This window comes from Rutidosis leptorrhynchoides, chromosome 6, assembly GCF_046630445.1.
Source record: "Rutidosis leptorrhynchoides isolate AG116_Rl617_1_P2 chromosome 6, CSIRO_AGI_Rlap_v1, whole genome shotgun sequence".
In the NCBI taxonomy this organism is placed as follows: domain Eukaryota; kingdom Viridiplantae; phylum Streptophyta; class Magnoliopsida; order Asterales; family Asteraceae; genus Rutidosis; species Rutidosis leptorrhynchoides.
In genome coordinates, this window is record NC_092338.1 from 400274856 (window position 1) to 400346944 (window position 72089).

At 33.9% G+C, this 72089-nt stretch overlaps 3 protein-coding genes across 3 annotated transcripts; 1 reads left to right on the forward strand and 2 right to left on the reverse strand.

Moving 5' to 3' along the window:
* Positions 1-15589: 15589 nt before the first annotated feature.
* On the forward strand, positions 15590-16519 carry LOC139855046 (ethylene-responsive transcription factor FZP-like). The gene has a single exon (XM_071844306.1). It carries the CDS (start codon positions 15590-15592, stop codon positions 16517-16519), a length of 930 nt encoding a protein of 309 aa, XP_071700407.1.
* A 1423-nt stretch (positions 16520-17942) lies between these two features.
* Positions 17943-42047, reverse strand: LOC139855047 (uncharacterized). Its single transcript, XM_071844307.1, has 2 exons — positions 41627-42047; positions 17943-18040 (listed from the first exon to the last, which is right to left on the reverse strand). The coding sequence occupies exons 1-2, from the start codon at positions 42045-42047 to the stop codon at positions 17943-17945; spliced, it is 519 nt and encodes a 172-aa protein (XP_071700408.1).
* Positions 42048-54320: 12273 nt separating this feature from the next.
* On the reverse strand, positions 54321-56528 carry LOC139855048 (uncharacterized). Its single transcript, XM_071844308.1, has 9 exons — positions 56433-56528; positions 56046-56315; positions 55814-55921; positions 55435-55724; positions 55105-55272; positions 54891-55010; positions 54748-54781; positions 54538-54639; positions 54321-54401 (listed from the first exon to the last, which is right to left on the reverse strand). The coding sequence occupies exons 1-9, from the start codon at positions 56526-56528 to the stop codon at positions 54321-54323; spliced, it is 1269 nt and encodes a 422-aa protein (XP_071700409.1).
* Positions 56529-72089: the final 15561 nt, after the last annotated feature.

A 72089-nucleotide genomic window follows, 5' to 3' on the forward strand; every position in this document is an offset into this window, starting at 1 on the left:
AACCTTGGTGCAACCAAGCATTCCTTAGTGGTGGGAAATATTTCTACCAAGCCATGGGAGTAGGCTTTGGTGTTCGGTTATTAAGAGCGTTTTCGCTTTTGCGTTGAGGATGGCAAACCATGAGGTTCGACGGGTGGATAGAACTCTAAGGATCGAGTGTTTGATCTTGATGTGTGTTGGTAACGGAGTCCACATGACGCCATGTTAGGTGCCTCTTTCATACCTACTAGCGTGGTGTTCGACTCCGATGGTGTTGCGGTTACATTGTACTTAGGGTACCCTATAGAAACCCTTAGGTACATGAGTGACTAGGTGGAAATGTTACAAGCTATGGCAATAGGAGGATTGCAAGAATAAAGTTTGTGAAATTTGTGGTAAACGTTTCGTTCGAAGTAATGAAGGATAGGTTAAAAATCCTTCGTATGCTCAAGGTTGGAGTAAGATGTGGTGATGGGTCGTGTGAACCCAATTGTTAGAAAATTCTACCTTTCGGTAGCATTGTACGGTTGTACAAGGTGTGTGTTGTGTTGGTTTTGTGTCGTTGTTTAAATAAAGCCAACGGGTGACGGTGTGCGTCAATCTCTAACTTACGAAATGAATTCGTGAGGATTTGAGTATTACGACCGATGGAGAAATTGGTCACGTATGTCGGAGAGTGGTAATTATCGCGGATGATGTTACCACGGCGATGCGGTTATGGAACGTAGTTCCAAGTGGGGGAGTTACACTCCCGCACGAGGAGGTTTTAGCGTGAGATTTGGATAATGCTCATAGTAGATCCGAAATTTATGTCGAGACCTAGATTTGGTCGATTTGTGGTAGAGTACAATTTCGGTTAAATTGTACTTAAGGTTTCGGATTTGAAATATCACCGAGGTAGTAATACGGTGAATCTCGTTGGGAGATAAATGGATGTGTTTGACGAGCAACGTGAGATCCCTCAGTTAAGGGATGTGCGTGTCGGAATCTCTTCTAGAGAATTATTGTTTTGTGCCTATGTGCGATATAGGTGTTTCTTGCCCGATTGTGGTGGCGTTGTGTACACGTACGTGTGATGCGTGTGCAAAGATTTTCGATGTGAGTGGAATAATTATATGTATGTGTATATAATTTATTTGCTTGTGTATGGGTTGTGGTTAGTGTATCGTGCGTGAGGTTGCACTATAGTGTTATCCGTGCATGAGGATTTCACTACCCTTTGTACGATGGGGGCCACATGTGTGTCTTGGTGTTGGTAGTTTTACTACTTCGCCATGACATGTGCGATGGGTGGGTTGTGGCCGTTGACTCGGTCCACTAACTTCACCTTGGGAGTAACGTTGTGTTTGCGCGGTATAACGTTATCGAAATGGGAGTACCATTCATGTGGTTGTGTTGTGAACTATTGGTTGTTTTATACACCAATGGTGGGGTCGTGAGGACCATGTTGTGTGATTAGTGATGCGATAGCCGTGTTTCGCTCACATGTTGTTACGGGTGTGATAATAGTCGATTTTGTACACCTTGGGTTTAGCGTTGCCATAGTCGTTTTGGGCGCTATCGGTTTTAGCCATTTGCTTTTGATGTTACGATAGCTGCGTATTGGTCGTATTGTGCACTGCAAGGGATGTTTAGTGATAAGTGTTATCCGTAAGGATTCGTTTTTATTCGGTCTTCATCGTTCGGGTTGTTGACCTTAGGTGGAGACATGGTTGCTATTAGCAATATACTTGGTAAGGGTACGCTAAGGGATTGATATCTCCGTAAGAGATTGGTTGAGTTTTTACCGATGGGAGAAGTTGAGCATGTTTTAGTGCTCGGATTTGTGAATTTGACCAATCGCGGGTGACGATTTAGTGTCAAGGACGATTCATTGAGAAGAATTGCCTAGAGAAGTGTGATGGAAACATGATGATTCCGCGTGTGCTAAGCGATTGTTGTAATTTTTGAATGTTGTGTGCATTGCATGTCTCGAAATGCGTGCGCGTGTGAACTTGGTAAGTGGAATAATCTCCGAGATTGACGATAAACGTGGCAGAAGTCGGATTGGAACGCATGGTTAAGGACCATAGAGTGTGGTTCCGGTTGGTTAAGTGATGGAGATCACGGAGGCGTGATCCAATTTAAGTGGGGGAGAGTTGTAAGACCCTGTTTCAGTTCATCCTTGATCAGTTAAGTGGGACGCCGTCCAAGAAGTGAGACGCCGTCCAGTAAAGAAGGAATGGACGCTGTCCAGATTGTTTGGACGCTGTCCAAGTGGTCTGGCGGGCCAGCCGTATAATTTTTAGATTTTAAAAGGGGCATGTTGGTCTTTTCACTTGGTAGCCGGTTTTAAGTCACAAATGGGCAAGGTTGAGCTCATTCAACCTTATCCTTACCCAACTTATCCTCTCATCTTCAACCTCAAGTTTTAGAGAGAGAGAAGAGTGAGAAAGCTTGAGAAAAGGAAGAAGAAGCTTGAATCGATCAAAAGCTCGAGTATTAAAGTTGTTCATCTCGTTCTTGGCTACGTTGTGGTTGTTGTGATAAGTTCTAACTCCGAATTTCATTGTTTGATTTGATATTCAAGTTAGGGTTTGAACTTAAAATGTTGAGAAACCCATTTAAACTCTTGAAGTGAGTTCATTGATGCTAGTAATCGGGTTTATTGTTGTTGTTGGTGGATTTTGGGTTGGAAACCGACTTGGCCATGGTTAGGGTTTGTAAATTGGGTATAATCACTAGTGTTAGTGATTATGGAAGTGTTGGAACCCATTTGGGCGCATTTGGTTGACTAATTTTGAAATGGGTCAAAATTAGGGTTTTGGTGTCAATTTGGGGAAGATAAGTGTTTGACACTTATGGTTGGGTTTGATTGGTGTTTTAGGACCATTTTCACTTGTGTAGGTGATTATTGGTTAGTTTGGGCGCGGTTTGTGCTTGAAAGTGCATTTGGATCGAAATTGCACTAAGTGTTAATTGGGTTGGTTTGTAAATCCACCCTAATTGTGTTGGTTGTTATGTGTTAAATGGAATAGGTACGTTCCATTGGCGAATTGCGGGATTGGATTTGCACTTCATCGAGGCGTTTAAGGTGAGTGTAAATTTACTATACGTGTATGTATGCATATGATAGGTGCGTGTGTGTGTGTGAAGTGACCCTTGCTCGGGTTTGCTCTAGGTATGTGTGGGCGAATAGACTCCTCTTGTGCTTCGAGTCTATGTGATACGCTTATGCGTTTTGGGTTACCACCCTTGATGTTGTGATTGGCTAGTGTATTGGAGAAACCCTTTGGCGATGTGTTTGCTAGATTTTGTCGTGGTGATGATTCGGGTAGTGAATCGCGTGATCTTCGGATTCACTAAGGCGCGTGAAGTTCGGCCAACCCTATTGTGATGTATGACTAAGGTATGAATCGCGTGAAGTTCGGATTCATAAAGGCGCGTGAAGTTCGGTCATCCTTAATAGTCAAGCTGTTTGGAGGTAGTGAGTCGCGTGAAGTCCGGATTCACCATGGCGCGTGATGTTCGGCCAACCTTCATGTGGTTTAGGTTAAGGGGTTAACCTTGTCAACGTTGCTGAGTATATTATTTGTGTATGCACGTATATACTTATTGTTGTATTGTAGCTAATCTTGTGGCGTTAACTTGGAGTTTTCGTAGCGTGTAGCTACTTTGTGTATGTGCCTATTTATAGCTTGCTTACTATGCTGTGGTGGTATGTGTTTACTCTTTTGTGCTTGGTGATGCGTAGTCATTTTATGCATATGTATGTGTATAGTATCTTTACATTCACTAAGCATTAGCTTACCCTCTCGTTGTTGATATTTTTATAGGTTCGCGTGTTGGCGGCTCGGGTAAGCGTGGGGATTAGAAGATCTTACTTTTGGATTTGATTAGGATGGTGTAGCGTATCCCCAATCACCATGCTCGGTCTTTAGTTTATGTTAAAACTCACGTGGTCGAAAACTCGTAATTTTGTACGAAAGTCGTAAAACGGCCGATGTGGGCCCGGTGTCGTAAAACTCGGTTTTATCGTGGAAAACTCTTAGTTTTAATTATTATAACATATTGTGAAAGTGTTTTCGTGTGAAAGTGTCGGGAAGCGGATTTTCCGCTCGCGTGTAAATGTAAAACTGATCAGAATATTTCAGTTCATTTGGACGCCGTCCAAAAGGCTTGGACGCCGTCCAGATGTACTGTCCCACAAAATTTTTTTTAGGCGTGTTTTTGGTAGGATAACGGGTTGGGTCGTTACACAAAGATTGAATATTTATGTTAAACCCCTTTTGATTTGGTGAAGATAGGTCTTTGAGGCTCCAAAATCGCCCTAAAAACGATCCCAGACGGCCAAAATTCGTAATCCCCTAAAACTGAATCGTAAGCTGAAATTTATAGATGTGGTCTGGCCGACGTAGGATCGCGAGCCTACGTCGGCCAATTTGTGCTATCCTCCTCGCGATCGCGAGGCACCCAGTTTGGGTGCTTTCACGATCGTTTTTCTCTTTTTCGGTTCGCGAACAACTTCGACCTTGCTCTCGCGATCGGGGGTCAAAAACTCGCGATAGCAAGACCTGAAATCACATTTTCAACTCAAAAACTCACTTTATCTTTTGGCGTTAACCTCGGTTCGAACCTGGAACTTGATACTCGAATAACTCGATATTTTGGTTATGAAACACTTGAAAAACACCAAAAATCAACAACTAACAACTAAAACACCAACTTGACATGAAAGGCGTAATCTTCAACCATAATCATCATAAAATCCTCGATCCTTAATATAAAACCAACAAAACGGAACCTGATATTGCGAGATAATATAGTGTAAACCGACCGATATCAATATGTTTGATAATATTAAGATATTTTTTCTACTTTTGGTTAAAGTCTAGAGGTGTTTCTTTTTGTTTATTTTCTTGACGTTGTAATCCATTTTAAGTCCTCTGAAGTTATAGCTACTTGTCATCCATAGCCATATTTTTAATAAAATTAGTTACTAAAAAAGTGATACTTATATAAGATCACTTCCTACAAGTTAATTTTTGGTTATGGCACATCATGGCAGAGGAAAACTCTCATAACGCTCATTATAAGGCGTTGTTGGTGGAACTTTCTTGGGATACGGGCATCTCACAATATTTTTCACAGGAGTTTTCGTGGTTTGTGATTCGTTGCTGACTATTTGATTATTTATTTTACTCACTATTTTCTCTCAATTATCAATTAAATTTATCAAATCACTCATAACTTTCGATAACACTTCCCCAATCTATCTATATATCTATAAGAATTAAGTTCCAGAAAATTAAATATGGTCTATTAAATGCATTTTCACCTCTCTTTGAATTTATTATTAGTAAAAAAATAAAAAAAGTTACTACAAGTTATTATTATTATTATTATTATTATTATTATTATTATTATTATTATTATTATTATTATTATTATTATTATTATTATTATTATTATTATTATTATTATTATTATTATTATTATTATTATTATTATTATTATCTTCTATATAAATATTGACTCCTATAATATGGTAAACTATAAGTCACCAAAACTTTGAATATACCAACGGTTTCAAATTATAACTCCAATACCATATACCATATTGAATTAGAATATAATGCACCAAACGTTTGGTATTCCATAACTCGTTATTAAATTCGGCATTTATATATAACATATTTCATGAGTTCATCCTCAATTCATTGTATTGTATAAAAAGCACACTTAAAGTCAAAATTTATTCAAGACAAGATAATTGGTGTATCTAGGTTCTACATGCAGGTTTCTTAATCTTGGGATTCTAAAAAAATGTAAGTAGAACTTACGCATAATCATATTGTTTGATCCACATTTTATTAATTTATTTGATTCATATTTTATAACTTGATGAACTGTGCTTTTATTCCCTCTAATAGCTAAAGCATGCGATGAAATTCACTTACCCATTAAGGTTTGCAAGTTTGTTATCATGTAAGGGATAAAGCAGGTAAACAATTATTCTGATCAATTTTATTGAAAACTTGATATATGCACACTAATTATTTAATGGATTGTGAGATAGAAATTATCAATTTTTATTTCTTCCCTTATCGTATAGTATTAGTTCGGGCCAGATAATCAAAATCACATAATTTGATGAAGTAGAATACTGAATATTACAGTCAACAAATCTATCCGGTATGAGAAATGTACCTTTTTATGCCATTTTCTTGAAGTATACGATGTTATGTTTCTAGAAATACATAATAATCTTCTATCGTGTTATAGGATTAAGTATTGGGTATGGCTATAGAGGAGGTGAGTAAGCTAAAGCACACGAACGAGGGCTTTTACAGCAAGTGGAGGACCTATTCATAAACTCATTAGTGAAGTCGAGAACATGGATGACATGAATTAATGTACAAAGATTTATAAATATATGAATAGACTTCAAGGTAAATGTTCATATATTAATTTTTGTAGAGCACCTACATCGTCACATATTTTTCCCGTTATTTGTAAGAAGGCAATGACGTACTCCGTATGAATTTGTTGAAATGAGAAAGTTCATTATTCATTTTCGAGTACTAATTTATTTCTCCTAATGTCTCTTACAACACCAAATTAAAATGAACGGACAAACTATGGGTTTTTATAGATATGATAGTATATGATAGAAATTTGTTTGGTATGACCATACTTTCTGTTGATTAGTTTATATATTTCTCAATCGTCATGAATTTGAGTACAAGTGTTTATTTGGGCCCTATACAAAAAAATTATATTATTTTAAAACTTTCAATTCTAGATGGATATATGCTTGGTCATACTTTTTAACATGATTTGCTTATATAATTACCTTTGTTACTTATACTGCATACATTTTTTCTCTTTCTAAATATTGAAAATCTTCTTTTACTAATTATGTGACCCTTGAATTATTTTTAATATTTAATTAATTCACTTCCTATTGTATAGACCCTTGGATTACTTTCACTATTTATTCACTTATTAAAAATTATATTTAGTTAATATGATAACAAAAAAAAATCCTTTAAGTCATCATATATAAATAACTCATTTTTATGACGAACGTTAAAAACTTTGTAAATTTCATTTTTATTATATTAACAATTTAATAGTAATGTATTATAATCTAAAATTTTCTGTTTGTACCGTTTTAAGATTAGATTTTATATTTTATGTACTTTTTTATTGGTAAAGTGACTGAAAGGGAAATATGTGACAAGATATGATTGTGATTTCAAGTGCTAATAGTTCTGTAATTTGAAAGAGCTATACAAATGTTATGCATGTTTTAAAAAGTTCCATTTTTGTATTTACTTAATTACTATATGTTATTTGAAGCAATAGATTGATGTGTATCTATGGTTGTACGATGAAATTTAATTAATTTGGTGTTTATATAAGCATAGTTTGGAGAGGATTGGGTTGGATAGGCTTATAAGGTGATGATAATATCAAAAGTCAATGTATGAATTTTAGTTGATACTTTTGTTGCTAAATTGATATCGTATAGATAGCGGACAACAATGTGGATAATTACATATGGAAAAAGCATATGATCACATGTATTTAATTACATCATACGCTATAACACGAGACTCAAATGTACAATTTTATGCAAACATGTATGCATAAAATCCTACTTCGACACATGCAGAATGAATACAGAATGAGACTAACAGCAAGTTAAATATGAATTTTAAAATATTAAAATTTGGAACAAGCCGTGCAACGCACGGGCTTTGCCCACTAATATATTACAATAACAAGCCTCTTTCTCACAATATTGTCGCATCATTACAATTTTCCCTTACAATTACACATCATCACAACAGTCGCCCAACTATAAGGAAATGGTTTTATAAGTGTCTCATTTTAACTTATAAAAGTTCCTTTTTAACTAAGGGTGCGTTTGTTCACCTCCTAATTGAATGGTTTAAAACTTCAAATGTTGAATCATTAAGCATTCAACGCGCTTGCTTCTAATATAGGAATAACTTATGGTGTTGAATGATTCAACATTCAGTGCTTAACCATTCAGAGTTAGATTATTTCTTAACCAACTAACATCCTAAATTTTATGTAATATATTTAAAAAAAATTATATTAACATTACTTTTAAAAATCATATTGTAATTTTACTCATATCAAGGTTTAATAAGATAATATTACATAATTCATATTATTCGTTTAAAATGATTGTCAAACATTATTGTCATTCAGAAACAATTTCATTCAGAACATTTGAATCACTATGATTATGAATCATTCAACGTTTAATTATTCAGTTTTATCAAACGCATTTTAAGACATTATATTTTTTTATTTGTGTTATATGATATTTGATATAGATTATATGAGTGAATTGAGTTTAAGATTTATTTTCATTGATATAACTTCATTAATTATTATATATACACCACAATTTTTTAATTATACATTACTAAATATCCTTTAAAATGTTACATGATACAATATTATAATTTATATTTAGTGGTGTATGACTAAAAAATAGTAATGTAAGTATCACCTACCTTTTATTCAAATGATGATGAATCAATTAGTTATATTACTTTATATGTATTTCTAATCAAGTACCAATATGGAATTCCATTGATGAAATCTGGAATTGGATCGACTCTATGGATTCGCAAAGGAACAGAAGGCTCGTGATTATGATTGTGGTTTACGCTACTTTATGGAACATTTGGCGTCTTCGGAATTGCACTACCTTCAAAGACCATAACTTTAGAAAATCTCATGTATTTGATAACATTGTTCTTTCGAGTTTTAATTGGTTGTATTCGAGATACCACAAGTTCAAATTAAAATGGACCGAGTGGTTAAAAACTCCTATGTATTCTCTGTAATATGTTTTTTCTAGCTTCTCGCTAGTTTTTTATAATAATTTCTGCCGTTCGAAAAAAAAAAAAAAAAGTTATTGGATTGCGTATAACTAACCATATTGCATATGAATTAAATACGATAACAATTTTTAAGATTGCAGTTGCTTTTAAATTATATTTTTCCTTAATCAAAATCCCAGGATCAATCATACAGTTCATTAATTCCAATCATGAAATCATAGGCTCTTTCTAAATCCAACAATACTTCATCATTACTACCTCTTGTAACATTATTTGCTCCACTCATTTCTTTTATATCGCTCTTTCATTCGGAACATTAAATTACTCGTTCTTTCTCAATTACTACCTCTTGTGACATTATTTGCGCCACTCATTTCTTTTATATCATTCTTTCATTTGAAACAATAAACTAGTTGGAATTTTTCATAGATGATTCTTAAAAGAAAAATCTTATTAATTCATTTATGTTAATGATCCAACAAACATTAGAGCAAATATGTACAGAGCAAGATAAAAGCGAGGTATTTAAGTACTTGTAAGCTGATTTTAATAATCAGATATATACAAAGCCTAACTTGCATCGCGAAACTTAAATACAAAGTGATAATAAATCGACAAATATCAAAAAGATCAAAATTAAACACACAAATGAAATGAGTATCAATTTTGGAAAGTTATAAACGAAAGAGATACACCCCATTTGCAAGTAAGTAAAGTTATTATTTAAAAATAATAAATTAGAATAATAATTATGGCATTATATCTATATCTCTTAACTCTTTAACTTTCTGTTATCCACACATTTGTAAACCAAGACAGTAAGTTGATTTTTAAGAACAAAATCACAACATTATCTTTGTCAAAATACTTTATGCTCTTCCACATTTTATTTCAAAACCCAAATTATATATAGATGGGCATACCTTTTTTTAATGACAATATAACTCCTCAAATCATCAATAATTTGACTTTTTAGAGTCAAACTTTTAGCTATTACGTAGTATGAACTTTTCTGTTTCCAGCACCATACTCTTTGATATCTTGTCCAATTTGCCCATTTAGTTTCAATCAATTCACTTGTGTTATCACTTAAGAGCTTCAAACTTCTTAGCTTCCTGTACTTTAATTCCACCGCTTCCACGGTTATTGACTAAAATAATCATAAATTTATTTTCTGTTTAAATATATCTTTCTTCAATGCCTTTAGGTTGGAACATGTCAATATTACCTGCAGTGCGAAACATGTGTAGCACATTTGCTTCACAAGGTATGCACATACCACTGCATATTGAAACTACATAGAATAAGACAAGAAAAACACATGTTTTTAGAAAAACCACAATGTTATCAATATATCATTCCTATTAGACTTAAATAGCACATGTTAGACCCTTGCACATATATAAAACCTTAGAGCAGTGAACATGTCAAAAACATATTTAGTATAGAGCAGGTTAGAGTGTATTTATATCATAGCTTCCATTAGTAACATAACTAACATGTGAAAACTAACCAAAAAAAAAAACATTGCACATAACACTAACCTGGTCAACACTTGCAGCATAAACGATAACACTCCTTGTTGTAGTTCTAACTTAACTGCAGTAGTTCAAAATAAAACAGGAGTATTTGGGTTTACAGTAATAGCATTCATATTAGAAAAACTTGAAGAAGACAACCAACACTTTAGAACCCAAAAATTTACTTATCGTATTTATTCGATCGACAATAATGATAGTATATAGTTTATGATCCTAAGTCCATGTACATTCATCTGATTTCTAAGTAATGATAATATTAGAGATACTACGTTCCTGGAAAAGAAATACATCAAGAAAACCTCGAGTCGATATGAGCCAATATTAGAGTTTATGTGCAAAACACATATACTAACCTTTGTATTGGAAGCCCTTTAATAAGGTCGTTGAGCAGGGGGTCATATTATCAAGAGAAACTTGGTATATTTAATAATATGAGACATAAACACAAGATAACTTAGTAAACATGAAAACTGAAAATAAACAAATAATACTTGGTGCATTAAAAGACCAAGTAAAAATATCATTACAATTATAGTCATACTCTTAAATAAAGTGCCGAAGAAGTTTTGTGATGTAACGTACACCATAGTACATATATGACTTCAAACCCAAATTACCCGTTCCATATTTAGCTATATATTTAAATGTGACCCATATGACATGTTGTAGGCAAAGAGAAGGCCACATGGAACCATTCCTTACTGAATGGATGCAATTACCATGTCCCATCAGTAAAGATAATCAGAAATCAAGATAATGTAATTGCTAAAAGAAACATGTCCAAGACCTATAGGTTATTAGTATCATGAAATCCAACTTATGAGAGATACCTTGTAATAACCTCTCACACCATAATTGTGCAGGCTTTAACAGTTCCCCCTGAACCAGGAGGAAGGTCTTCACAAATTTCATCAGATACAACTTTTATTTTTGTCTCACAAATCGGATGCCAACGGAGCTAAGAACCTGAAAATTTCAATACTCGAATGTTATCATGTAATCACATCCTAAATTTATATTTTGAGAACGTTCGTATCTAGATTGGTAGTATTCGTTAGTGTCTAAGATAATTAGTTAGTTGGTTAACACATGTTCATTATATCCAAAAAATGTTCTAAATCAACACACATGATGATAAATTTTTGTAAGTGAAGAAAGTTATAAACTTTAAACAACCTCAATCCTGAAATTAAAGATCCCAATGCTTCTCAGGTCCCTGGTCAACATCCGGAAAGAGGTCAAAACCCATCATTGCTGATCCAAATTTTAAGAAGACATGATGATAAATCAGTAAACCAAAGCGGCTATTTCAATTATTACAGTATTCAGATACACGTAACAGGATGTATTGAATGCCAAAATGAAAAAAATACCAGATTATAATTTCGAATTCAAAGATACGAATCAAAACCCTAATTCGAATAAATACTTACGTCGTTGTCCTGAATTCAAGATTATGAAAACATCGTAATACATCATGAAATCATGTAGTGATCAATAAAACTTCATACACATCGAAATAATGATAGTCGGGTTAAGGGCAAGAGATCGATTTAGGGTATTTGATATTTCCATGGATGAAAATAGGTTGGATGATTATTAATCTTTTCGATTTGATAATGGATTTGAAAGGAGTAGTAATGAGTTTTGTAGTTCCGGTGATTTCATAGCCGACATCGATTTGATAATGGTTTCATCGCCTAGGTTTCAGGGTGTTGAATCGTGGCAGTTTGAATGAAGAGTAGTATGAGAGAAAATGAAACGGTTTTCCCACATCTTTTCCCTAACATTAGCGTGCTGATTCTTTGGGTTTTTTTTTTTCTTCCTATCAAGGGTAAGTGGGTAATTAGGACATGTAACTGCTCCATAATTTCCTAAATGATGTCATAGTTAATTTCAAGGGTTGAGATTAAATTATGGAAAAGTCATCTAAAGGTTGGAGTTAGGCCACGTAGGTTTTTTTGAAAAAAGATGACACCATAATTTTTTTTCTAATTATAGATTAGAGAGATTACTCGTTCTTTCTTAATTGGGACCTAAATGTTGTAATGAAGATGTTTTTGGAAACATAATTGGGACCTAAATTTTGTAAATATTATTACGTTAAAAAAATATGGGTCGGAATACGACGGGTTGGGTCGTTTCATGTACCTAATAGCCTGCGCGTTTTTAACGCCATGAAGATTGCGTAAAAAAAGGGAAAAGGAATCATCCATATGATGTAGTTAGTTTGAGTTGTTTATTATACGTGTATGTATATGCAGTGTTGCAAAAAACCCGATTACTCGCCGATTAATCCCCGATTAATCATTTTTAAGAACAATCCGTTCTGATTTCCAAAAATCCGTTTAATTAAGCGGTCAATGTCAATTGATGGTTCAAAATCGAATTTGGTAATCAAAGTTTGTCAAAGTTAAAAATGGTTAACATTTTAACATGAATTTATACTAGAACATTATAGTTTTATGGTTTTTTCTATATTTACGCATATAATTTTTAAAATTTAGTATTTTAATGTATACAGTACTATCCGATTAATCCCCGAATTACCGATTAATCCTTTTAAAGTCCCGACCGATTAATCCCCGAATAACGAATTTTGCAACCTTGTGTATATGTATGTAAGGTTACCCGAAATTTTTAGCGATTTTTTGAAAAACGTCCGTTTCTCGTGTAGTTAGTTTTGTTGTGTTTGTAAAATTAATTCGAGTTGAATGGTGATATCGTAAAAATTTAACGCGCGGCGAGCAGGAAGATATGACCCGTTGAAAATTTGGGTGAAGTTTGTGAAAGGTTTTTTATTAAATTAATGAATTTACAATTTTTACTCCTGAAAAATTGTCACATGAGGCATTGTCTGAGGGGGTGTTTTGTAATTTTTGTTGTTGATGTGGTATGGTAAGTGTTTGGAGTGAAACGACCAAGAATATGGTGCTCTTTAATATGTTAAGTGTGGCGATATGACCCGTTGAAAATTTGAGTAGAGTTTGTGAAAGTTTTTTTTATTAAATTAATGAATTTAGAATTTTTACCTCTAAAACATTGTCACATGAGGGATTGTATGAGGGGGTGTTTTGTAATTTTTGTTGTTGATGTGGTTTGGTAAACGTGTTTGAAGTGAAACGACCAAAAATTCTAGTGCTCTTTAATATAGTATGGGTGTGTGAAAGCTTTTTTATTAAATTAATGAATTTACAATTTTTACCTCTAAAACATTGTCACATGAGGGATTGTCTGAGGGGGTGTTTTGTAATTTTTGTTGTTGATGTGGTTTGGTAAACGTGTTTGAAGTGAAACGACCAAAAATCTAGTGACCTTTAATTTAATATAGTATGGGTGATGGGTGATAAGGGTAATTAAGGGTAATAAGACTACTTCTATTTAATACTCTATGCAAATAAAAAATAACTGAAAGCTAGTTGGAGCACCTGTTCACTTGATCCACGTTTCTCTGATCATGTGTATTCCGATATCAAATCTCTGCATACTCGGTCCAAACTTGACCAAGTCTAAAATTGCTTCAACAGCTATAAATAGAATATAAAATAAGGATTTGTGTAATTTGTTGCTCTAAGAGCATTGGTAAACATTATCACATCTAATATTCTAATTGTAACAGTTACTATCACATAAAATTCTTCTAAATATCCATTTATTTAATCACTTTAAAAAATTTAAAATATTGTAATAGTTAATGGTTGTCTATGTATACATAATGGGAGATTATACTCATACACCTGTTTTTGATCCATACACATTTTTTTTCCACAAAACTTACAATTATGTCCTTAAGTCTATCTAGGAAATTGAATCTCTATTATTGTAAATAAGGACATAATAGCAAATTAGGTGTGTGTGTGAATCAAAGACTAGTGTGTGAGTATCACCTCTCATACTCTAAGGGCATCTGATAAGAATATTATTATATCAGTTGACGATTTTTTAGTGACGAGTTATTATTTGATGACTAACAATGTTATTTAGTTACTATTAAAAATATTGTCACCAAATTTTGATCACTATACAATATTAGACCATTCGTTACGCAAATGAAAATTGTGGTGGTGTTGTGGGGAGGATTTTTACTGACGTAACATAGTTGTGGAATGAAGTGGGCGTTATGGTAAATGTTGTGTTGTGATGAATGAAGTGGTAAAAATATACTTGTTGAGTAAAATAATATTGTATATATCAAAAACCTAAGTGGCTGCATAAATGTTGTGGGTATCGTGGAGTGCCCCTACAACGGCACAACATTTTTGACCACAACAACCCCCATACAGTCCTTTGTGGTCCGTTGTGGGACAACAATGAGAAATGTTGTGCCCCGTAAATGGTCTTAGTGATCAAATAAATTGTCACTATAATGACTAATTTTTATATCTTGGTTTCTAATACTTCCTCCGTCTCAAATCTATTGTCCAGTATTCTATTTTCAGATATCTCAAAGTAATTGTTCAATTTCCTAAATTTATAAGAATAATGTGATAATAATCATTTGTGCCCCTCTTTATTCATGTAGGATAAAATGATAGGTAAAAAGTAAGAGGAAAACTGTACAAAAAGATGCATATGACATGTACTTTTTCTTAAACTGTGTGTTTTTTGTCTGGGACACTAAATATGAGACGGATGGAGTAATATTTTGTGACAGTTCTTTATAACGAGAAGTAACCAACCTATTTTAGTCAGTAACTCGATTTAGTGACCAATTAAGTGATATTACTAACTAACCGTTCTCATCACCAAAACTCATTTTTCTTAAAGTGTTCCTAATATTCTAAATGTGCTAATATTTTTTTTTTAAATTTTTTTTTAAACGGCAAGCTAAAGTTCACATTAGATAATTCCATGACATCATTCCAATTAATAGCAAGGAAGTTTATAATTGTAATCGTGAATGATTTTCATATTAATATTTTGATCTAGTTTGTAATTATTAAGTTAGATTAGAGACGTGAGGAGTAATAATTAGTGGATCATGCACAATGATCTTTACTTTTCTTATCATATTTTGTTAATTAAGAATACTTTTTTGTATATATAATGCAAAATCTCTCTCTATCTCCGGCCTCTATAAGAACTCTGTCCTTTGAAGCAAATGTCGTATACACCTAATTCTTGTACTCCCTATTTCTCACAAAGATAGCATATATATATTTCTCTATATATATATATATATATTACTCTAGTACAAAAATGTCTACATCCAAATCTTCAAATAAGCTAAAATCCCTTGAAACCAACAACTCTCATATTGACATGGGGTTTACTATACCAAGGAACACATCCATTTCTCAACCAACAGAAAGAAGAGGCCGGAAAAAGGACGCTGAGCCCGGGCGGTTCCTTGGCGTCAGACGGAGGCCGTGGGGTCGATATGCTGCCGAGATACGAGACCCCACAACCAAAGAAAGACATTGGCTTGGAACATTTGATACTGCTCAAGAAGCTGCCCTTGCATATGATAGAGCTGCCCTTTCAATGAAAGGCAATCAAGCAAAAACTAATTTCATTTATGCTAATGATCATGATAATAACAATAACCATTTTCATTCTTTAGTATCTCCTATTGATGTACAAACCCTATTTCAGCCTACACAATTCTTCAACTCACCACCTGCCCCCCAACCTATCCCTAAACAACCAATTAACCCTACTATACTCCCTCAAAACCCTAACCAATTAGGTACTGACACGTGGCACCAGTCAACAATTGATGACAATCATAACTTCTTGATTAGTGAAGGTGATAACTCTGGTTATCTTGGCAGTATTGTACCTGATGATTATTTAAACCCTAGAGATAACAACAATGGGAGTAATTTGAATACAAGCCATCATGGTGATTACTCAAATCCTAATAATAGTCATGTTTTTGGTTCAAATGATGACATGTGGGGTGGTAGTGAGTCTTCATGGGAGACTATGAACGGATACGATTTGTCAGCAATTGTGAATTATCAGACACCAACATCAATGGCTGATGAAGAAGGTGGGATGGTTGGTTTATTTGATCCGGATTTGAGCTATGATTTTATGATTGGTGCAAGTAGTAATGTGAACAATAGGTCAACTAGTACTAGTTGCTCATACAATGACATATTTGGTATTGGGTACTCTCTCTAATTTATGCATGTCTTGAGTTTTTGTGTGTTGAGTTTTGTTAATTTGTTTTCCCTAGTTACATGCTCCTTTCTACCTTCACTTAATGAAATATATATATACATGTTTGTGTTAATCACATTAACATGTTTCGGTCAAGTGATCCATGATCAATCCACAAAATTTTGTAAAATGATATATTTTGTATATTAAAGATGTATATATAATTATCAAGATTTTTATAAAACCCTTAACACAAGGCAACAACAACACTAGCTCTGTTGTACATCCCGATCATACGGGTCGATCTTAAATTTACGAGTACCCTAATGATCGATACTTGACTAATATTCGAAGTAGAATAACACAAAACTAAGTTGCTTATAATATACTTGTACAATTGTTAGCTGAAACCTTCGCTAATCATCTAGTTTTGGTATGTTTTATCATCTTATTTCTGTTTTAGATTACAAAAAAAAAAAAAAAAAATTAAAAAAAAATATTAAAAAAAAATAAATAAATAAATAAAAAATAAAAATAAAAAAGTGCAGAAATATTATGGTGCTTTAAGCAAATGCGGTATATATTACGTGTAATTTTGCCTGTTTTATGTTTTTGTCGATACAATATATCGGTTTTGGTTCATCGGGCTCGAATTGAGTTAACATTTTCGTAGGTTGGTTTAGATCGTTTGCTCTTTTTGAGCCACTCGACTTGTTTTCTCGTTTGTATTGGTTTTGGTCCTTCATTTATTGACGAAACTAGCTACCTATCATTTTAAAAGTATTTGTTCCTTTAGAAAAGAAATTTATATATAACATATATATAATTTGCAATATGTTTCTTTATGAATTGATCAAGAGCTTTGCCAATATCCTCCTCAACTACATCTTGAAATTCCTTTCAAATACTTTTTTGCTATGTCAATTAAATTAGTTAACTTCAATAAAAGCATTAGAGCTTTATCTATAGATTCGAAAATTTTATTAACCAATAGAGCTTAGAAAATTTGATTTCTTTAGTGTTTTTCTCTGTTAATGCTACTTGTAGAGTTTGAATATATTTACTCAAACTTACACGATAACAAAGTTATCCCATAACCCTTTTGACTCTTTTTCACTTCACCCAAATATGTTCGCTTGTATGGTTTGAACCTAAATCCTCTAGTAAGTAAGGATATTATGACCTCAATTAAAAAATAGCGCTTAGCGTATCACTATTTAGGACTTCGAATATGATCAATAATTTGTACACAATCAAAATGAAAACCATCAATCATAACATTAGTGGTTGGTGTACGACTAGTTTTACAAACTCGTTGGTGGCCCGGTGGCCCACTTCATTGAGCCGGTTTTGTTGGGCCCAAAAAATGAATTACAAAGAAACAGAAAAAAGACGAAGAAAAAAAAGCTGACGTCACGCTGACGTCAGCATCACCGCCGACCCACTATGCTTGGCTGTTATTAAGAATAGGAATTACCACCACCATTATATTGTCCGTTATATTTGAGCTACTAGGTAAACTATCAGATGTCCAGCTTGCCGCTAAAAAAAAAAAAAAAAAAAAAAAAAAAAAAAATCTATCAGATGCCCAGATGGGGGCTGTGGGTAGCCCAATCGACTTGTTATCTTAACACTTGGTCATTCTCAAGCCCCTTTTGTGTAGCCCAAACTAAGATGTTAAACTACCTTGTTACGAAGGGCCCGACAATCTCATAAAGTTAGCCCAGCTAACTGAAAAAAATACTGAATCAACCATTAACAATCGTTAAATAGCTTCCAAAATTGAGTAAGATCAAACCAGTAGCCTAAACCAATAATTTGAACTCGATCTAGCCGCTTCTGGGAACGTTGCTGCAGTATTTATTACAGAAGATAATTAATGTGATGGACAATCGTTTGTACATTTCAAATTGCATAAATGCAGCAGGCAGTTAAAATAATAATATTTCATTTTATAAAACATATACACGATTAAATATCCAATTAAGATTCAGTTACATCACTATTAATTGCTAATATATAAAATTATAAAGTGAGTTAGTAATATCTCCACGTGTAGGTTGGACGGACCGCTTTGTTGAAGAGAAATCTACGATTAAAAGTATAATCGCCTCTGTGAATAGTTCACACTACACTTTGAAATGATCGTCAACGGATGTTCGTCCAAATTTAAGTAACTTATTAACATAAGTTATATTAAAAAACATTAATAATACACCGTTTATGATTTCGTCTTATTTTCTTGAGGAACCAAAAAAATAAGAGGTAATTTCATATTTTACCCTTATAAACTTATAAATTACATATATCCTCAAATATGCATTAAAATTCTTGTATTTTACGCATTGAAAAGTTGTATTTTGGAGAAATATGTAATTTATGAGTTTAAGAGGTATAAATGTAATAAAATCCTTATTATAAAAGCTAAACAGAACAACTAGCAAGAAGCTAGCGAATACACGTGACAACGAAAAAAATACACAAGAATCTAGTAATTTAGTAAGTTCAAACAGATTTATTGAACTTATAAATAACATCATTATGTTATTGAACTTATAAATAACATACATGATCATGTTACTTAATATTGATTAATAGGATACTAAACATAACCTTATGTTGAAAAAATAACGATAACTACATAAACGGGATCGTCATCGAAAAATGAAGGTCCTAATCGATACAAATAATGAAGGAACCGGACAGGCTCGAAACTAGAAAGTGTCACAAGTCGACACTAACTCCAACCGAGCAAAGTCATGAAACACCAATCCAAATACACCCAATAACAAAATAATAAAAGCGATACACAATTTGAGCCAAACAAAACTGTAAGAAACGAGAGGGGGGTGAATAGTTCCTTAATGATTTCTTAAAACTTTTTCGAAATCTTTAACAATTAAAACATAAGTTTCAAGTGTGGAACCGTTTGTGTTTGTTAATGTGAGTATGTAAATAATGTAAGTGCACAAACACAAAGATTTATAGTGGTTCAGGAGGATGTTAACTAATCCTCCTTAATCCACTCCCCAATTCTACGAATTGGGACTTTTCTTCACTATGATACCCCAAACCCGGTGGAGTGTCTGAATACAACACTAGCTCTTCGATAAGCCGCTCTTATGAACCCTTACGTCCCTTTGAAGAATTCACAATTACCAAATGCTCTTACCACAAGATCCTAATGCTCTTACCTAGTGAAATCACAACTACCTTCTAGATCCCTTTAAGAAGTGTAACAACCCAAACCAATAACCAACCGAATACGCGAAATAAATTTGTTTTTTTTATGTCAGAAGAGTGCGCCACGCGCACCACCCTAAGGTGCACAGCGCGCACAAGCCCAATTCAGTTCTGTCCGGTTTTGTAAATTTTCAAATAAAGATCTCCCACTTCCCGACATATTTAGACGAAACGCTTTTCACAACATGATAAAATAGTTAAAACTCACACGATTCAATAATAAAATAAGTTTAACGAAATCGGGCCCACATAGCCGTAATACGAGTTTCGTACAAAAGTATAAGTTTCAACCGAATTAGTTTAAATTCCAAACGACACTAGAGCATGATGTTTGGGGGTTAAACTACCCAACTCTTGGTCAAACTTCAAAAGCTAACACATCCAAAAGCGTCCCCTATCAAACAAGTGGGATCTCTAATCCAATCGTACGCCCTTACCTTTGTCAACGCCCGAGCCTATAAAAAGGTAAACAACGAGAGGGTAAGCAAAGCTTAGTGAATGCAATAATTATACATATACATATATAACTTACTTACTTGCAAACACTTACAACGAATCCACATGCATACTAGCAACATAATTAGCATACCTTTATAATGTATAACGCTAAATCCTCGATAACATAAGCTAGTATAACAATATCATATAACGCAAACAATACAATATGTTACAACACAATACATAAGCATTGATGTTCACAACATCCATTAGTATTCGAATCCCAAGGCTAGCCCAACGAATGGTATCGTCAACATCGAACTTATTTTCCCATCCGTCCTAGTTAATGTGGTATCGTCAACATCGAACTTAAATCCACATATGAGGTATCGTCAACATCGAACTTAAACCCTCATCCAATGTCACTACAATAGTGGTATGGCTTCGTCAATATCGAACTTCAAATCCATACTTGAGGTATCGTCAACACCGAACTTTAACCCTCATCTACACAACAATATACTCTAGGATATGGTATCGTCAACATCGAACTTTAACCCATACCCCACAAGTAAATAAATCATATACATATACATATATATATATATATATATATATATATATATATATATATATATATATATATATATATATATATATATATAATTATTCCACTCACCTTAACGATTTGGTGACGATTTTATACTTCCGAATGCTTCAAAGCCGAGTACCTAATACAATAAGTACTCAATCAACACACACACTAGTTGGACTAATCACCAACAACTTACTCATGTGCATTTAATGACTTAAATGCATTAAATGCCCCGTTTACATCAAAATCAACTATTTAAGGTCAACACACCCATTTCGGGTCATCCACTAGCCCACATAATACCCATTCATTTTATTAACTAGGTGTGCTAGTAATTAACTAACCAATTATGACTCATAAACTCATTTATCATTTCAAAACCCTAGGTTAGCAATTCTTGAGTCCTCATGACTCGATCTTACCCAAGAACACCCAAAATCACCAAATATGGGTTTTATGTTCTTCACTAACCCAAACCCTAACCCTTAACAAATTAAAATAGGGAAATTAAGGTTAGAACATACCACCACAACCAAAACGTAGCAAAAGACTAGATGAACAATTTTAATACTTGAGCTTTAACCCGGATCAAGCTTCTTCCTCCTTGATTCAAGCTTTCTCTCTCAAGAACACTCTTCTCTCTCTAGAATTTGATTTGGGGTTGAAGATAATGTTGGTGTAGTGTTGAATGTGTTTTCAACCACCACACAACTGGCCTTTACAGCCCCAACTCGTCCTCATATTAAAAGACAACAATACCCTTCATTTAACTTTTAATTTAAAAAGCAGAATGCTGGCCCAGGTGCAGTGCGCCACTGAACGGCTTCTGACCCAGTTTGATTACACACCGCAACTCAGACTTAACGTACACTATTTACACCACTGTACAATTATTATTCAGGTCTTAAAAATCTCCCCCACTTGAATCGGAGCGCGTCCTCGCGATCCAAGCCGCATGACAAGAGGGAAGATAAACCAACACAAATTCTTCGGGCTTCCACGTAAACTCAGAACCTTTACTACGACGCCATTGAACGTTATAAGTTCTCACCTCTTTATTCCTCAACCTTTTCACCTTTTCGTCGAGTATCGCAATCGGCTCCTCAACATATTCTAACTTGTTGTTCAACTCAATTTCATCTAAAGGCATCCAAGAAGAATTGTCCGCAAGACACTTACGGATATGGGAAACATGAAATGTATTATGGATCCCCGCAAGCTCTTCGAGTAATTCCAAACGATACGCAACTTCACCAACACAAGCTAAAATTTTAAAAGGACCAATAAAACGAGGAGCTAACTTTCCCCGTTTTCGAAACCGAATAATACCCTTCCATGGCGAAACCTTAAGCATCACCATGTCACCTTCTTGAATCTTAATCGGTCGTCTTCGTTTGTCGGCGTACGCCTTTTGTCTATCTTGAGCCTTTTTCAAATGAGCCTGAATCATATCAATCTTGCTATTCGTCTCTAAAACCAAATCGGTACTCCTGATTTCTCTTTGACCCACTTCGCCCCAACAAATCGGAGTTCGACACCTCCACCCATAAAGCATCTCGTAAGGTGGCATCCCGATACGAGTATGATAACTATTATTGTACGAGAATTCCACCAAAGGTAAGTGCTCATCCCAACTACCACCGAAATCAATAATATACGCTCGTAACATATCCTCCAAAGTTTGATTCGTACGTTCGGTTTGACCGTCCGTTTGAGGATGATACGCCGTGCTCAATTTCAATTGTGTGCCCATATATTCATGAAACTTTTCCCAAAACCGAGATGTGAAACGAGTATCTCGATCCGAAATAATAGATATAGGAACCCCGTGTCTCGATATCACCTCCTTGATAAACAACTTAGCCAAAGTTTCCAACGATATCGCTTCCCGAATGGGAAGAAACAAGGCACTCTTCGTCAATCGATCAACTATTACCCAAATCGAGTCAAATTGGGTTCTCGCCGTCTTTGGTAACTTTGTGATGAAATCCATGGTAATGTGCTCCCATTTCCATTTCGGAATTTCTAACGGTTGTAACTTACCATATGGCTTTTGGTGTTCGGCTTTCACTTACAAACACATGACGCATTGTTCAACATACTTAACAACATCACGTTTCATGCCCGACTACCAATACTCTTTCCTCAAATCAAGATACATTTTCGTCGCGCCCGGATGAATAGAATACTTTGAATTATGTGCTTCATCAAGTAGCACTCGTCGATTATCACCCATTTTAGGCTCCCACACTCTTCCTTGAAAAGATAACAAACCATGCGGACCTAAGGTAATAAACTCCGTTTGTCCCACGATTCGTTCCTCATGCTTATTGTTAACAAAAGCTTCAATTTGAGTCTCGCCAAGCTTTACAAGAAAATCGTTAGTAATAATCATGCGTAACGATCCTACTCGTATCGCCGGATGTTGACTCTTTCGACTTAACGCATCCGCCACCACATTCGCCTTACCCGAATGATAAAGTATTTCACAATCATAGTCTTTCACCACATCCATCCATCTACGTTGACGATAATTCAAATCTCGTTGATCGAAAAGGTGTTTCAAACTCTTGTGCTCCGAATAAATCGTACACTTGACACCATACAAGTAATGTCGCCAAATTTTCAACGCATGCACAACCGCCGCCAACTCAAGATCATGAGTCGGATATCTCGTTTCGTGTTCCTTTAATTGTCGAGAGGCATAAGCGATGACTTTACCCCTTTGCATTAGAACACACCCGAGCCCATTTAAAGAAGCATCACAATAAAACATCATGTCCTCCACCCCTTCTGGCAATACTAAAACTGGAGCTTGACACAACTTCTCTTTTAACAATTGAAAAGCAATTTCTTGCTCGTTCGCCAATGGGGCTTTGCCTCATTGGTCACCATGTTAACATGGTGTTCGAGGAGACCAGGGTTCGAGTCTCGGGGGGGGGGGGGATTTTCGTGAATTAACTTCGTGAGCTAACCACTAACATTGCCTTTCAAAAAAAAAAAAAAAAAAAAAAAAAAAAAAAAAAAAAAAAAAAAAAAAATTTCTTGCTCGTTCTCCCAATAAAACCTTGCGTTCTTTCTCATTAATTTCGTCAATGGAGAAGCGATCTTAGAAAAGTCTTGGATAAACCGATGATAATAACCGGCCAATCCGAGAAAGCTTCGGATTTCCGTAGGCGTAGTCGGTCGTCCCCAACTCTTTACCGTCTCAATCTTCCCCGGATCTACTTGAATACCATCTTTGTTCATAATATGGCCAAGGAATTGAACTTCCCTTAGCCAAAATTCACATTTGGAGAATTTAGCATACAACTTATCCTTCCGCAACATCCTTAACACACTCCGTAAATGATGTTCATGTTCCTTCATACTCTTCGAATAGACAAGTATGTCGTCAATGAACACAATTATCGACTTGTCCAACATAGGTTGGCACACTCGGTTCATAAGATCCATGAATGCCGCCGATGCATTCGTAAGACCAAAAGGCATTACCACAAACTCAAAATGCCCATAACGCGTTCGAAAAGCCGTTTTCTCAATATCTTCCTCACCGACCCGCATTTGGTGATAGCCGGACTGTAGGTCGATTTTAGAGAAATACGTTGCACCTTGGAGTTGGTTAAACAAATCATCAATCCGAGGCAATGGATAACGATTCTTTATCGTCACTTTGTTCAACTCCCGATAATCGATGCACATCCGCATAATACCATCCTTCTTCTTCACGAATAAAACCGGAGCGCCCCACGGCGAAGTACTCGGTCGAATAAAACCCTTTTCAAGCAACTCTTGGGTTTGATTTAACAACTCTTGCATTTTCGTCGGTGCTAAACGATAAGGAGTTTTAGCAATGAGAGTAGCTCCCGGAACCAACTCGATGCGAAATTCAACTTGTCTTTCGGCCGGAACACCCGGTAATTCATCCGAAAAAACGTCATCGAATTCACTAACCACCGGAATTTCACGAATGGGTGGTGGCTCTTCACGAGTATCAACAACATGGGCAAGAAAAGCCATACCACCACTAACAAGGAAACGACGTGCCCGTGCAAAAGTGCATATCGGCACAAGTCTTCTTCACTTATCGCCATGAATAATTAATTCTCCCCCACTTGGGGTCTTTACACGAATATATTTTTCATGGCATGCAATATCGGCTCTATAACGATCGAGCCAATCCGTACCAACGACAATATCAAAATCACCCAAAGTCATCGGAATGAGATCGATTTCAAAAGTTTCGGCACCAAACACAACATTACAATTTTTACAAACATCAATCCCTAGCACCGTTTTACCATCCGCTATTTCGACTTCTACTGGATGACTTAACTTAGCTAGCGGTTTATTTAACTTAGGCACAAATCGAGGCGACACAAAGGATAAATTAGCACCACTATCAAAAAGTATCCGTGCCGGATTAGAGTTAACCATGAAAGTACCTGAGACAACTTCATTGGATTGCTTGGCTTCGTCATTAGTCATCAAATAATTGCGACCCCTAGCCGTGCCCACCGCCTTCTCCAACCTTTTAAAATGATCGGTGTTCAAATCGGGACACTCCGACTTTCGGTGCCCCTCTTTGTTGCAATTAAAACAAGTGAGCTTGTTTGTCGAATGAGGCTTTGTACAATCCCGAGCCAAATGACCTCGTACCCCACAATTGTAGCAAGTAGGGATAAAGTTCCCGAAACCTCCCTTCTTCACGCTATTCACACTTTCGGAACCTTTCTTGTTTTTCTTGTTTGTAAAGTTCGATTGACTCGAACCTTCAAATTTTCTCTTAGAGAAAGAGAAATCACTTCTTTTTGGAGCCTCCGACTCGAAACCCCGAGCCAATTCAAATAACTCATCAAAAGACCTAGCCATTCCCCGGCTAATCTTACCCTTCAACTCATCGTTCATGGTACGGTAGAAATCTTGCATCAACTTGCGATCATCAACAACATACTCCGGACAAAAACGAGTCTTTGCTAAGAAGGTAGACTTGAGAGTAACCAAGTCCATTGAACCTTGACGCAAATTGTGCAACTCGTCTCGGATTTTATCAAGGTCGGAAGGAGTTCGGTATTCTTTGAAGAATTCCTTTTTAAACTCTTCCCACGTCAAGCTCATGCATTGCTCTTCCCCATATAATTGGATTTTATCATCCCACCACATCTTGGCCTCTTCACATAACATGCTAGAACCGTACCTCGTCTTCTTCTCGGGAGGACACTCCGCGGTACGGAAAGCCCCCTCAATGTCGGAAATCCAACATGTGCTCTTCAATGGATCTCTTACCCCATTAAACATAGGAGGTTGAGCATCCTTGAAGTTTTTGTAGTGGAAGTTTCGCCTTCCATAACCACCATTACCATCACCCCCTTCACCACGAGGATGAATGTTTCTAGCTTCTAATGCCTCCTCGATCGCGGCATTCATTCGCTCATTGATCATTTCGGTTACTTGCCCATCAACCGATTCTTGGAAAACCTTTCGGACATCGTCAAGAAATTCCGTTTTTAGCTTTTTAAAGATGGCCTCAACCTTGGCCGTGAGTTCAACGTCCTCGCTCGTGCCTCCTTCTTTGGTATCATGTCCATTTCTCATCTTCATTCTATAAAACGAAGTAAATTAAATAACTAACGAAAAGACATGACACAATATACATGAACACCTCACCGCCCCATCTTGCTCAACAATCGTCGTACATCGCTTGTTCGACACTATTTGAACCCGTAACAATGGTAGCTAATCATTGTTACGCGATCACGTCGCATTAACTCGCTAGTACAACGTCTATCTCGCTTGATGATTGCAAAACACAGCACAAAACAATTAGCGCAAGGTTAGTTCACATAAACCTAAGCACTAACCAACTCCCGGTCTGACCTGTCTCCTACAAGTCCCGCATAAAGCGCATACACAAATAAGTCTAAGTCTAGGCACCTATCTCAAGTCGCCTAAATTCCTTAGACCATGCTCTGATACCACTTGTAACAACCCAAACCAATAACCAACCGAATACGCGAAATAATTTTTTTTTTAATGTCAGAAGAGTGCACCACGCGCACAAGCCCAATTCAGTTCTGTCCGGTGTAACGACCCGTCAAAATCGCTATTGACGCGGCACGTTAATCATTGATTCCACAGTGAGGTTTTGACCTCTATATGATACGTTTTGATAAAATATTGCATTCATTAAAATAAGTGACTTTCTAAACATAGAAAGTTATAAACATGTGGGCGAGTGCTTAGGTATTAGCAAAACCCCGAAATACGTAAGTCTTTAATTTACAGGTTGACATCACAGTCCAATTATTTATTACACAACGCAGTTTTATTTTGAATGCAATAAACTTTGTACAAAGCATGAGAGACTCCATGCAGGCAACAAGCACATCACAGCGGAAGCATTCTAAGGACCTGAGAATAAAACATGCTAAAAAGTCAACACGAATGTTGGTGAGTTATAGGTTTAATTGCTCGAGTCATAAACATATATAAAGATAGACCACAAGGTTTCATCAAAAGTTTATCAATAGATTCTACGTAACAGAGCACCCTGGTAACTAAACTTAACGCTATAGTGATAATTACCCCATTCGTTTTAATACGCGCAAACCAACGTGTCTTAAACTCAAATAACATACGTCCGTTAAAAGGCTAGCGCTCTAGCTCGGACGGGGATGTCAAGCCCTATGGATCCATATACAATTATTCGCGCCCACCAGTCCATATCCTATGTACTGGCAGCTACTAGTTACCAAAGCTAAGGGATTTTCGGTTTAACTCAGTGTAGAATTTAGTATGTACTTGTGTCTTATTGCGTTTAAAATAAATTGCATGTATTCTCAGCCCAAAAATATTTAAAGTATTTAAAAAAGGAGACTATAAACTCACAGTTCAATATTGAGACTCAATATTGTAGGCAAATTTCGTAGACGTAATGATGGTAGACGATCGTATGATTGGCCTTGGATTCAAGAACAATACCCCGAACAATACCCAATATTTCCTTAGCTTAAAGCGGTTTGAAACCCGAATTAAAAACACCCTCGTATATATCTTATTATTATTAAACTTAAATTTAAAATTATAATTATAATATAAATATTAATATTGAGAGATTTATGTGTGAAAAATTATCGTCGAACAAACTGCGTATTTATAGTACTTTACGATTTACTGTAGCTCATGCGATCGCATGAGTTTTCAGTGTTTTTGCCATGCGATCGCATGGCCGCCTTTCCCGTTTTGTTTGCTAGTTCGTCGACAGCAAATAGTATTTACTGTAGCAAATAGTGTTTACTGTAGCAAATAGTGTTTACTGTAGCAAATAGTGTGTTACTGTAGCAAATAGTGTTACTGTAGCAAATCACTGTAGCAAAGTAGCAAAATACGTTTTCACTGTAGCACTGTAGCAAAATACGGTTTCACTGTAGCAAATAGTATTTTACTGTAGCAAATAGTATTTTACTGTAGGAAAGTCGTTTTTACTTGTACATATATATATATACATACATATAATTGTTCATGAATCGTCGAGAGTAGTCAACGGTAATTGTATATATGAAACAGTTCTAAAATTTTTGAGACTCAATCTAACAGACTTTATTTAACGTGTCAAAATAATAAATCGTATAGAGAATTGGTTTAAATAAGTCGAAATTTTCCGGGTCATCACATAACCTCCCCGTTAAAGAAAATTTCGTCCCGAATTTTTGAGTAGTACCTGTTTTATGAGCGATATCAGTGAACAAATGTGGACACTTTTGCTTCATTTGATCCTCACGTTCCCAAGTAAACTCGGGTCCTCGTCTAGCGTTCCAACGAACCCTAACTATCGGTATTTTGCTTTGTTTTAATTGTTTGACCTCACGGTCCATGATTTCAACAGGTTCTTCGATAAAATGGAGTTTATCATTGATTCGTATTTCGTCAAGAGGAATTACGACATCCTCTTCAGCTAAACATTTCTTCAAATTTGACACGTGAAATGTGTTGTGAACACTACTAAGTTCTTGCGGTAGCTTTAATCGATAAGCAACTGTTCCAATTCTTTCTGTGATTTCAAAGGGTCCTACGTACCTAGGACTTAGCTTTCCTCATTTACCGAATCGTACAACGCCTTTCCAGGGTGACACTTTCAACATGACTTTGTCGCCCACTTGAAATTCTAGCGGTTTTCTTCTTACATCAGCATAACTCTTTTGGCGACTCATGGCCGTTTTCAATCGCTGTTGTATTTGAATGATCTTTTCGGTGGTTTCATGAATAATTTCTGGTCCAGTAAGTTGTCTTTCTCCTACTTCACTCCAACAGATAGGAGATCTGCACTTTCTACCGTAAAGTGCTTCAAATGGCGCTGCGTTGATGCTCGTATGATAGCTGTTATTGTATGAAAATTCTGCCAATGGTAAGTGTAGATCCCAACTGGTTCCAAAGTCAATCACGCATGCCCGTAACATGTCTTCCAATGTTTGTATTGTTCTTTCACTTTGACCATCTGTCTGTGGGTGATAAGCGGTGCTCATATCTAATCGAGTTCCCAATGCTTTTTGTAATGACTGCCAGAAACGTGATGTGAATCGGGTGTCGCGATCAGATATGATAGAGATGGGTACACCATGCCTGGAAACTACTTCCTTCAAATATAGGCGTGCTAATTTCTCCATACTGTCTGTCTCCTTTATTGGTAGAAAGTGAGCTAATTTAGTTAGACGATCAACTATCACCCAAATAGTATCATGACTACTTGCAGTCCTTGGCAATTTCGTAATGAAATCCATGGTTATTCTTTCCCATTTCCACTGCGGAATTTCTGGTTGTTGCAGTAATCCTGACGGCTTTTGGTGCTCAGCTTTGACCTTTGCACACGTTAAACATTTGCTTACATAAGTAGCAATTTCTGTTTTCATATTAGGCCACCAATAAAACTTCTTGAGATCGTGGTACATTTTTCCGTTTCCTGGGTGAATTGAGTACCTCGTTTTGTGTGCTTCATCCAGTACTAGTTGCCTTAGGTTACCATGTTTTGGTACCCATATCCTACCAGCAAAATACAGGGTTCCATCGGCTTTTTCTTCAAGTTGTTTTTCTAACCCTTTGCTTATTTCGCCTTTTTCGTTTTCTTCTTTTAAAGCCTCTAACTGTGCTGCTTGAATTTGCTTTGTGAGATCAGTACGAATTGTAATATTCAAAGCTCGGACCCCTAGAGGTTTTACTCTTTCTTTTCGACTTAGGGCATCAGCTACAACATTAGCCTTTCCGGGGTGGTAACGGATTTCACAATCGTAATCGTTTAACAACTCTACCCAGCGACGTTGCCTCATATTGAGTTGTTTTTGATCAAAAATATGCTGAAGACTCTTATGGTCGGTGTACACTGTACACTTGGTGCCATATAGATAGTGTCTCCATATTTTGAGTGCAAAAACTACTGCTCCAAGTTCTAAATCGTGCGTCGTATAGTTCTTTTCATGAATTTTTAGTTGTCGTGAGGCATATGCGATGACTTTTGTGCGTTGCATTAATACACATCCTAAACCTTGGCGTGAAGCATCACAATAGATCACGAAATCATCATTTCCTTCCGGTAATGACAAAATGGGTGCAGACGTTAACTTCTTCTTTAATAACTGGAATGAGGATTCCTGTTCTGTGGACCAATCATACTTCTTTTCCTTTTGAGTTAATGCAGTTAAGGGTTTGGCAATTCTAGAGAAATCTTGAATGAATCTTCGGTAGTAACCAGCGAGACCTAAGAATTGGCGAATTTGTGTTGGAGTCTTCGGGGTTTCCCATTTACTAATGGCTTCGATCTTGGCGGGGTCAACTTTAATTCCATGTTTACTGACAACATGGCCCAAAAATTGTACTTCTTGTAACCAGAAATCACACTTCGAAAATTTTGCGTACAATTCTTCTTTCTTGAGTATCTCTAGTACCAGTCTTAAGTGTTGCTCATGTTCTTCCTTGTTCTTCGAGTAAATCAATATGTCGTCGATAAAAACAATGACAAATTTGTCTAAATACGGTCTACAGATGCGATTCATTAGATCCATGAATACTGCTGGAGCATTAGTTAATCCAAAAGAGAAACTCATAGTGACCGTAACGGGTTCTGAACGCGGTTTTAGGAACATCTTCTTCCTTCACTCTCAGTTGATGATATCCGGAGCGTAGATCAATCTTAGAATAAACACTTGATCCTTGCAATTGATCAAACAAATCATCAATCCTCGGTAATGGGTACCGATTCTTGATCGTTAATTTGTTTAATTCTCGGTAATCTATGCACATTCTCATAGATCCATCCTTCTTCTTGACGAACAGAATAGGAGCACCCCAAGGTGAAAAACTAGGACGAATAAATCCACGGTCCGATAATTCTTGCAACTGGTCTTGTAATTCTTGCATTTCTGAAGGTGCAAGTCTATATGGAGATCGGGCTACAGGTGCAGCTCCTGGTATGAGATCAATCTGGAATTCTACACATCTGTGTGGAGGTAGCCCTGGTAATTCTTCTGGAAATACTCCGGGATATTCTCTTACAACCGGCATGTCATTAATGCTTCTTTCTTCAGTATCGATCTTCTTTACATGTGCCAGAATAGCATAACAACCTTTTCTTATAAGTTTCTGGGCCTTCATACAGCTGATAAAGTTCAGCTTTGAGTTGCTCTTCTCCCCATAAATCATTAATGACGTTTCATCCTTACGAGGGATGCGGATTGCTTTCTCAGCGCAAACAACTTCCGCTCTTGTTTTAGACATCCAGTCCATGCCAACGATTACGTCAAAACTTCCTAATTCTACGGGTATCAAATCGATTTTGAAGGTTTCACCAGCGAGATTCATTTCGCAACCATGGCAAATTTTATCGGCTTTTATCAGTTTACCATTAGCTAATTCAATAGTATATTTATCGTCTAGAGGTAATGATGCACATTTTAGTTTAAAACTAAAGTCTTTACACATATAACTTCTATCAGCACCCGTATCAAACATAATAGAAGCTAGTTGATTATTAACGGTAAACGTACCCGTGACAAGATTAGGATCCTCAAGTGCTTTACTGGCACTAACATTAAATGCCCTCCCACGTGCGGGTTCTTTGTTCTTCTCCTTATCAGGGCATTGATTTATAAAGTGACCAGACTTCCCGCATCCAAAACATTTCTTGACATCGGTGAGTTTTGTCTTTACTTCAGAAACGGTGGCATAACAATCTTTCGCCACATGTCCTTTCTTGTTGCACTTATCACAGACCACTTGACAATAACCTGCATGATGTGTGTAACATCTTTTGCAGAACGGATGGGGTCCCTTATAGTTTGGACTTGCAGTTGCCCCATCTTGTTTACCTTTAAAAGTTTCTTGTTTCTTCAGGTGAGTACTTTTACCCTTATAGTCTTCCCATTTCCTCTTTCCTTCAGTTGTCTTGACTTCGGTAATTGGTGCCTTAATCGAACTCTCTGTGATCTGGTCCATGAGTTGGTGTGCCATTGTCATGGCTTCCTGCATCGTATTCGGTTTGGACGATGTAACATTTCCTTTGATATTGATCGATAAACCGTCAATATACATTTCTATCTTTCGTTTCTCATTTGGCACCAATTCGGGACACAACAAGGCTAGTTCCATGAAACGCTTTTCATAGTTATTGAGATTCGCGCCGATAACCTTCAGATTACGTAACTCAGATTCCATTTTTCTGATCTCATTTCTAGGACAGTACTCCTCGATTAGCATCTTTTTCAGTTCTTCCCAAGAGATATCATATGCCGTATCTATTCCTTCTGCTTTAGCATAATTGTTCCACCAAGTAAGTGCACCATCTTGTAACGTGCACGAAGCATACTTTGACTTGTCTCCATTCGCACAATTACTGATTTTGAAAACGGACTCCATCTTTTCAAACCATCGGGTTAGACCGACTGGTCCCTCAGTTCCACTAAACGTCTGTGGTTTGCATCCTTGAAAAGTTTTGTATGAGCATTCGTTTCGTGAATTTGTGTTTACGGCTGCTGCTTTGGCTGCTGCTTCAGTTGTTGCTTTTGCTGCTTCGGTTGCAGCAATTCTTTCATTCACACGTTTCTCGACTAGTTGCTCAAACTCAGCATCCGACATTTGAGACATGTTTCTTCAATAAACACAACAGATATAATTTAATCATATAGAATATTATAGGTAAAATGAGTTGTCAATAGTTAATCGTAGCATATTAATAATATGAACCGATTATTATAAAAGCCTTTTCTTCTTATTAGCATTTTATAATTATTTCTAGGGTATTACCTACCCGTTAAGTTCATACATAATAGCTAGTACAAGGAATTAACTACTAAAATCCTAATAATATACCACTATAAAAAATTATAGCGAGTTACTACATTATTATGTAATAATAATAATAAGAAGTAGTAATAATACAAATAATCATTCCATGCATTTATTATTAATAAACCAAAATAATACAATACCATACAATACTGATATTTTACATATGCTTATTTTACATAACAAGATAGAGTAGCACACATAAGCAATAAAATAGCGCATGGAAGATTTATGGTTGCGAGGTCGTTTATTCAGAACTATCAGAAACTTCTTCCCATTTGGTTCTCTCTGCCAATTGTTTGTGTGCACATGGTCCGACAGACATTCTAGCAGTGTATTTTATTTTTAGTTGGGGTTTTGAGGTACCCGTTGCCTCAGTGGGTTTAATACAATAAGGGTGGTTACGGATCGAATGGTCCTGTTCTTTTTTAATAATTAAGGACATTTTATTATTGTGGTTGTTTTTATTATCTATAGCAAGTTGGAATTTCTCCTTAGTGATCTCTTTTATTTCATTAGCGAAATCCTCCTCCTTACTGATCTCGTCTGATGACGAACTGTCTGAGTCATGTGCAGGAGAATATGATGACGAACTGCAAGAATATGTACCGGTGGTCATGAACCGAAATCTGCCAGGCGTAATCGGCACAACCCGCCCGTCGGCGGTATATCTGGACCAATGTCCATATTTGTTTAGAAATGGACGATCCTCATTTACTCCAGGGATCATGGGTCCATGCCAACGATACTGTGGCTCCGGAAAACTAAAACTGGGTGGAGCTGGAACCTCCTCTGGGTTTACCGGGAGTTGAGATTCCCCGGCTAACACAATTTCTTTTTTAATAGGTATTGGAACGCCCTTTTCAGTTGTGGATAGAATAGATTCAGTGTCCGATTCCGAGTCGTACAAAATGATAGGATTAGAGGAAGTCATCTATCACATAATTGAAACAACAATTACGTTAGCATATAAATATATCACATATAATGTTTTTGACCAAATAATAAGCAAAAATCAGTAACAACAGATATGGTCATAGTCCAGACTCACTAATGTATCCTAACAATTACCAGTTAAACACACTAATGTAATTTCTGGTTCCCTATGACCTCAAGCTCTGATACCAACTGTAACGACCCGTCAAAGTCGCTATTGACGCGGCACGTTAATCATTGATTCCACAGTGAGGTTTTGACCTCTATATGATACGTTTTGATAAAATATTGCATTCATTAAAATAAGTGACTTTCTAAACATAGAAAGTTATAAACATGTGGGCGAGTGCTTAGGTATTAGCAAAACCCCGAAATACGTAAGTCTTTAATTTACAGGTTGACATCACAGTCCAATTATTTATTACACAACGCAGTTTTATTTTGAATGCAATAAACTTTGTACAAAGCATGAGAGACTCCATGCAGGCAACAAGCACATCACAGCGGAAGCATTCTAAGGACCTGAGAATAAAACATGCTAAAAAGTCAACACGAATGTTGGTGAGTTATAGGTTTAATTGCTCGAGTCATAAACATATATAAAGATAGACCACAAGGTTTCATCAAAAGTTTATCAATAGATTCTACGTAACAGAGCACCCTGGTAACTAAACTTAACGCTATAGTGATAATTACCCCATTCGTTTTAATACGCGCAAACCAACGTGTCTTAAACTCAAATAACATACGTCCGTTAAAAGGCTAGCGCTCTAGCTCGGACGGGGATGTCAAGCCCTATGGATCCATATACAATTATTCGCGCCCACCAGTCCATATCCTATGTACTGGCAGCTACTAGTTACCAAAGCTAAGGGATTTTCGGTTTAACTCAGTGTAGAATTTAGTATGTACTTGTGTCTTATTGCGTTTAAAATAAATTGCATGTATTCTCAGCCCAAAAATATTTAAAGTATTTAAAAAAGGAGACTATAAACTCACAGTTCAATATTGAGACTCAATATTGTAGGCAAATTTCGTAGACGTAATGATGGTAGACGATCGTATGATTGGCCTTGGATTCAAGAACAATACCCCGAACAATACCCAATATTTCCTTAGCTTAAAGCGGTTTGAAACCCGAATTAAAAACACCCTCGTATATATCTTATTATTATTAAACTTAAATTTAAAATTATAATTATAATATAAATATTAATATTGAGAGATTTATGTGTGAAAAATTATCGTCGAACAAACTGCGTATTTATAGTACTTTACGATTTACTGTAGCTCATGCGATCGCATGAGTTTTCAGTATTTTTGCCATGCGATCGCATGGCCGCCTTTCCCGTTTTGTTTGCTAGTTCGTCGACAGCAAATAGTGTTTACTGTAGCAAATAGTGTTTACTGTAGCAAATAGTGTTTACTGTAGTAAATAGTGTGTTACTGTAGCAAATAGTGTTTTACTGTAGCAAATCACTGTAGCAAAGTAGCAAAATACGTTTTCACTGTAGCACTGTAGCAAAATACGGTTTCACTGTAGCAAATAGTATTTTACTGTAGCAAATAGTATTTTACTGTAGGAAAGTCGTTTTTACTTGTACATATATATATACATACATATAATTGTTCATGAATCGTCGAGAGTAGTCAACGGTAATTGTATATATGAAACAGTTCTAAAATTTTTGAGACTCAATCTAACAGACTTTATTTAACGTGTCAAAATAATAAATCGTATAGAGAATTGGTTTAAATAAGTCGAAATTTTCCGGGTCATCACATCCGGTTTTGTAAATTTTCAAATAAAGATCTCCCACTTCCCGACATATTTAGACGAAACGCTTTTCACAACATGATATAATAGTTAAAACTCACACAATTCAATAATAAAATAAGTTTTACGAAATCGGGCCCACATATGCCGTAATACGAGTTTCGTACAAAAGTATAAGTTTCAACCGAATTAGTTTAAATTCCAAACGACACTAGAGCATGATGTTTGGGGGTTAAACTACCCAACTCTCGGTCAAACTTCAAAAGCTAACACATCCAAAAGCGTCCCCTATCAAACAAGCGGGATCTCTAATCCAATCGTACGCCCTTACCCTTGTCAACGCCCGAGCCTATAAAAAGGTAAACAACGAGAGGGTAAACAAAGCTTAGTGAATGCAATAATTATACATATACATATATAACTTACTTACTTGCAAACACTTACAACGAATCCGCATGCATACTAGCAACATAATTAGCATACCTTTATAATGTATAACGCTAAATCCTCGATAACATAAGCTAGTATAACAATATCATATAACGCAAACAATACAATATGTTACAACACAATACAAAAGCATTGATGTTCACAACATCCATTAGTATTCGAATCCCAAGGCTAGCCCAACGAATGGTATCGTCAACATCGAACTTATTTTCCCATCCGTCCTAGTTAATGTGGTATCGTCAACATCGAACTTAAATCCACATATGCGGTATCGTCAACATCGAACTTAAACCCTCATCCAATGTCACTACAATAGTGGTATGGCTTCGTCAACATCGAACTTCAAATCCATACTTGAGGTATCGTCAACACCGAACCTTTACCCTCATCTACACAACAATATACTCTAGGATATGGTATCGTCAACATCGAACTTTAACCCATACCCCACAAGTAAATAAATCATATACATACATATATATATATATATATATATATATATATATATATATATATATATATATATATATATATATATATATATATATATATATATATATATATATATATATATATATATATATTTCCACTCACCTTAACGATTTGGTGACGATTTTATACTTCCGAATACTTCAAAGCCGAGTACCTAATACAATAAGTACTCAATCAACACACACACTAGTTGGACTAATCACCAACAACTTACTCATGTGCATTTAATGACTTAAATGCATTAAATGCCCCATTTACATCAAAACCGACCATTTAAGGTCAACACACCCATTTCGGGTCATCCACTAGCCCACATAATACCCATTCATTTTATTAACTAGGTGTGCTAGTAATTAACTAACCAATTATGACTCATAAACTCATTTATCATTTCAAAACCATAGGTTAGCAATTCTTGAGTCCTCATGACTCGATCTTACCCAAGAACACCCAAAATCACCAAATATGGGTTTTATGTTCTTCACTAACCCAAACCTTAACCCTTAACAAATTAAAATAGGGAAATTAAGGTTAGAACATACCACCACAACCAAAATGTAGCAAAAGACTAGATGAACAATTTTAATACTTGAGCTTTAACCTGGATCAAGCTTCTTCCTCCTTGATTCAAGCTTTCTCTCTCAAGAACACTCTTCTCTCTCTAGAATTTGATTTGGGGTTGAAGATTAGGTTGGTGTAGTGTTGAATGTGTTTTCAACCACCACACAACTGGCCTTTACAGCCCCAACTCGTCCTCATGTTAAAAGACAACAATACCCTTCATTTAACTTTTAATTTAAAAAGCAGAATGCTGGCCCAGGTGCAGTGCGCCACGTGCACAACTAATAGTGCGTGGCGCGCACTAGTGGTCTGAACGGCTTCTAACCCAGTTTGATTACACACCGCAGCCCACACTTAACGTACACTATTTACACCACTGTACAATTATTATTCGGGTCTTACAAGAAAATAGCTCACAAGTAAACTTATAGCTAAGCTTACAATCACTCATAGTTCTTCAATAGGTCACACCAACCTTACTTAGATCAAATTTGTCTTTACATTGGACAAGTATTAATTTCCAATGAAAATTAATCAACTTCCTAGATCCCTTTAAGGAAGTTGAATCATTAAGTAAGATAGATGTTTCCTATCACAAGAACCATTTAACTTCCTTAACCCCCCCAAGGAAGTATCTCATAAATTAAACTTAAAGATACAAATGATAAGCATAAAGTTTACATTACAATTCTACTTAGTGTAAATAGAATCTCTCTTTCTCTCTTATAATCTCTCCATAAATTTGTGCTTGAGGCTTGGGAGATTAGTTGATATGACTTTGAAAGTATGTTGTAAAGAGGTAATCTTCATATGTCTTCAAACCTTGTTTAAATAGGAAATAGAGATGCAAGGTATTGGCACATAAAACCGTTGAAGCATCTAGTCAAAAGTTCCAAGATACTTGCAATAGTCTTATAAGCATTCATCAAATAAGGATAGTATCTTTTTCTTGGTTTACCATTTTCATAATCTTGCTTATCCAAAAGAGGTAATTATGCATGTGTTACTTGACAAATAGCAACCTTCCAAAATTATTCTTGTAAGACTTATATGCATGTGTCACCATCTAATCTTGTGGCAAACCATAATACTCCAAACTTCATATCCCAAGTCTTCAATAATTTGTCAATGCATGGATGGAAGTATCAAGCTTCATTGGTTGCTTGCAAATAAGAAAATTATCTTCTCTTGAGACTTTTGTCATTGATTCTAAAAGAAGTAAATGCTGAATTTTACTCCATGACAATTAGAATTCATCCAAACTTCATAACCCATGACTTTAACCATTTGTCTTTTCTTTGATGGAAATATCTAGTTCTTTAGAACCTTGTTGCACCTTAATTGAACTAGTTTGAATCTAGTTGAAACTTAATTGATTCTTGTTACAACATTGACTAGCTTGGATTAATTACACTCATATACACACAAATGGTACTTAAAAGTAATAGGAGAGCACCTCTTTAATTGGGACTTTAATGACCATTATTAGTATGTTTAAATGTCACTATATAATAAGATAAAAAGATATACCACTTATGTGTTTAATCTTATTTTGAGTTGAATTGTCATTAAGGTGTCATTAGGTGTGATTAATCAAGATTAACATCTTTTGGTTCAAAACTCTTTTGAAAACAAAGAAGGCAACTATTCTAAGTATATTTAGAAAGGTTTTGTAAATTATAGATGTCTTGAAGTGGTCTAAATCAAAGTGAATGGATTTGGTAACAGGAAGAACTGCGGTCGATCCATGGTCAGCCGTGAGGTCGGCCGTGGATCATATTTTCAAAAATCGTTTAAAAATGTTTGTGCAGGGCATCCACGGTCAGGCCTACGGTCGACCGTGGATCGGCCGTGTTTTATTATTACCAATTTTATTATTGTGAATTGGTCTTTTGCTAGAGATAGTGTAGGCTTGTGAACTTGTGTTGTTCTATACGTTGTTTAAGCACACAAGACTTGGTGTCATCATCAAAACAAAGTGGTTAACATTTGAATATTAATATTGGATCACTAACCAACAAAAACAACCCAAACAAAACAAAATAAACAAATTAAGAAGGCTTTCGACCGTTCCTCTCATCCGACCTATTTGTAAACCCGTCAATTGTGTCGATATGAAACCCTTTCCCACTTCGAGAGTGGAAGGTATACAAAGTTACCTTGGAAGAAGAACAACCAATACGAAACCCGGGTACCCAACGCTTGATCTGCAAACTCATTAAAAAAACCATTATACTCCCTAACTGAAGAGCTCACAACATTAAAATTCATGAACATCTTTTGTAAAACAATCTATATCATCGGTGTTATCTTTTAGAGATGAGTTTTTTTTTTCAATGAAAACATCTTTCTCCTTTTTTCTATACTCCTTTTTAATGATCCCAAGCTACGCCTTAGGTGTCTGTTTAGTACATACCAAGATTTGCAAAAACCGACAATAGAAGGCACCACACAATTACAATAAAACTAACTTCATCCAACCAAAATTGGTAATGATCTATCTTTCACGTTATCTTCTAACCGAGTACCCGAACACTCAACCTTCTTCCTCTTCTTATCCTTCATTAAACTAACCCATAAGGCTTGTTTAAGCATACCATAAATATTTTAATTTCTTATTTAGATTTCACAGCTGCCATAAGTAAATATTTATACAAAATTTTAATAAGAGAATTCGGTATTAAAAATGAATAATGAACTATAGAATTGGAAATAAGGGAGTATTAAGTTTATAAATTTAAATATATTAACTTGCACCGTAAGGTAGCTAGATCCAGTTAGCTTTTTGTGAAAAAAGTTTGATCGTCTTTAACTACATAAAAGTAGTGCAGAGAACTAGTCAATATACTGCCACCCAACGAGGATGATTTTCCGAATCCATTGCTGATTTTCACCATGATCGATTAGGTGAAACGGTTACTCTATAAATGGAAGCTTGATAAGTATTATCACATAGCCCTAAGGGCTACGTTTATCATTGTCCTTAATAAATTAAAGTTTTTTTATTGACGATTTGCCGTTAAAATGCTTAAATTAATTGTACATAGCGATTAATTTTGTGGTGGTGATTAATTTGTTCAAACTTTAGTAACATTAATTAAATGTGCTTGTTGAGTTTTCTATACCTTATAAATTAAGAGTATTATGAATTATGAATATGGTTAAAGCTATAAACATGTCATATACTTTCACTTTTAATCTATTGTAGACTATATATTCCGTAACATACCAGTGTATGCCATAAACTTTTAAAATCGTGCGTTAATGTAAACAAAAAACTATTTTAACCGGAACAAAAACATGTGCTGACGTGTCATCGTATATGTTGCTGACTTGTCATTACACGTAGGAGCGGGTTTTTCTATATTTATTCCCCTTTTTTATAACCTTGTGTTCTAGCTCATGTGGTGATGGCATGTCTCTCTTAGCGAAAGTTCAGAAGTTCGACTTCCGTGGAGTGCAGCATTGCACACAAGGTTGTCCATCAACCCTTGAATTCTACCTAATGGTGCCTTCTGCATATCGCGTTGTGAGGGCAGTAGATGAATAGCCTAAAATGAAATAAAAGTGAAAGTCTATATTACCTTAAGTAGCGGAACAAAAAAAAAAAAAATACTAAATGATTATAAAATTTGAGGCATGATTATGTAAATATAAATATACAATATTAATCACGGTTTTAAGAGTAACTAGATTCAGAAAAGGATAATGATCTATACACAATTAATTTTTAGTCATACACAATCAAACTTGTTTTACAGTATTGTATAGTACAATATCATAAAGCATATTGGTTGTGTATTTCTACAAATTGATTATGTACGAATCACTCCCCCTCATAAAATCCGGATAAAATATAAACTATTTAAGTGGTGTTCTTTAGGGGTGTGCATGGTTCGGGTAGAACCGAAAAAAATCGAGAATCGAAGAGGAGACGACCCAAAACTGAAACACTCGAAGTTGTCTGGTCCGATACTTGGTCCACAATTTTCTAAAGTTTCGGGTTTCGGTCCGAACCGGGCCAACCCCGAAAAAACCAAGTTTTTGAACCAAACCGGATGATGTATATATTTGTGTGATATTCATGGGAGATTAACATTCTTGTTCTATTATTTTTATTTGACCAGCAAATTGATATTTTTTTATTAAGAAAACTTTCCTAGCAAGGAGCTAGAAAGGAAAATACATCATTTACAACGGCTTATGAGCCAATCGTCTCAACGAGTACATAATTTTTCTCTATTACACAACCAAATAAAGGAAAAATGGCGGATGGAATCAAACAATGTATCCTTTTTCAACGAACGGGAACCGAACAAGATGTTGTTGTGATATCTCCAATTGTGCCAATGGAACGATGCCATGATCACATAAAGCTTGCTCTTTAAAGTTGAAGAAGCTTGCCACGTATCAAACCAATTGATCCATTCTGACCATGAAGCGTAGTCTTGCAAATCATCTAAATCAACCCAACGTTTTAATTTCCTCCACAACACGGTAGCAACCGAACACCCAAAGAGTACATGATCAAGGGGTTCAACATTATAGTCACATACCACACATCCAATGTCAACAATCTCCATGTCCCTAACCGAAAAATTTAACCGCGTTGGAAGTCTATTTCTTGCTACTCTCCAAATGAAAACATTGAATTTTCGGGGTAATAGTTTATGCCATCTCGTACCAATGTCCGAAGAAGGGAAAATAACATCGTCAATATAAGCCATTGTACTATAAACATTGAGCACCCCATCCTCGTCAATGATCCATTCCCAGGAGTCAGATTCTAGCGTTAACTTTGGGGAACCCACCTCCAAACTTGTAGCGAAGCCAAATTACGAGAGCCAATATCTATCCGCCGCCAATCCCAACTCTAAGTATCATTTTGACGTCTATATGATAAGAAGCAATTCGGGTTCGATTCAAAATAAAACAATCTATTTTATTTGGAACACAACGCTCCATCACCTTTCCAATTGTCTTTTCAAAAATGAATTGACGAACCATCACCCACTTTATTAGCGACATATTCCTACATATATACACATACATATTATATTTATACATACACATTCAAATTATTTTAACCCCAAAAGTAAGGGGAAAGTAAGTAACTAAATAAACTCTTTTAATAACTCTAATCTTAAATAAATAAAAAATCCTAACGTTTAGCATGTATATAACTTATAGCTAAAGAAATTATAAACGGTACATGACACAAACTCTTAATTTGGTGATAAGGTCAATGGTCTAATGATGTGTATATATACATGCTATCGTAGAATTACAATGGGAAAGGCAGGGAATTATATACTCAATATTTATAATTCAATTTGTGTTCTTATTGATCATCATCTTTGCTTCTAAGTTTTGCTTCAATACGATTAACTCCAAGGTTAATATGTATCTTTAAATGGGTATTTACCCGATTTGCTTGGGCCGAAGTTAGAATCGGATCGAACCTAACCATGTATAAATGGTCCGGTCCTCGGTTCTTATTTTCATAGAAATTTGAGTTTCGGTCCGGTCCGGTCCGGGTGTTGTTTGGTTCGGCCCGATTATGAACCATGCACAACCTTAGTGTTCTTATGATAATTTTTTTCGAGTCGGTCGTTGTAAGCATGCTTTTTTTTTGCCATCAAATTAGTTTATTTGGTTAGATGAACTTAACAACGTTACTTTAATTAATTGTATTATTATTAAAAGTGTTAAACACGATTAAGATAATTTTGTTATCTTGTTTTATATACCTTTCCAGGAGAATTCCGTAGGGATGAGCAGATTTCCCGATTTCTCGAAACCGAACCGGTACCGTACCAGTACCGGTACCGAAAATCGGTACCGATCGAGATTCGGTATCGGTTCAGGTCCTTGATTTTAAGCTAATTCGGTATCGGTATTTTTCGGTACGGTACCATTCGGTATCGGTATTTTTTGGTACGGTACCCAAAAAAATCGAAAAAAACATATTTAAACCGTATTAAATACATTTAAAAATCGAAAAAATGTAAATTCGGGATAAACGGTATAATACCGAAAATTACCGGTACCGAACCGGTACCGGTATTGGAAAAACGGTACGGTACCGGTATTCGAAATTGGGTAAATTCCGTACCAATGAATTGTTCTACAATAACATTTGACTAGGTGAACATGATTTGAATGTTCTTAAAACTCGCGAGTATATGCTTGGAACTTATTGTTGGCATGAACCACTGTCTTTGTGTCTGTTTTGTTGTGAGTTTTTTCTTGTTAGTTTATATTTATTGTCATCAAGAAAAAGGATACGAAACCGTCTCATTTTTGGATTTAGGTTATATTATATATAGATAAAGATATAGATCATTTAGAGTAAACTATTAAAATCGTTCTCTAGTTTCAAGTTTTCTTTACCGAGTCTCTAATTTCTTAAAGATATATGAATTGCCCATTTTAGAATCGTGTCTAATATCTACTCGCGGGTGGAGAATTTTTTTGCCTTGGTCTTGTGCTTTGCTTTTTCGAATTTTCTAGAGATTTCATTCCTAGAATTACTTATTCGTTGAGAAAATAACCCACGGGAAGGGTTGATTTGCGGATGAGGAATTAGCATACCAACTCGCTTTCATCCTTCCCGTTCGTGTTCGTAGGCCTTTTTTTTAATTTTAAATTTAATTTTAAGAAGGGTTGCAAGCAAGGAGGTACTTCATTATTTCTAAATCGAATAAAAAATATATTCGATTTAGAAAGTAGGAAATAGGAAAGTAGAATGAATATATATATATATATATATATATATATATATATATATATATATATATATATATATATATATATATATATATAATATAAAACGAAGTAAATAGAATATAAAAAGAAGGCAAAGTAATACAAAAAGAACTCTCTTCTATTTTTTAGTCTATCTATACGAGGAGATCATATGAAAAATGTAACTGATTCTTTCGTTTTTTTGGGCCACTGACAGTCCGCCGGGAGTTTCGGGTTTAATACCAATATTTTAGCAACAAATCTAATAAATCTAAGTGTAGTGAAGAAACGATTTCTCTTATACTTTAGGATAAAGGCATAATCGTCTACAACTCACCTTCCTCATACCTCGTAAACACATACTTGAGTGGTATTGTTATTGATGCTTTAAAAAATGAGCAATTCAGGTAGTTTTTAGAAGCTATGGATGATAATTGAAAACAAAAGTAGCATTTAAATAATTTACTCTATCATTTACGCATTTGGAATTTTATGGTTGCGTGTATGGTACTTGTATATTAACATGCATAATAAATGAATTAGTGTCTTTGTCTTTGTTTGATGCCTATGTTTTTATGTAATTATTTGGTTTGTAAATTGTAATTAGTTGTGTCGCTACAAAATGGGATATGGATTGTGAGATGTTCCATCATTGAATATGTTTAAATTTGTTAGCGCACGACCAACTGATTTAATACTCTAGGTATATTTGTCAAAATTAACCGGTAACGTTTAATTTGTAGCTGGTAGCTATTTCTATATATCGATATCTCTGACAAAATTAGCTGATAGCTGGAGTTGAAAGCCAGAAGCTAGTAGCTTGTAGATGGAAGCTGGTAGCTATAGTTTTTTAGATATATTTTGGTATTTAATAAAAGAGTTGGAGCTGTTAAAAAGTAATAAAAGAACTGGACGTGTTAAAAAGTGGTAAAATGACAAAAATAGAAAAATAACTCTATATACATAATAAAGATATAAAATAAAAATAGAAAAATAAATAACTTATAAAATTAACAAAAAAAAAATGCACTTATTTACATTTTATAAATACATAATAAAACAAATAGAAATTCATTGAATCATCGTGAAATGTGTAGACAACACTCGACAACCAATTTGGCGGCAAGAACATATTTCGCATATCTATATCTATCTATAATCTATAATATTATATAAATCTCTAAAATGATGATGTCATAAATAAGGATTATCCAGCTTAAAAAAAAGTAAAGAAATAATTTTTAAACCCCACATGATGATGATACTAAAATAATTAATTATTTTTAATAAAAAATATTAACATGTTAATTGTATAATATATGAAGAATTATTTACAACCTTATGATAAAATACCTCCATGACCATATGTACAATATTTGAAGCATTATGTACAACCTTATGATAAAATACCCATGACCATATGTACAATATTTGAAAATTATGTATAACCTTATGAATAACACTCTCATGACCATATTTACAAACTTTAAAATAAATTGTACAATTTTTTACGAAACACTCCATGAACACATGTACAAACTTTGAAGTATATTGTACAACCTTCATATAACAATTGTATTTTAGTTTAAAAAAATTAAAAAGACATTTGTTATTATTAATAATTATTATTAAAAATATAAGTGCTCAATTTTAGAACAAACTTTATTATTATAATATTATTATTGTTCAAATATGAGTTCTCTTTACTGGATGAATTACGTTACATATGTATGCGAAATACATGTCTCAATAAAATATTGTAATGTAGCTTTTATGACAAGAAAAATAATAATAGTGATGGAAAATTGGAAGAAAGTAGTTGGAGAATAAATGTAGTTCATTTGTTTTCATCAAGTTAAATATATCAATATGTTTGTAAAAACGACAAGTTTCTTAGTCGGAATCTGTGGTTTCACGGGTCATTAAACTAAATGACCTTAGCATTTACGTTTACTTAATACCTAGAACATATCATTAAACTATTTCGTTTAAACAAACCTATGATTTCACGAGTCATTTCACTAGTATGTTAAAGATATTTGAGTAATTATAATATCAAACGCTCCTCAAAATTTCAAACGCTATGAGGAGCATCGTTTAACCTTGGAGCCTTTTCTAATTCCTAAAAGCTTTAAACTCTTGTAAACAAACGAAGCTTTTTATCATATATGAGTTTTTTCATAAAATCTAAAAGCTCCAAAAATCTCTAAAAAACTCTCTACCAAACATAGCCATATTTTGACGTTTGGTAGAGCAGCTGAATCTGTTAAATACGAGTAAAATGACATAAAGCTAGAAGTTAAAAGCTAAACGCTAATTCTAGTAGTATTTAGTTTTTAGCTTTTAGGTTTTAGCTTTTTCCCTCTGTCTAAAAACTTTAAGCTACTTTAATACAAACAGAACTTTTTATTAAATATTAGCTTTTTAAATTAAAAAGCTAAAAGCTCGCGCAAAACATTACCTATCTAAAATGAATAGCTACCTTTTTGTGTCGCTACAAAATGGGGATATGGATTGTGGAGATGTTCCATCATTGAATTTAATTAAATTTCTTGGTCCAGGACCAACCGATTTTATTACTCCGTGTATCTAAAAAGAATATCTACATTTTTTTTTTTTTTTTTTTTAAAAGCAAACTTTTATTATACCTAAGGCAAAATGCCATATAAACACCAAGGCAATAGTAATATATATCTCGTTGTCAGGTTCACCTCGTTCACCTCCTTTGACCCGACATCAAAGTTAACCGTGCTAAGTGCGTTAGTGATACCAACCGGAGCTGGATCATTGATACACCACCAACTAAGTAGGCCTTTCCAAAGTGTGACAATAACACTACATGAAATAAAAAAATGATCAAAGACCTCATCATGTTGGTGACAAAATGGGCATTAACCTAAATCTATTTGGATCCCTCGAGAAATAAAGTTAGCGCATGTTGGGATTCAAATCAAACCAAGTCTCCAAATAATGACGTTGACCTTTATTGGCAAGCATGACAACCATTTGCCCGAGAATAATCTGCGAGCTAACCCATAAACAGCATTATCAATTAAAGAGGATAAATGCTTTGCGGGAAACTTACCATTAGCTCAAAGAGACCAACACCAAGAATCTGGTTGCGATGATAGCTGTGGTGCTTCCTGAATTATTCATTCCAGATTTTTAAGATCAAAAGATGCTCTTCCCCCAGCTCCGATATCCAAGCCCCCCAAACTGTTCAAACTCATTACAGTGCATTCTATCTAAAATAGAGGCATGTTGGTTTGGCTCTTGTGCATATAGCCTAGGGAATTTATTAAATGAGACTATGTCAATGATTTGGAAGCCACAAATCTGACGAAAAACCAGTAGAGTGATCATTGCCTATTTTTCGAATTATGGAGTTTGAGAATTGGATTCCTACTTTTTCCATCTCATATCCAGTTTGCCGAATACTCCTCCAATTGGGTGATAACCTGTTAGAGTTGAGGATGGTAGTTACACCTCCCTTTTCGCCATAAAGTGCTCGAGTAAGTTTCGCCCAAAGTGCATCTCCTTCATTTTTAAACCGAATCCACCACTTGCATAATAGACCTACGTTTTTTGTTTTGAGACTACCAATGCCTAGACCACCACATGATTTGTAGGAAATTGTTTTCTTCCAACTCACCCATGTTATAGCCTTTTGAGAGTGTTTGTTCCAGAAAAACTTTTGCCTTAGCTTTAAGGCAATCGATCACACTTACCAGGGCTTTAAAAAGTGACAAATAATATAATGGGAGGCTTCCCAATATGTATTTGACCAATGTAAATCTACCACCAGCCGAAAGAGTGTTTTCCTTCCATTAATTTAGCTTAGACAAGGATCGATTAGTATCTTCTTCCCAAGCATTAATTGATGTCATCCTTTTACCAACTGGAAGGCCCAAGTAATTAAAAGGAATAGTTTAACACCCCGCCAAATTTTCATCTGACGGCGTGTTAATCGTAGGTCCCACAGTTAACAGTTACGCCCTCTATATGAAACGTTTCAAAACAATCGCATTTAATTTTATTAAAAAGTTGACTTTCAAAACATAAGTCAATAAATCTCAAAATAAGTACAATGCTGTGATCGTAACCACAAGCCAATAGTATTAAACAGTTGTAAAAGTTTTAAATGCGATAATAAATAATGTCTTTAATAAAGTATGTTGACTCCACGGCCAAACCAAGCATCAAACACAGCGGAAGTCTACCTCTTAAGGACCTGAGAATAAAACACGCAAAACAGGTCAACAAATAATGTTGGTGAATCTACATGTTTAAAATAATGTAACAATATCTGAAAAACAGTTATCAGAAAATAATTCAAGTTCATTGACCACAAGATTTTACAAGTACAACTCCAAGTTGTGAAACGTTTACATAATCCATGAGCACCTGAATACTAGCAATGACCATAGTATAGAAACCACTACACTCCCTTTACCCCATAAAAATTTTATACACTTGTTCGAGTGTATCTAATGTTCAAAGTAAATGCGCCACGGTTAATATTGTTTGGGCGAGGTTTGTCTAACCTAACGGATCAGTCCATCTAAATTGTGCTTATCCAAAGGTAATAAAAGTATTCAAGCTAGGGGCTTTGTGAACAAAACTCAATATGTATAATAAGTACTCGTGTAAAATATAAAAACATTTGAAAAATGTAAGTAACAGCGTGTATTCTCATCCCAAAAATAGTAAGTAAAAGTGGGACTGTAGACTCACCTTCGATAAAGCTCGGATTGAAAAGTAGACAGATAACTTGTGCGAATTAGTATCGAGAAGTGCAACCTAAGTATACGTATTTAGGTTGGTCAAGATATAAGTCTTAAACAAATGTGGTTTCATAGAGTAAGTTGTCTTATTGCTCGACTCGACGCGTTTCAAAGTAAAAGTCAACTAAATCATGCAAGTCAAATAAAGTCAACCAAAGTCAACTAAAGTCAAACCAAAAGTCAAACTTGGTCAAAGTAGTCAAATAAAGTCAACATCAGTAGGTTCATGTCAAAAGTTAGTCAACATGTCAAACTTAGGTCAAGCAACACGTTTTAGATCATAAATGGTCAAGTATGCGATCACAGATTATCGTTATGCATAACGTTCAGGTACATGTTGCAAATAACGCATAATATCTCCTAACGCATAATTCATGGCAACATAGAAAACTCCAGATCACAAGTAAACTCAAAATAGATTCCAAAAAGTCCGGCCAGGGTCTCATACGATGTCTACAATCGGGAATCAGAAGGGATACATTTATGGTTTACTAAATTAGTTCCTGACCGCGCACTGATCTCGTATTGGCTATAACCGGAGCTAGGGACATGTAATTAATGCAAGGTCAGTGGCCATGGTTCAAGGACAAGTCAAAATATTATATATCCGAAAATGAGCAACCTTGGTTTAGCCAATTGGTACAATTTATTCAATCAAGTTGGATGTTCTGTTTCAGCTCAATTCAGAAGTCATCAAAACTATGGCCCTAGTACGCACAATGCATAAGATTTCAGAGGTTGTAACAAACTAAAAATATATCAAATAACATATAAAGATTCATATTCCAGAAGGCCAAGGTCTCAAAACATGCACAAGTCAACTTATATGGAAAAAGGTGCATACATTAGAGATTTGGTTAGCATACAGGTTACCATTTCGACATACACATAACATCAGCTTCACAAACCCGAATGATGCAAGGCCTAGATGAAACGTTAACTAAAACTTATGAAATTTTCATATATGCAAAGAACTTAAACAATATCACACTGCAAATCAACTAAAAAGTCAGTTTCATCATACCGAGCAATTCAGTTTTTTGCATACGATCAAACAAGCATAACGTGAGCATTATAAATTCAAATCGCATGATATCCTAGTCTAACTTGAGAGTTTTTAAGTCTTCTAATCAATGGTTGACATGTTATAACATAATTTACAAAGCATACAACTCATAAAATTCGGATTCATGGCAAGATCACAACAAAACTTCAATTTAAAATATCTAAAGCATACGATAACGAAATCGATTGATTCTTGCGCCTAAAGTTATTAATTTTTGATCTCTTTCTATCTAGATAATAATCATTTACAGAAAACAAGTCCATCAAATCAGTATCATCAATAAACAATTCGGTTTTTAATCAAAACAATCAATACGAACAACTTAACGATTAAACAAGCATACAAACATGATGAATCGAGCAATTGACCAACATAAACTATGAAACCTTATGAAATCAGAATTTTTAGAGCTAGGGTTTGTAAAATTATACCTTAGATCAACAAATTAAATACATCAACGCGTAGAGGATGAATAGAATTGCAACTTTCGTGTTCGAGGTTTTATCAAAAAGTGAAAAATTGAAGGTGATGTTGTGGTGTAGGTGATCGACGATGGAAGAGGAGAAGGGAGGAAGAAAGTCGACTGTTTTTAGGTTGTAGGGGAATAATACAGTTTAGGTTTTCACTAGGTAATTATATTAGGCCCTAAATCTAATTAACCATGGACTAAACAATTAAATGGCCCAAAATAGAAATTAAATGGGTGGGGAGGGGGTGTTCGGCCGTGGCCCACCTGGGATGGGTTCCCGGGCTCTCGTTGTCCAATACAGTGTAATCGTGTTCCATTTTAAGTGCCGTTTAAAACGTACCGAAGGCCCGGAATGCTAAACCGATCGTTAAAACGCAACCAAACGTTTAATTTATTAAAAACCCAATAAATTAAATATTTTCAAAAGTTAATAATTATTAAAATAAACCCGAGCGTTTCGTTGCTCGAAAAGCAGTTTTTGTCGTTATTCAAACTGTAACATTTTTATCGTATTTCTTTTATCTGAAATATTTTTATCGATTAATATTAACCCATATTAATTCAAATAACCCTCCAAGGATCACGTATGCATTTAGTACACTAAATACATAAAAAGTCAAATAATCACCGTTAAATCAACTAACGGGCAGTTAACAGAAGTGACGGAAAAAGCAGGGTTGTTACAAATAGTCCCCGACTAGCATTGAACCATGTGACCTAAATATTCTATCTCCGAGATCTCCTCATTAACGCCATAGATTTTGCTTTCGTTGAAATTGATTCCCAACCCCGATGATTCACCAAAGCATTTGATTAGCCTAGTGAGGTTTATGATGTTTCTCCTCTACCACTCGCCTAGGAATAACACAGCGTCAGCGTATTGGAGTTGAGATATAAACATCCGGAGACCCCAATGTTGCGCCTCTAAAATAGCCGCCACATGTAGCACCAATTATAGCTACTTTTAAGACTTCTGACGCTAATACAAAAAGGAACGGAATAGCGAGTCTCCCTGTCAAAGACCATGTTGTAAAGGAAACTCGTCCGTAGGTCTTCCCATAATTACCGAAGCCCGGCCCAATTCCAGACACCTTCTAATTTATTTCCTCCATGTCATCCCGAAATTCATCTGATTCATTACTTGATCAATAAAATTTCAGTTTATGCAGTCGAACACTTTTTCAAAATCTACTTTGAACATTAGTAGTTTCTTATTATTCCTTTTGCATGGATCGACAATCTCGTCGACAATGAATACACAATTAATGATTTGCCTCCCCGCAATAAAGGCGAATTGGCTTCAACTTATCACCTTGTATATGACTATCTATAATCGATTAGCTAAGAACTTAACAATGATTTTATATAGGCATCCAACTAGACATATAGGGTGAAAATCATTAAACCAAGTGGGGTCCGAAACCTTTGAAACAAGGGCGATAAAGGAGCCTATACAACCCTTTGAAAAATTACCAAAAGCCTCGAACTTGGTGACAAACCGTATGATATCAGCTTGTAAAACATGCCAAATCTTTTTATGATATGAGGTTGAAACCACCAGGTTTTGGAGTCTTTGAACCATCACAATCCAAATAGATTTCTTTATTTCTTCTTCATAAAATCCACCATCCAGTTGCTCGTTATCATTCGCGGGCAGTTTAAGAAATTGACTATCTTACTTCTATATATTTATATATCTGTCTCCAATAACCGTTTAATTACAATATATATATATATATATATATATATATATATATATATATATATATATATATATATATATATATATATATATATATATATATATATATATATATATATATATATATATGTAGTAAATATTTTTAAATTATCTATTTACCCTTCTTTATTAATTTCAGTTATCGATATGTTAATTAAATGAAGTCAACATAATTATAAGGGTACAAATACATTTATCAAGCATATATACATAATTCCGTTTATTAGTATCGATGTTTTTGATTAGAATATTATTTTTAATGAATCAAAATCGTAATTAAATACTGTTGATGAATAAATGGAACTTGTGATTGTTTATTGATCATGTTTTACATTACGTATGAAATCATATGAAAGGTACAACATATAACTATATAGTCAAATTCATTTGAGTCTTCAGGATCACACACACACACACACACACACACACACACACACACATAGACGTCAAATGAAATGGGTAGTGATAAATTAAACAAAGTTTTTGACAAATTCACTCACTCTATGCCTTAACAGATTGTACTGCACAATGTTATTAAAAATCTTGTTAGATTTATCACTACTCAGATGATATATATATATATATATATATATATATATATATATATATATATATATATATATATATATATATATATATATATATATATATATATATATAATGAAAGAGATTAAAATACTTAATTATGAATTAATTAATTGAGTAATTAGTTAATACTATGAATTAAATGAAAATTTAATAACTTTGTGTTCATATTAGAAATACAAAAGGAAAATATTTTTTCTCTTTTAACCGACTTGTGATTCGGTTCACACACACACACACACACATACACACATACACACACACACACACACACACACATATATATATATATATATATATATATATATATATATATATATATATATATATATATATATATATATATAATAAAAGAGATTAAAATACTTAATTATGAATTAATTAATTGAGTAATTAGTTAATACTATGAATTAAATGAAAATTTAATAACTTTGTGTTCATGTTAGAAATACAAAAGGAAAATATTTTTTCTCTTTTAACCGACTTGTGATTCGATTCCCAAATGACTATGGTACTTAGTAACGGAGACATGGAGGGGGCGAAGGAGTGCTCAGCCTCCCCCAATAAACCGTGCTACAATGAAATCACTACTACAGAACGGGCTATTTGGACGTGTGTAAAAGGCCATGTAGACGTGTTGAATGACTCTAAATGGCACAGCACTAATTGATATTGCCAATTACACCAGTTCCTTACACCGCTCTAATAAACTTATATAAACGTGTCGAATCTCAACAAATAGACGTGTTCAACAGAGGTTAGACGGTAGGTAGTTAGACGTGTTCCGTTATCTCAATTAGACGTGGTCTGTTATGTCAGTTAGACGTGTTCCATTACTTCAAATAGACGTGGTCAAAAGCCATTTGGACGTGTTCCGTTAGTGTAATTAGTCATGTTGTTAGTAAGAACTAGACGTGTTCTTGATGAATTTGAAAACCCAATTAGTCGTGTCCCGTATTAACTTGTACCCGCCATTTTTTCCCCAAATATTTTAAATATCAGAATATAATATTAAATATTTAAATTTTTAAATAGCCGCTAATATTAACTACCATTCAAAATTTCATGCCAAATATAACAGACTATCAATTAGATGTGTTAGCAAATAGACGTGTTAGCAATTAGACGTGTTTGCAAGTTACCAATTAGACGTGTTAGCTACGTAAGTTTCTGCTGGCAATTAAAATGTGCTGTAAAAGTGGTTTAACTGAAAAAATTATTACATGATTATAAATAAATGTATAAACATTCTACAGATAGACAAATTAAAATTGTTACACCACACTAAACTATATAATTGACATAATGTATTTGATTTGTACCTATATCTAACAAAATGTAATACAAAATACATCTATCGTTAATATACTTTAAACATAGAAAAAACGAAGGTCTTTGCACCAAATATATATCACGCCCAACTAGCATTCTGCCCATTTTGTAAGCATCCAAGTTTGTCATTTTGCTATAAACCTACATAAACATCCAAATATGACATCAATTAATGCAAACTTGATATGCAAAATGATTCTTGATCAGTGCAAATAGTAATACAAACAGTTAATTTAACTTATAATTATACAACCATTATAACATACCTTGTTGAGATCAAAAAGGACTCCACAAATGCCATCTTTCAAAAATATCATCTAGATCGATGGTAGAAAGGCAACGTTCATCCCACGAAAGCTGTAGATTTCAAATAGATTCCCAATATATACTTTATTATATATTTTATATTAAGATATATAATAAAGTATAAGTTTTATTTAAAAATATACAAACAGAAATAATTTAGTAATTTTTCACAATACCAACAACTTACTTCGTCAATACGAAATTCTCTCTTTATACCACCACTTGCGATCGAATACATCCAGCTGAGGACATAGTAACCGTACTCCCAACTACCTGGTTGTTGATTGCACTGCATGACAAGTGCAAACGCGTTTATCATGTAAAATGTATACAATAACATTAACATAAACATATGAACCTCAACATTAACATAAGACTATGAGATGTTTGTACAAACCTTGACTACTTCCCATTTCAAAGGACCCCTAGCCCTATTGAAAATTAGATAAAAATACAAATAATTAACAGTTAATGCAGAATACTGTTATTTAAAATAATATTTAAATAAACAATTAATTAAAATAAACAAAGCAGTCTTACTGATTTATACAATCTGCGAGTAGATAATTGTTTATCGTCTTCTGTTGTTTCCTATTCAGTGAATCAAGTATAATTCCTTTGTTCTCTTTTAGCGATACAAAAAACAACACCCAGTGGCCTCTAGAAAAACAAAAACAACGTTCATTTAGAAGACAAAATATATATAAGCATTGTTATATATATTAGTAATGATATAATTTGAAGATTTACATACTTCTGAACATATGGTGCGAAGAAATAATCATAAGTGGATTTGAAGGCGGTCTTCAAGTAGTCTATCACATCATTTTTGCCAGATTCAATCAAATTGTCTTGGATCGAATAAGGGTTAATTAACCCATATGGTTTGGTAAAGGCTATTTTCATAAAGTTGTGTAGACCCCTGACAAATATGAAGTAAAAGGCCATATGATGTTACCGTTCAACTTAAACTATAGTCAAACATGTGCATAAGTAAAATATGATACATATGAAAACATGTTACTGTCAATGTAACCTATATGAATATGAAAACATGTGCAAAAGATAACATAAATTTACTTACATCATGAAGGAAAATATAATGCTGCAATCCAACCAACCATTTTTCCAAAATGTCATGATGTCATCAACATCAATCGTAGTTACCAAATTACTTGTTATGCCTGCAAACATACCAGGAGGGGTATTAAGTTTACATACGGATGTAGGATCTTCTCTAGTCATCCATCTAGTATACACTTCTTGTACAATTGGTCTGTCAGGTATGTCATTCTCCAATATGATCAGCTGGGTAAGCGCATCTTGTTTTTTCTTTTTTTGTAAATTTGTTATTGGTTGGTTAGTTACAACAACCTGAACACCACATCATCAAAATTTTCTTATATATTAATATAATTTTGTAAGTTGAATTATATATGGTAAGTACTAATTTGAACATATACCTGCTTACTAATAGGAGCAGCACTTATATCCATCTGCTTATTACTTGGATCAACATTTTCATCATTTTTTTTTTGTAATTCACCAGTGTTTGATTTTGTTTCACCCTCCTGTTAACAAATATAATATTTACATTAAAAAATAGTTACTAATCACACTAGTTTTGTAGTTACTGTTGTATGTTAGTGATTTATCATTTTAGGAAATTCTAAAAATAAGCAATTATGTAGGTACCTTTTTATTTAACAGACTCATTCTCAAGACAGGCCATGGTATGAAAGCCCCTACAGCTTCCTTCAATGTATTAATCTCAAAATCTTTATCTGGTATTGGAAACAACACAGATTCATAGCGAGGCAAGACATGTTTTACCGACACCTTCATGTATCCTGGTAACATATGTTGTCCATGTATTAGGGTATGGTCGGTTCCATACAAAATCCCCCTAGCACACGGTACAGGTTCTGTACTTTTGGGATTCAGCAACATGATTTCTGTATGCGTCTATAGTGAACATGAATAAGGAAAAATTACATTTATAGTTAAAAGTATAAAGTTATGTATCACATAGAAGAATAATGAGTAAAATTTTTTACAATAATTGAGAGTAAAAACAATAACCTTTATTTGTTGCAATTCAATCACTGTTTGTGGTGTCAACCCTGTTATTTTCCCATTACTTTCTTGCACAGTACAATCGAAGGGAGCCAGTTTCATAACAGGCCATTAAACATGTGATCCTACGACATCCTTTAAGATCTCCTTCTTCGAATCTTTTGAAACGCCTTTTAGCGGTATTGGAATTCTCATGGACATGTAACCCTTAATAATTTTTGTTATTTTAACCTTCATGTAAAAAGGTAACACTTTTTCCCCATCTACTTCTGTATCTTCGTTGGTTGGGTATATCGTACCCTTAGCACATACAATATGGTCTATACGATCCGGGTCAAATAAAAAGACTACAACCGGCTCCTAAAAACATCAGCAAAATAAGAAATGTATTTATTAGTTTATAATCCAATTTTAAGTGAATGAAAAACTGCCAATTACCTGTGTGATTTGCAAATTTAACAGCAATTTGTATTTCGCCCGATCCCTCGATTCACGAGACCCTTGATTTTGCATGGCTAGTCCCTCCACGTTATGTTGTTTCGTCATCCTTTGCTGTTCAACCTCTCTTCGCTGTTCAACCTGTCTCCTCTGTTCCTCCTCTCTACGCCTTTCCTCCTCCCTACTCTTTTGTACCTCTATCCGCATGTCCTCCTCTCTACGCCTTTCCTCCGCCCTCGTTTTTTCCTCCTCTATTTACCTTTCATCCTCTCTACGCATTTCCTCAACTCTCATTTGTTCTTCCAGATCTTGATTGTTATCAACTACCTCATCATGCCCCTTCACTTGTTCGTATACTACTTGTGCATCCATTAGCGGCATCTGTATCTCTGAGTCAGCATGTGATCCAGAATTTTCTTCTGTTTTACACTCTTCTATACGCTCGTCTACTATTGCCCTTATATTTTCCACTGTAAATACTTGTTCTACCTTTTGTCTTTTTCGTTGTAGGCCCGTGCTATAGCCTAACATGCTACTAAGACCCCTAGTTCTACCTCCATGCTCTTTCCCTACATGTTCTAACAACGCATCCCCACCCTCTTTATCCGTCCTAACCTGAAACAAATCAACAAAAAAGTTTATGTTATACAAGTATTTTAAATACTTAATTATAAGAATATAAATTAATACAAATTAAATTCTAATACAATTTTATCTATAAGCGACAAATTTGTCTCGGGAGATTTCGTCTTCACTTCTTTATCTGGCCTCATCCTGCCCAAAACATAATTCCTCGCAGCGAGATTACTGATATCATGTTATATCGTACGCTTGTTAGGATCATTTTTTCCCAGCTCCCACTTTTTTTCAAGGCCATGATATCCTGACCGACCAACATGGGCATAATTATCTTTATTTTGTTTCAACGCGTTTTCCTCCTTTTTTCTCGTAGAGCCTTAACATGTTACATACGACTACAGAACACATCAGTTAAAATAGCACAATCTAAATACAAAACCATTAGACGTTCAATGAATAAAACTAACCCTTTTTGCTGGTGTGTTTTCTCGTTCACAAAACGTTCTCCATTTATCCGGGGTAATGAAAAAGTAATCTTCAACTTCTTCATAAGGAAGCAGTTTATCATCCATATACTTGCGTAAGTTTTGCCTAAATCTCTTAAACGCCCCGTTGCAATGATGAAGTGTTTTTATCTTTGCAAAATCATCTTGGATGAAATGTGTTTCATGTTGAATTAAACTTAGTTGATACAGAAATAAATAACGATTACATACGCTAAAATCACTAATTGGTTACCTTGATTTCCAACCATAATGCATCTTTCTCCTCTGGAGGTATTAGTTGCCAATCATCTACAAGATAATCAATCCTTCGCCTAGTTATAACACCTATATTAGTGGAAAAAATCTTTTGATTTTCTTCAATGGCTTCCCCGAAATTGTTAAACTCTATCTCAATCGGAACCACTGGTGTTTTTAGTTTGTTAACACCTCTCTTTGTCTTGTTATTCCTTTGTGGTTGTTGGGCAACAACACCCATATCAATTGCAGTGTTATTGTGTTGATTCTGTACACCATACACATTAGTAAATACAAATGTAACATTACTAACATTTTCAATTAACTGTACATACACAATACTCATAATTCATAATTCTGTTCAAAACCATAATTCTGTACAGACACAATGTGATGACCCAGAAATTTTTGACCAAATTTAAACTTAATCTTTGTATGATTAATGTTTCCGACACAATAAGCAAAGTCTGTAAAACTGAATCTCAAAATTTTTTTGAACTATTCAATTACCCATCAACTGTTCTCAACGATTCGCGAACAATTATATGTAAAAAGATATATATATATATACACTATAACTTGAAAGTGTAACAATGTATTAATTGTATGATACTGTGCATAAAACTTATTGGTTTAAATATCTATTTGAACATATATGATAAGTTGGAATTGTAATTGTATGAATAACTTGCGATGTGTACTTAAAACGTATTTATGAATATTAACTTGGTTATTAAACGTTTTGATTTAAAATAATATTATTAAATTTACTTTGATAGATAACGAGACGATGATTTATAGAAGTAAATGACCAAAACACTCGAATGTATAAGTTATATTTCGAGTGATATAATTTATGGATAGTTAAGTCTATATTTTGACAAATTTACGAGTCACGAAAGGTAAAGTGCCAATTTTCTCAGTGTACGTAAGGACGTTCAAAAAACCAGAACCGGGACATAAGTAGTGTGACAACGTACGACTTATCGGAACAAAAATTACAAATCAACTATGCACGTGAATTTAATATAATATATAATTAATTATATAAATTATATATATTATATTTATATTTATTTAATATGTCGACAAACTAGAAGTTAAAACAGATGTGAGCTGGATTTACGGGCCATGCGATCGCATGGCATTTACCCACAAAACCCATACGATCGCATGGGGTCAGATTTCAGGAAAAGTCTATAAATTCGATCGAGTTCTGGCATAATGCACACACACATATCCATCTATATTACTCATCAAATCTGTATTACATCTGAAGAAAATATACATACATTTATTTTCATAAAGACGGTAATACAAATTCTTTTGTACAAAATATTAATTGTGAAATCTTTAACGGGTAGGTAATACTCGGGAAATATATAAGTTCACAATTAATATATTATACTGTACATTCTTCTACTTTAATTCAAAAATTATTAAATGCTCACAACGATACACAATCGTTTTCATACAAATTCAATTACATATTCTGATATTGACGGATCAGAATCCAAGTCATAACTTTGAACCCGTGACATCATTCTTAGATTCCTACATCTTTCAAATCTATACTTTGACTTCAAAACTGTACTAGAACATCATATGTATATATAACATTCATCTCTTAGAATTATGAGCTTTCATTCTGAAAATCTGAAAAGTAACCAGTCTGCGAATCAATACTCTGAATCTTGAAAAATGCTGATGAAGCAGCAAAAACTGTAAACGACCGTAACAGTCAAAAGTTTGATGATAAAGAGTAGTGTGTTGGAAAAGCACAGAAAAAGAGAAAGTTTGGTACTGAAAAATGGATTGAGCAAAGTATGTAGGAGGCTGTAGACAAATCACAAAGAATAAACCTGCCTTCAAAGAATCCAAATGATTCAGTATCTGCTGAAGCCATTAACGAATACCTTGCTTCCAAATCTAAACCCTTGCGGACAATATTCTTCATCATCATCTGATATTAGAAATTCTAAGATATCATCGTATCTTTCATTATAAATATCCTCCATATTTCTGGAGATAATTCCATTATCATTCTTATCGGAAATCAATTTTCTCCTTGCGATATCTGTGTAACATCATAAAAAGAAACTATTTTAGTTTCTAAATTCTGAAATCTTCGAGTTTAAAATATGAATATTTTTGAAGTGGTGTTGGGTGCTGAAGTATGAGTTAGTATAATATAATGATACTTGATCAACGTGATTATATTATAGTAAGTCATGCTGAGTTTCTAATGGAACATGATGATTCACAGACTATAACGTCATCATGTGCCATGTTACACGACTCTTACATTTTACCTAATCTCCAAACAAATCAAGAACATATATTCTTGATAGTTCTATCTTTTCCCGTAACTTCTGGTAATTTAACCAATCAAGATCGTGTTATTACAATTTCTTAAAACATTAGTTATGATCATTCGAAACTTCATACCTACAAATTCTGGACCATTACAAGCAATGCTTAGTCACAAGAAGAAGAAACGAAGGGACAAAACTCCGAAATAGAAATGGGGGTATAAATCGCAGCAAATAAAAGAAAGCATTAACTGGGGATGACAATAATTATAGAAGATAGAAGTAGGAACTTTGAAATATAAGGGAGAATATAAAGCCCGATAACAACACATAAATTACAAACCGTGTATATCAATGTTTATCACAACATAAAGAGACGGGAAAATTAAAAGAACTATAACCCCAAGGGCAAAGTAGAAGTAAGCAGATTTCTCTGATGGTAGATGAAAAAGAAGAATGACAGATATGAAAGTTAGGAGTATATCAAAAATCAGAACTGGTGAAGCATTTTTACAATCTTTTGAAAATAGGAAATGAGGAAGAAGATGTAAGAGTGATGAAAATAATGAAACGGAAGAGGTCAATTTATAGCGAAATATCAGACATAGCAATCGAGGAAGATTACGCATTTAATCAAAGGAAATCATAATTTCCTTAATTCCCGAAGAATCAAATCCTATTTAAATTATGAAGATCTTCTATTCCTTAAATTCCGGAAATCAATCGTTACTACGTCAAAAGTTAAGACGAATCTTTATTCTTCATTTCATTCTATTACGATAACTTCTCTCATACGCTTCGAATAATCGGATTGTTTTATCCATATTATCCAACGGTGATAAAACTCTATTTATCAACTCATATACGTCATGAAAACATTTTTATTGTTAGTCATGACGACCTCACTCAAATTTCGGGACGAAATTTCTTTAACGGGTAGGTACTGTGATGACCCAGAAATTTTTGACCAAATTTAAAATTAATCTTTGTATGATTAACGTCTCCGACACGATAAGCAAAGTCTGTAAAACTGAATCTCAATTTTTTTTTGAACTATTCAATTACCCATCAACTGTTCTCAACGATTCGCGAACAATTATATGTAAAAAGATATATATATATATATATATATACACTATAACTTGAAAGTGTAACAATGTATTAATTGTATGATACTGTGCATAAAACTTATTGGTTTAAATATCTATTTGAACATATATGATAAGTTGGAATTGTAATTGTATGAATAACTTGCGATGTGTACTTAAAACATGTTTATGAATATTAACTTGGTTATTAAACGTTTTGATTTAAAACAATATTAATAAATTTACTTTGATAGATAACGAGACGATGATTTATAGAAGTAAATGACCAAAACACTCGAATGTATAAGTTATATTTCGAGTGATATAATTTATGGATAGTTAAGTCTATATTTTGACAAATGTACAAGTCACGAAAGGTAAAGTGCCAGTTTTCTCAGTGTACGTAAGGACGTTCGAAAAACCGGAACCAGGACATAAGTCGTGTGACAACGTACGACTTATCGGAACAAAAATTACAAATCAACTATGCACGTGAATTTAATATAATATATAATTAATTATATAAATTATATAAATTATATTTATATTTATTTAATATGTCGACAAACTAGAAGTTAAAACAGATGTGAGCTGGATTTACGGGCCATGCGATCGCATGGCATTTACCCACAAAACCCATGCGATCGCATGGGGTCAGATTTCAGGAAAAGTCTATAAATTCGATCGAGTTCTGGCATAATGCACACACACATATCCATCTATATTACTCTGTATTATATTTATAATTTATATTATTATTATTATTATTATTATTATTAATATTAAGATTATTATTATTATTATTATTATTATTATTATTATTATTATTATTATTATTATTATTATTATTATTATTATTATTATTATTATTATTATTATTATTATTATTATTATTATTATTATTATTATTATTATTATTAATACATAAAATACTACGACGAGGTTATGAGCGTGTCACTTTCAAAACGAGTTTACGAGCAAGCTAAAGCTAAGGAAATTGTGGGTTATTGCCAAGGAGGTTATGGGTAATGTTCAGGGGTATATTTATGAATCAAACCTAGTGTTTATCATCTCCGTTACGTCTACATACTTTTCTACAATATTGAATCTCAATATTAATACGTAAGCATTTATATTTTATATTTTATAAATTAATAGTGTATACATACTAGTGCTCGAGTGTATATTTATACATGCTTGTATACTAAATTTCGTCGTTAAACAGTTTATAATGAATCACGAATTAAATACATATATTACTGGTAAAAGGTATATGATATACATGTTTTCGGAAAGCTGGCGAAAAATCAATAACTTTTCATTTAGATATCGGATAGTTTCGAAGAACGAATCAAAAGATAAGGTCAACTGAATTATAATTGACGTTAATTGAAATTGCTTTTGAATCTGCAATTAGGATTTAAACAACTTGTTTACGAGATTGATAAAATGGATTTTTGAATATTACCAGCTGAGTAAATGAATCCTTATATAAAACACGTCTCGTTTGGTTAAACAACTGTCAAAATTGACTTTTTGAAACGACTTTGGATAACTTTTGTGTGTCGATGTCGAGCATTAGGATTGTGATACACTATGACCTGACCTAGCTTGATAGACATTTATTGACCAACATATGTTCTCTAGGTTGAGATCTACGATTATTTGATATACCGAGTTTCGGTCAAATTACGATGAACAACTTTATATGCTGCTAAGGTGAGTTTCATTTGTTCCCTTTTTATCTATATTTTTAGGCTGAGAATATATGCACTTTATTTAAACGCAATGGATACAAGTACATACTTAATTCTACACTGAGTTTGAACTGAAAATCCCTTAGCTTTGGTAACTAGTAACTGCCGGTTATAAGAACTGGTGGGTGCGAGTAGTTATATATGGATCCATAGGGCTTGACATCCCCGTCTGTTCCAGGTATAGAAACCCTAGCCTGAACTATAAAATAGACGTATGCTATTTGAGTTTAGTACACGTTGGTTTGCGTGTATTGTACATGTCGGTTGCATGTATGTTAAAACAGGGGTACTTAATAAAACGTTAAAGCTTAGTTACTAGGGTGCTCAATCTTGTAGAATATTTTGATAAACGTTTCTGGATGAAACAACTGAAATCTTGTGATCCACTTTTATATACAGATTATACGATACATTAAAACTATGAACTCACCAACCTTTGTGTTGACACTTGTTAGCATGTTTATTCTCAGGTTTCCTAGAAGTCTTCCGCTGTTTGCTTATATACGGTACAAGCTATGTGCATGGAGTCATACATGCTTTATTCAAGAAAACTTTGCATTCACAAAATCATCATCGTGTATCTTATTTTGACTTCATTGTCAACGGATGTATTATGGTAAACTATTAATTATGGTGATTGTCTATATGTAGAAATCATCAAATGTTGAAAATCTTAGAAATTGATATTCATTTATTGTGTACCTTTTGAAAAGAATGCAATGTTTACAAAACGTATCATATAGAGGTCAAATACCTCGCAATGAAATCAATGAATGACGTGTTCGTCCAGATGGATTTGGACGGGTCGTCACACACAATATTCATAAATCATAATTTCATACAGACACAGTATTCATAATTCATAATTCATAATATAATCACAATATTCATAATTCATAATTCATAATTCATAATTCATAATTCACAATATTCATAATTTATAATTCATAATTCTGTACAAAACTATTTGATTCATAATTCTGTACACAATATTCATAATTCATAATTCATATTCATAATTCATAATTAACTGTACATAACATTGCTAACATTTTCAATTAACTGTACAAAACCATTTACACTTATAAATGTACAGACACAATATTCATAAATTATAATTCATAATTCTGTATATGTATAAATACATCTATCCTAATTAGCTATATATATACATATACTATAAGCAATTAATACACGTACCATGATAAATGATTGAAGCAGATATTGTCGATTTTATGTAGTTGGTTTGAATTGAAGCAGGAAATAGGTTAATGAAGAATTCCAATTGTTTAATTAAGAATTCAAATATGTTGAAGCATCCGAGTATTGTAGTAAATGATTTAGGGGTTTTCGATCGAAGCTTGGGGTATTAGGGTTGAAGTCATGTTGTTCGATGGCGGTTACGAGAAGAAAGTTGATCTGAGCTAGTTTTTGTGTAATCGTGTATTAGATTTGGATTATTTGAATAGATTTTAATAATTTGGCGGTCGATGATGAATTATTTAGCGGGAAACAATTACCAATCTTAATTTCAATGTTAATTGGTTTAATTACATGATTAAGAAAATAATACTAATATTATTAAAAATAATAATAATAATAATGATAATAATAATAATAATAATAATAATAATAATAATAATAATAATAATAATAATAATAACAATAATAATAATAATAATAATAATAATAATAATAATAATAGATTTCAGTAAAATAATAATAAAAGCTTACTCTATAAAAATAATATCAATAAGTATTAAATATTAACACAATAAATCTTGTGTGTATAAAAAATTTAAAAAATCTAAATTCAATAATTAAAAAATACCTACAACTTCATAATAAAAATATCAATAATAAAATGTTTATGTATCTTGGACCTCGTCTCCCTCACGGTGGTCTTCTCTGAAATAAATTGTATCATTTTCATTAACTTCATTCATAGGTGCAACACCGACTGAAAAGGGAGGTAACTCGTCAAATTGGTCGTATTCTTCCTCATCGACAACATCTTCAACACGAACAATCCGTCGTTTTCTGAATTGTACCACGTGCCACCTGCTTTCCTTCGGGTCTTCAATATAAAATACTTGGGTAACTAGTGTTGCTAAAACGAAAGGTTCTATCCGATAACCATTAGTGGATAGATTTACTGTCGTAAAACCATCTTCATCAATTTTAACTCCTTTTTGATTATCAGCCCATTTACACCTAAACAAGGGTACACAGACTGTTCCGCCGTATTCTAATTCCCATATTTCTTCAATGACACCGTAATATGAGTTTTTAGCGATCCTTAATCTTTCTTCACGATTGACAATGGTTACTTCAGTCTGAAAGGCTATGACCATCACTCCGCTATTTTGTGTCATACCCTTATCATCTTGTGTTTTGGTGTGAAATGTATACCCATTAATCTCATAGCTGATGTGCGTAGAGGTGTGTAAAAAATAGTTATATTTTTACTACAAAATACTATTAAATACGATACAATTTTACACAAGTTATTTATTTATTTATAGAGTGGATATACCTAAACCTTGCTACAACACTTATAGGCAGTGTACCTAATCGTACAGTAGTGTAGTTTTTAGTAAGTCCGGTTCGTCCACAGGGAACTCGCCAAGTTTAACGCTATATTTTTAAAACTATATTTGTATAAATATAAATATAAATATAAGTAGTATTATTATTATAAAAGGGGGTTTTTACGGTTTAATGATCAGTTTATCAATTTTAAAACTTTAGTCGTAGTTAAAACCTAATGTAAAATATTAAAAATAAATATAACTTAATTTAAAGCGTCAAGTAAATAACGATAATGAAATTGCGATAAATAAAAGTGCGATAAATAAAAGTGCGATAAATAAAATGACAATAAATTAAAGTACGATAATTATAAAGTACGATAATTAAAATGAAAATAAATTAAAGTACGATAATTAAAAGTGCAATTAATTATGATGTTCGACGTGTTGTTTTTAGTTTAGTACCATGGGTTAATTGTCCTTTGTCCTGGATTATTTGATATGTCCATACGGTTTTGTCCATAATAGTCCATCAGTCATAAATATAAAGTGCGAGAGTCTTCGTCAAATTATCCTTATACCCGAAGTCAAATATTCCAACTAATTGGGGATTCGAATTGTAACAAAGTCTTAATACTTTGTTTAATGAATACACCAGGTTATCGATTGCGTGTAATCCAAGGTTTTATTACTTTGTTAACAATTACACCAATTACCCTTGAATGTAATCCACCTCTGTTTCAACTAGTCCATTAACTATTAATCCAGTTCCGTGTCTGGTAAAATGAACAATTATTGGTATTTATAGATATCCCGCCCACCGTACCCAGTCAAGCGTATGTGGTTATATATAAATACGTCAAATTATAAGTCTATATACTAAATTAACGAGGTATCATTTAGTTAATATAAAGCCCATTAATAGCCCATAGTCTAATTTCCACAAGTGTCGTTCTTTTATCCAAACCCCAATTATAGTACAAAGCCCAATTATCCCGTCTTTAATATTTAGCCCAACATCACAATTACTTCGGCATTAAATAAACATAATAATAACTTATCTACGAGACATTAATTTAAAAAGGTTGAACATAACTTTCAATAATTAATAATAGCGTAGCGTTACACGGACAGAATTTCGACTTACACCCTTACAACATTCGCTAACATACCCTTATTATTAAAATTAAAATTAAAATTAAAATTATAATATATATATATATATATATATATATATATATATATATATATATATATATATATATATATATATATATATATATATATATATATATATATATATATATATATATATATATATATATATATATATATATATATATATATATATATATATACGTGAGAGTAAGAAGAAAGAAAAAGATGTAAAACATTCGGACAAAACACGCGAAATTTATAGGACCTGACCCAACTTTTGGGGCCATGCGATCGCATGGGTTTTGTTCTTCCAGGCCATGCGATCGCATGGGCAGCTGGATCCATCCCAAGTGCTTTTGTTCACTAGCTTGCCGACGTTTATAATATATAATAATATATATATATAATTTTAAGAATTATTTATATATTATATTATATTCATGTGCATAGTTGACTTGTAATTTTTAGTCCGTTGCGTCGAGCGTTGAGAGTTGACTCTGGTCCCGGTTTCGGATTTTCGAACGTCTTTTCGTACAATTTAATATCTTGTATTTTGCATTTTGCGGCTCGTACTCTTGTAACTTTTAGACGTTTCTCATCATTAATTTGAACCTCTTGGATTGTACTTTGTACTTTTGAGCTTTTTGGTCGTTTGCTTCTTCAATTCGTCGAATCTGTCTTTTGTCTTCACCTTTTATTATTTAAACAAATATCACTTGTAAATAGAACAATTGCAACTAAAAGCTTGTCTTTCTTGAGGGATAATGCTTTGAAATATATGTTCGTTTTTAGCATTATCAAATATTCTCACACTTGAGCGTTGCTTGTCCTCAAGCAATATAGTCTTGAAATAAAAATACTAGAATCACTTCTTTATTCTTCACACTTTGTACATCAGTGATTTTTATACGGCGGTATGAACAATGGTAGTAACGATGTGGTTTACAGTCCCACATGACTATGAAAATTTAGATCCTTTAGGAAATTGGATCTTTATGAAAACATTTGATATTTTGAAAATTCAATCTAGCTTTTACCCTAGATAAGTTTTCCAGAATAACCCTTCACCGGTGTTTGCAAATTGTTTTTTTTTATATAAAAACCATTACTAATAAAACATATAATTAATTAAAAATTAAAATTTTGTTTCTTTTTAGGATGAGGGCGTTTCGGATCGTTGTCCTAGTCCGTCCCTCGACAAAATTTTAAAAATTTGTCACGTTTTAAGCGCGGTTTTAAAAGTAAAGATTTTTGGGTTTTTTAATGTTTTTAGCTTACTTTAATTCAATAAGATTAAAAATAATGATAATAAAAGTTCTCGTCCCTCCCTTGGGTAAAGCAATTTCGGTTCAACGACCTAGTTTTCAACTCAAGACGAATTTTTAGAAATCACATTTTTAACTTAATGAAATAAAGTAAATTTTTTTGTTTTTAAATTCACACCAAACTTTAATTTAAAATGCATAAAATTAAAAATTCATATTATTAAAATTAAAAATTCACACCAAATTTATATTATATTTTTGTTTTTATACATACAAATTTATATTAAAATTATTAATTTTTCAAATATTTACAAACTTAAATATATTGATTTTAAAAAGTTTACAATAATAATTTAACATTTATATATTAATTTTAAAAACAAGGTAAAAATTAAAAATTAAAAATCTTTTTGGTCTTTTATCCCACTTTAATCAATTAAATATTATCAAAAATATACGCCCCTCTTTTCGGTAAAGTAATTTCGATTCAACGACCTAGTTTTACTCCTGACGAATTTTTGAAATATTTTAGGTTGATTGATTAAAGATATTTATACCTTAAGAATAAACGGTAAATTTCGCAGTGATGTAATAAATTTTTGTATCATATCAATAATTTCGGTTATGCATACCTAATTTTATTGAATACCAATTTAATACTTTATAGCGAACGATTCAGCGTTTATTATCAAAAGGTTAAAATCAATAAAAATAAAAATAAAAATAAAAACTGTACATACTTACCTGTGAGAAAGAATTCTCAGAGACCTGCTTTAGCTGACTCATAGGAGAGTCGTGTGATTTGATTTTCCATAGCTACGTAAGCATAACCTCGAATCTTCAATATCTTTTCTTCTAAACATATAAACGGTCCTTCTCTGCATAGAGTAACAAATTCGGTATTTGAATATGTTTGATTATTTGAACATTTACCTTCGTGTGACCATTTTTCGCATTTATAACATCTTTCAAGATGTCGTGCTCTTCGTTTTGTTGCGGATTTTGATTTTCCTTTACCAAAATGTATCTTATGATGATCTTTTCTGAGTTCTTTTCTTACTCCGTCCATTTTTTCTCTTATGAATGATACCAGTTCACTCGGAAGTGTGTCATTATTACGTTTAATAATCATAGCATGTAGCATTAGACCATGGTTCAGATCAAAGGAATTCTTCATCGCGTAAAACCTAAAAAAAATAAAAATTCAGAATGGGGGGAGAAGACTAGTTCTTTAGGGTCTGCTAGGGAAAGACCATTCAGATTCCATTCTCGGAAACTACACGAAAACAGAATATCTAACTCTAACAGAAATATATATTACCCTAAAAAGATTCGATTCTCCCTACACTTAGTTAGCTGTGGTGTCGAAATTGTGATTAACTTTGTTTGCAATTGGACTATCAACAACTTGTATATCTCTGACTTTTGCTTCAAGCCAATTGTTGATTTCCTCTGTAACTTTCACAAATTCAACTAACATTGCCTTTTCTTTAGGCGACAAATTGGATACTAATCGGTTACATAACTTAAAGTTCCCCTTAATCCTAGCATCTTGAATCCATTTATAAAGTTTCTTCGTTGAACTGTTAAAAACGGGTTCATCTAATTTTGTATCAACAATGGGGTTCTTTGTTATCAGGTCATCATTGGTTGTTGCTTCATCTTCCCCACACTTAGGCGTTTTTATTGGTTCAACAATTTTGGTTGGTGGCGATCTAAATTTTCGGTTCACAAAGGTGATCGATTTGTCACCATCCCTAAGTGTCATTCTACCTTCACTTACATCAATGAACGCTTCGGTGGTTGCTAAAAATGGGCGACCTAAAATTAGAGGAATAACAAGGTCTTCTTCCATATTAATAACTATGAAATTTGCAACAAAGGTCAAACTTCCCACTTTAACAAGTAAATTGTTTGCTATTCCAACCGGGTGTTTAATGGTTTGATCAAATAATTGAACACATATTCTGGTTGGTCTTAATTTACCCACACCTAATCTTTTATATAAGGAAAGAGGCATAACATTTGCACTTGCTTCTAAATCTGCGAGTCCATTATACATAGCACCATCGTTAAGCAAGCAAGAAATGATAAATTCACCTGGGTCTCCTACTTTAGTAAGTAGAGTTGGTTTGTTACCCTTTTCCAAGTGATCTTTTCTTGGTTCTTTCACTTCTACTTGAACTTCTTGTTCACATTTTTCTTCGTTTCTTGGAATGGGAGGTTTGTATAAGAATTCTTCTTCATCACTCCAATTTGAAGCTTCCCCATCTTCTAATTTTGGTTTTTCATATGTTGTTGATAGCATATTTATGTTTTCATTCTGAGAGTTTTCTTGGGTGGTGAAATTATGATTGACTTCATTGTCAACTTCCATCGGACCATGTATGTAATGTTTAACTCTGTGACCATTAACCTTAAATTCAATCCCATTTGAATTTATTAACTCTATTGTTCCGTATGGGAAAACTCTTTTGACTATGAATGGTCCAGACCATCTTGATTTCAATTTTCCAGGAAATAGCTTGAATCGTGAATTGAAAAGAAGAACTCTGTCTCCTTCTTTAAATTCTTTTGAACTTCTGATTCTTTTATCATGCCATTTCTTCGTTCTTTCTTTATAGATTAACGAATTTTCATATGCTTCATGTCTTAATTCTTCTAATTCGTTTAATTGACTTAACCGTAGACGTCCAGCTTCATGTAAATCAAGAATACATGTCTTCAAAGCCCAAAATGCTTTGTGTTCAATTTCTACTGGAAGGTGACATACTTTTTCGTAAACGAGTCTAAAAGGCGTGGTTCCAATTGGAGTTTGTAGGCTGTTCTAAAAGCCCAGAGTGCATCCTCCAATTTCATGGACCATTCCTTCGGATTTGATCCTACGGTTTTCTCTAGAATACGTTTTAAAGCTCGGTTGGTATTTTCAACTTGTCCACTTATTTGTGGATGATAAGCGGTTGAGATTTTATGAGTTACTCCATATCTTTTTAGAACTTTCTCAAGTTGATTGTTACAAAAATGAGTACCCCGATCACTTATTAAAGCTTTCGGTGTTCCGAACCTTGAAAAAAGACGTTTTAAGAAGTTGACTACAACTCGTGCATCGTTAGTTGGAAGAGCTTGTGCTTCCGCCCATTTAGATACATAATCAATGACAACGAGAATGTATAGATTATTATGAGATTTTGGAAATGGACCCATAAAGTCAATACCCCAAATGTCAAATACTTCACATACTTGAATGACATTTTGTGGCATTTCATCACGTTGACTTATTTTTCCGGCCCTTTGACATGCATCATAGGATTTGCAAAGAAGGTGTGCATCTTTAAAAATTGTAGGCCAATAGAATCCAGCATCGTAAACTTTTCTTGCTGTGAGTTGAGGCCCATAATGCCCTCCTATTGGTCCTGTGTGACAATGGTTTAAGATTTGACTGGCTTCATCTCCGAATACACAACGACTTATTATTCCATCGGGACAACTTTTAAACAAATGTGGATCTTCCCAGAAATAGTGTTTTATATCACTAAAGAATTTCTTTCGTTTTTGGTACGACAATCCTTTTTCAAGGTATCCACATACTAAGTAGTTTGCATAGTCTGCAAACCATGGAATTTCATTATAATCTATCTTCAATAGATATTCATCAGGAAAGTTGTCTTGTATAGTCGATTCATTCAGAACTTCTAATTCAGGATTTTCAAGACGAGAAAGATGATCAGCGGTGAGATTTTCTGCTCCCTTTTTATCTCGGATTTCAATATCGACCTCTCGTAAGAGTAAGATCCA

Coding starts and splice junctions, on each gene's coding strand:
- LOC139855046 (XM_071844306.1), top strand. CDS start 15,590: ATGTCTACATCCAAATCTTCAAATAAGCTAAAATCCCTTGAAACCAAC.
- LOC139855047 (XM_071844307.1), bottom strand. CDS start 42,047: ATGGCTTATATTGACGATGTTATTTTCCCTTCTTCGGACATTGGTACG. Junction 18,041..41,626: donor CAACATCTTGTTCGGTTCCC/GTTCGTTGAAAA, acceptor TTTTTTTTTTAG/CGGCAAGCTGGACATCTGAT.
- LOC139855048 (XM_071844308.1), bottom strand. CDS start 56,528: ATGAAACTGGCTCCCTTCGATTGTACTGTGCAAGAAAGTAATGGGAAA. Junction 55,922..56,045: donor TGAGTCTGTTAAATAAAAAG/GTACCTACATAA, acceptor ATTTGTTAACAG/GAGGGTGAAACAAAATCAAA. Junction 55,725..55,813: donor CTGCTCCTATTAGTAAGCAG/GTATATGTTCAA, acceptor TGTGGTGTTCAG/GTTGTTGTAACTAACCAACC.